At 36.7% G+C, this 72089-nt stretch overlaps 3 protein-coding genes across 3 annotated transcripts; 1 reads left to right on the top strand and 2 right to left on the bottom strand.

The window, feature by feature from the left end:
- Positions 1–11748: 11748 nt before the first annotated feature.
- On the bottom strand, positions 11749–13191 carry LOC136774834 (uncharacterized). The gene is made up of 3 exons (XM_066729318.1): positions 12905–13191; positions 12642–12832; positions 11749–12584 (listed from the first exon to the last, which is right to left on the bottom strand). The coding sequence occupies exons 1-3, from the start codon at positions 13189–13191 to the stop codon at positions 11749–11751; spliced, it is 1314 nt and encodes a 437-aa protein (XP_066585415.1).
- Positions 13192–39216: 26025 nt separating this feature from the next.
- LOC136774835 (uncharacterized) lies at positions 39217–39902 on the top strand. Its single transcript, XM_066729319.1, has 3 exons — positions 39217–39237; positions 39419–39643; positions 39712–39902. The coding sequence occupies exons 1-3, from the start codon at positions 39225–39227 to the stop codon at positions 39900–39902; spliced, it is 429 nt and encodes a 142-aa protein (XP_066585416.1). The 5' UTR covers positions 39217–39224.
- A 9833-nt stretch (positions 39903–49735) lies between these two features.
- LOC136774836 (uncharacterized) lies at positions 49736–52587 on the bottom strand. Its single transcript, XM_066729320.1, has 6 exons — positions 52215–52587; positions 51886–52107; positions 51382–51740; positions 50929–51136; positions 50541–50717; positions 49736–50049 (listed from the first exon to the last, which is right to left on the bottom strand). Exons 1-6 carry the CDS (start codon positions 52585–52587, stop codon positions 49736–49738), a joined length of 1653 nt encoding a protein of 550 aa, XP_066585417.1.
- Positions 52588–72089: the final 19502 nt, after the last annotated feature.

Consider the following 72089-nt stretch of genomic DNA (forward strand, 5'->3'; position numbering starts at 1 on the left):
GCACCGACAACGGTATAAGATTGAATGAAGAATTGAGGACTTGTGTTCTCCTCTTTATTTCTCTAAATAGTTTTTAAAGAATCACATATTTGCTTTTATCCACTTGGCAAAAACTGACACCTCCTCGTAAGGACAGTGGATACGTTCATTGTCCAAGTTCTTCTCTCGAACGTGTAAATTGCACGGAGTTTTTTCAAAATCATATAATTTAATTAAATCCTTAAACTTAGGACAACCATACACTTCTAAATTAATATTATCCACATTCATCCTATTCAATAGATTTTTTTCAATGTTCCCTCCCTTGTAGGCTACTACGGGATTCTCGCACGTTAGGCAACCTCTAATAAAATCTTCCACATCCTCCTGCTCGTATTTCTCGAATCCCGTATCACTATATTTTATACCATGAACCATATTGAGCAAATACCACACAGTTTTTTTGTCTTTCTCACTAAGATTTTTCATACTGTCACGCAAACGAAACGATGCGTAAGAAATTTGGTTACTTTTTAAATCAATTATAGCTATATCTTTATATTTAAGTTCTTTTTTATAAACTAAGAAACCTTCTACATCCATTATGTGAGTTATTCTATACATTGTTGCGCTCGTGCTATTCTCGATGAAGAAAAAAACTGAAATGAAACATTCGAAGAAATATCTCCGTAGAGAGAAAGATTTTATCGTTTCTTTAAAATATAAAGTTACATTTGATAAGAAGTCCTTTCTTTCTTAATCTCTAGAAGATATTTTTTTTCCTATTGTATTATACTGTGAAGAAACTATAGGTAACAATGGGGAAAAAATTTTCTTAGAAATTATCCCCTCCTTTTAAAAACATTAAATTTTAATACGTTATTTGTTCCCCTGTTGGAGGGGGAAAAAAATTTTCTTAAATGCGACAAAAAAAAGATCGTTCATTCTTGCATCGAGCGATTGACGACGACGACGACGACGATAATGACACCGACATTCGTTGATTTTCAAGGTTTTGTATTGACCGACAAGAGTTTTATAGTTAAAGAATTTGCGGTGTTGCGTGATAATGAAGTGTATCACAATGTATTTTCACCACCATTTCAAGAAGCTTGGTTGAGCGATCTCGAGAGAGAACAGAACGAGTAAGTATTTTTTTTTTAAAAATGTAATGTTTTGTATATAATTTTTTCTTTTTTAAAGTTGGCTTTATTTTAATCGACATGGATTCAATTGGACCGACGGTCATTCACCTTATTACAAGCATAAAGATGTAATAAGAAAGTATGTAACGTCGTACGAGGGAGAGGATTGGATTTTCGTGAAAGGACGGGAGAAATATGATTGGTTGAGAAAAATTTGCAACTTAGAAAATATATACAATGCGAAGGAGTGTGAGTGGGGTAAATTTAGTCTTGGATGGAGTAAAAATTTCGAACCACCGTTACCCAAGTGTATGAATCATTATGGTATATGTTCACTGCAAAATGTTTACTTTATGAAATCTGTATATGATCAATATATAAAGGAATAAAAGACTTCTGAAAAAAAAAAAAAAAAAAACAATGTATATCAATGTCAGTATGCATCTCGGACGAAACAATGGGATGTGTAGATACCCCTACTTCCATTCTCTATTCGATATATATAAGCGTTACTCTTCGCGAGAGACGCATTCGCAATTATTAATTTATTGTTGTTGTTGTTCACCGTATGACATAGTCATTTCTTTAAGAAACACACAAAATGTCGACGGAATTGCGAAGAAAATTTTTTACAATTAATAGTGCGAATGAGTACGACGCGTGGGTACTGGAATGTCGCGAGCATATTCGACGATTGAGCAGCGCGGATCAAGCTTTACCCGTTGGAACGCGTCAGAAGAATTTCGCCGAAATCGCGTGTATAAAGTGTCTGTTGCTACGAGCGCAGAGAGAATTGAATTATATTAAATCAGGGGCTGGTTGTAGCAATGACGTACAAGGACTTACCTGGGAGGAGCTTGATTCAGCGTTTCGAAGTCGAATATGCAGCGGCATGGTAGTTAATAGTAATTATATAGAGCCTAAGGATTTTTTAGTAGACGCGGAAGTATTAGTGCGTACGCGTATAGATAAGGTATTTGTTAGTGCAAATAGTGTTAAGGTTAATTGTGTATTTAACGGACAATTCATCTCTAAGGACCAGAGTGATGATAAAAACATTAGTACGACTAATGCTACATTGTATAAGACTGATAATTTTAGTGATTGGTATAGGAAAAACATTTTAGACGTTATTATACAAAAATTAAGTGAATTTCAAGAGCGTGATAGTGGATGGACTTTGCACAAAATTCATTATTTACTAGTTAACATTAATCGTTTTAACCCGTTCCACGCGGGTTGTAAAATTAATCTGCCATCCGCTATCACGAGTAGGAAAGCTCTGATAAATTTAGAAACCAGTGATAATGCATGTTTCGCGTGGTCCGTGACGGCGGCACTCTATCCGGCAAAACCTACGGCTAATCCAAAGCGCACGTCCTCTTATCCACATTTTCGGACGGTTTTAGACGTCGGTAGCCTAACCTTTCCGACTACGCTAAAACAGATTCCGAAATTCGAGGTGGATAACGACGTGTCGGTGAACATCTTCACCTTGGAGAATGAAGAGCAAAATAGCGACGCAAAAAGCAGAATTGTGCCTCTTCAGGTGACGAAGAAGAAGAGATCGAGGCATGCTAATCTTCTTCTCGTCAACGATGAACAGGGAGCTGCACATTTTATGTGCATAAGGAATCTCTCGAGACTGGTGCGAAGCCAATTCACCAAGAGAGAAAATGCTCATTATGTATGCGATCGGTATGTATTAATAATAATAATAATAATACTGAAAAAATACAAATATAACTGCATATGTTTTATATTAAATTTTTTAGATGTCTCCACTACTTCCGCACAGTGGAGAGGCTCGAGTCGCACGAGCAGGATTGCGCGCAGCTCAACGATAATCTCCGCTTGATGTTGCCGAGCAAAGCCGAGGATCGCTGGGTTTCCTTCAAGAACATTAAAAATGGGGAACGAGCGCCATTCGTCGTATACGCGGATCTCGAGTGCATATTATTGAAAGTTGAACAATCGAACAGTAGTAGTAGTAGTGATATTTATCAGAGACATGAACCTATTAGTGTAGGCTATTATTTAAAAAGTGCTCGCGATGCGTCACTCTCGAGGTACGACGCTCGTCGGGGTGCCGACTGCATCGAATGGTTCGTACGCGAGCTCGAGAACATTGCGCGCATCGCGAGCGAGACGCTAAGTACTATCGTGCCCATGCATAATCTTAGTTTTAGCGAACAATTGCGTCACTATAATGACCCCAATTGTCATATATGCAAAAAGCCGTTTCTTCCGAATCAACTACGAATTCGCGATCACGATCATCTGACCGGCAGATACAGAGGACCGGCTCACAATAATTGTAATTTATACTTTAAAGATTCACATGTAATACCAGTAATTTTTCATAATTTATCAGGTTATGATGCACATTTTATTTTCGGTACAATCGCTAACTTGTATGAAGGTTCAGTACACTTGTTACCTGCACATAAGCAGAAGTATATTTCATTCACTAAATTCATCCGTAAATATAATATACAACTAAGGTTTATCGATTCTTTCAAATTTATGGTATCTAGTTTAGACAAATTGAGTTCATATATAACGAGATCACAGTTAAAAAATTTAGAGTCAGAATTCTCATATTTAAACATAGAACAATTTAACCTTCTGGCAAGGAAAGGTATTTTTCCTTACGATTACATAGATAGTCTGAACCGTCTGGAAGAAACTGCTTTACCTCCACGCGAGATATTCTATAATAGATTATCCGATAGTGATATTAGTGAGGGTGCGTATAATCACGCTAAGGAGGTATGGACCAAATTTCAAATACGAACACTTGGGGAGTATAGCGATCTCTATTTGAAAACTGATGTACTCTTGTTAGCTGACGTTTTCGAATATTTTCGTGATAGCTGCATGCAAACTTAAAATTTGGATCCTGCTCATTATTATACAGTCCCAGGCTTCACTTGGGATGCAATGCTCAAACATACAGGAATAAGATTAGAACTTTTCACTGACGTAGAAATGCTGCTTTTCGTAGAACGGGGCATACGTGGTGTTTTAAGCCAATGCTCGCACCGCTATGAAAAGGCTAACAATCGGTACATGCAAAACTACAATCCCGAGGAACCTTCTAAGTATTTAATGTACTACGATGTAAATAATTTGTATGGCTGGGCAATGTCTCAACCGCTACCTACTCACGGATTTCGCTGGAATGAAAATGTTAATAACTTGGATATCTCTATAATATACCGATAGATTCACCCGAGGGTTATATTTTAGAGGTTGACTTAGAGTATCCAAGCATGCTTCACGATAAACATTCCGACCTTCCATTTTGTCCCGTACGTGATGCACCACCGGGTATACGTCAGAAGAAGCTACTTGCAACTTTAGAAAATAAGGAGCGCTATGTTATACACTATTGTGCTTTACAGCAATCTATGCGTAATGGTGTTGTCTTAAAGCACATTCATCGCGTTTTAGGATTTCACCAGTCCACCTGATTACGTAAATATATCGATCCGAACACTAGTTTGCGTGCAGCATTTAAAAATGGGTTTGAGAAAAATCTTTTCAAATTAATGAACAATGCGGTGTTCGGTAAGACTATGGAGAATGTTAGAAATAGAGTTGATGTGAGACTCGTGAGTAGGTGGGAGGGAAGATATGGTGCTGAAGCAATGATTGCTAAGCCTAATTTTCACAGTCGCACTATATTCAGTGAGAATTTGGTCGCGATTGAATTATCAAAATTAGCAGCTAAATTCGATAAGCCTATATACATAGGTATGAGCATTCTTGATATTTGGAAAACATGTTTGTATGATTTTCATTATGATTATATGCTTCCTACGTTCGGTAGCAAATGTAAAGCGTTATAACCCGATACGGATATTCTAATATACAGAATTGAGTGTGATGATATTTACACTATTATGAGGGAGAATCTTGCTAGATTCGATACAAGCGATAGTTCTCCCAACAATCAGTACAATTTACCTCTAGTAAATAAAAAAGTCCCTGGGCTGATGAAAGTTGAGAATAATGGGCAGATAATGACAGAGTTTATTGGACTGAGATCAAAAATGTACACATTTAAAGTACAAAATAAAATGATCAAAATAGCTAAAGGTATTAAGACTGACGTTGTTGATAGAAACATAACCTTCGAGGACTATAAGGAATGTTTAACAAATTTTACTGTACAAGTCCGCAATCAAAATTTAATTCGCTCAAAATTGCATAATGTTTATTCGATTACGCAACGGAAAGTAGCTCTCAGCCCATACGATAATAAGCGTTATATCGTGCACGGAACTGTATCGACTCTACCATGGGGTCATTATAGAATAAATTAATTATATTTAAATTGTATAATTTTATTAATAAATATTGTTTTTACAAAATATTATCTTTATTTATCCATGAATTATGTTTATTATCGAATCCTAACTGTCTAGCTTTAAAATAAAGGCATGAGCTTTATAATAAGTTGCGCAACTTACATTACAAAGGCCAAACACCAAACATAAACAAATATTTAGTGAGATCGCATTGGAGGGTTGTTGTATGTCGTCGGGTTAAGTCGAGTCGGTCTGCCATTGCGTAATCGGGAACCTTCGGATCTATTCAGAAGGATAGTAGGGAAGGGTCGGATACGTGAACGATCTGGCATTCGGTAAGACATCGGCATACAGCGAACTTCCAACGATCAACACATTATTCCATAACCGACACACCATCAATAATAAAAAAAATAAAGTAAAGTTATACGAAACTACAGTGTATAGAGATATCTATCCTGACCTGTCCAATAAAGGAAAAATCACTAACCACTTCACAAAGACCTTATCACCCTTCTTCCGTAATACCTTCTCCACTAGATATACATTAGGATTAGCAGTTTTTAAAAGTTCATATTCGTAGAATCCTCCGTATATATCAGTACCACTAGAGTCTCTAAGTAAATATGTAACAGGATCTGTTTTCTGCACTTTTATAATTTCAAATATTTCAGTTGTCCAATTTGGTGTGTATCCCTTTACGAATAAATTCTTGTATTTACTGATTCGTACAAAATCACCTACTTTGAACTTGGCACGGCCAACAATCTTTATATTATTGTATACTGTAGTCAGGAGCATATTAGCATGATCTGGCGTCACATCAACTGGTCGCATTCCTATAGTACGATGTTTTCTTGCGTTGTAGTCTTCATCTAGTCGCTGCAGTATGCCTCGCCACTTATAATTTCCATTCAACGTAAATCGTTTCCACATTTCAGTCTTCAGCGTGCGATTCCAGTGCTCAACTATCGTAGCTTTCAATACGCTGTATGTTGAGTAATGATTTATTTTACGTTTTTTTATAAGCGATTTGAAATCACTATTTTAAAACTCCTTGCCATCATCTGTCTGCAAATTTTTGGGCCATCTCCCACTTATCAGAATCTTCGTAAATGCGTCTGTCACTTCCTTGCCAGTTTTGGTTTTTAGTGCTACTGCCTATCCAAATTTCGACAATGCATCAATAACTGTGAGAATATAGTGGTAACCTCCGTCAGTATAATTCTTCATAACAACCAGATCTGCTTGCCAGAGGTCATCGAAGCCTCGTATTATAACTCTTCTACGTTGAAAATTCCGTCTTGCAGGTACATGCAGTTCTTCGACCAATTTTTTCTTTTCTTCACTATCCATAAATCTTCAGGTATGTGTTGGGTTTACAAGGGTACAACGAGCTTTGATGGTAGTAAAAGTTTCTTTTTCCTAATAAAACTCTTTGTCGAATTATTTCAAGAAGAATTCTCCTTAGCATGATTCTCCGCATGAAAAATAGCACTTTTTGTTTAATTTCGCGTTATCTTCATTATATGTTTCTTTGATTCAGCATCCTCTTTAGTCTGATTCGCCATGAAAGTTGATGCATATTTCTTTAAATCTGCATTATCTTCAGCATGTTTCTGCATGAAATTACTCAATTTCACTTGAAAATCATTCAGCCTTAACTCGGTTTCATCCAGTCTTAACGCAATACTTCGTAAAATATCACTGTTTTCTTGCATTTCATTTTTAAGGTTCTCACGTACAGCATTCATATTATCCAGCAGAACACGCATATTCACAGCACATTTCTCATCAGTAGCATCAAATCCTAAATTTGAAATAATATTCCCTTAGCATTAAATGCATTCATACGTTTATCAAATTTTAATGTTTCATCTTCAGTTTTGCGGAAATATTTTCTCACATTACTGGCAGTGGAAATACCTCCAAATTTATTTATCGACATTGTGAAGTAACACAATCAACTGGGATATTATGGAAAGTGTAATCTCTTTTATAGGATTATACGTTTTTCATGAAGCTCCTCAATTATTGATTGTATCTCATTATGATGATTCGTATGTCCTGCAGCAGATGATGCTATCAAAAGTCTCAAACGTTCAACTAATTCGTTCGGATCATTCCAATGTACATAGTTCACTGGTTTATCATTAACACACATAACCGCTGCCTTTTACAAGATTCTTTGGAGGAAATAATGGGCTAATTATTTTCTTCCATTTAGGACCCATATTCCCACGAAGCTTTCCCTCGCTACTGTAATCTGCTAAGTGTACATTAGTTTGAGAAAGAATATTCTTATATGTTTTTAAATCATCTTCAGTATAATCATGTGGCTCTTTCATGAAGATCAATTCAAATAGACCAATAGTACTCTGATAATACTCATCATCAATAATAATAAAATCTTTACGATTTACTTTAAAAGAATATTTTCCAAGTCTCATTTTGTTAAGTCTAGCATCTCGTTCAACTCCAAAATGATCATCAATTAAATCCTTATTTTTACGCATAAACATCTCTATATATTTATGTCCAATTGGTGCATATTCTGACAAAGAACTATTTAAATCTAAGGATCTTTGCAATGGCGATGATGGAGTTTCTGCTTGCATTGGTGATGGTATTGCTAAATCATTAACATCCTTTTCCACTTTCACTCCCTCCTCCTCTTCATCCCCATCCTCTTCCAGAGAAAGGTATAATGTTTCATTAGGCCGTGAATATCCTTGCTCATCATCATCAGATGAAGGAGTTGGAATTTTAAATCTAGAGTTGTCTGCGAAATATTGACGTTGTGGAGTCGATGAGAAATAAGTCCTTTTACGTTTCAATGTAATAATCAAAGAATTATCGCTTACAGTAGTCTTCTGTAGCGGTTCCCGTTTATACTCATATTTCGGGGAGACGAAGGTCATCTCATTATGTTCAGTAAGCTTCTTCAATGGCTCAACAATTGGTTTAAAAGTTTCATTTAAATTGGTTTCCATCATTTCTCTTCTTGATTTGAGTGCACAATATTTTTCACGAATTACTTTACTTTTCGCGGCAATCTTCTTAAGTAGCATCTTTTCTTCCATTTTCCTGCATTCCATGTTTTCCACGTTCAATCAACGTTCAATCCACGTTCAATCCACGTTCAATATACGTTTTCACGTTCAAACCACGTTCAATCCATGTTCAATCCATGTTCGATACACGTTCAATCTAGCTTCAATCCATGTTCAATCCAGGTTCAGTCCATGTTTTTATTTCCACGTTTATACTAGGTTTATTCCACGCTCATTTGATGTGTGTGTGTGTTTTGATGGAAACTTAGCTCTAAATTGAACAATCTTAAGGTAGTAGTCTCATTTTTCGGGTCAAAAAATTCGACTTTTTTTTTTGCATATTTCGAAAGTATGATATCATTGAAATATGGTGTATAAATTTTAAACCAAAATTCAAAATATTAATAAAGTTATAGGACATTTTAAACAGCGCTGCATAGCTTGCGCGCTGTTAGCTGCGCGACAGCTGTTAACAGTCGGTCCCCTCGGCTATGACCCATCACCTTCATATCTGTTTGGGACTTCTTGTACCTTTCGGAATACAAAATAATAAACCTGTGTTAGTATACAGGTATGACTGAAGGCTTGCTATACGCACCGGGCATCGACGATTAGCGTGAGTATGAAAGTTCTGTTAGCCAAACTTTAAACGCGTTTTTCTCGAAACCACGTTTTCTCGGTCGGCCCGAGGCATAACAGATTTTCGGTTGAACCGATCGGGCTGAAATTTTTACAGGTTGTTCCTCTCATCTGTAATTCTGGCAGGTACTAGAATCATATTTTTTCATCCATTATTTTTCAAGTTACAGCCCAATTAACACTAAAAAAATTGTACTTTTTTTTTCGAAGTCCGCCATTTTGTTATTTTTCAACCAAATTATTTTTTTCTTGTACCTGCCAGAATGACAATCCTACTGAACAATAATCCGTTGGATTTTTTTATTTTCGATTACCCAAATTAGAGATACCTCACGGGCCAGCAGCACATATTTTTTTTTTTTCACCTACTTTGAACCTATATAATTTAAATAAAATATCGTAAAAATGAAAAAAAAAATATTTTTGAATAATTTAATATAGTATTAATAACCTATAAAAATTTCAGATTTTTTGCATTTCATTTAAGTAGTTAACAAAATTTCCAAAAAATACCCTGCAAAACCGGTCGATTTATGAGACTACTACCTTAAGCAAAGGGTATACTATTTAATCGTAGCATACTCATCGAAACTTTTCCGATATTTACCATTTTGAATTGTACTATCCTTGTCGATCACTAGAAATCCATAATCATGGTGCCAGCACTTTGAACACAATTCATTGAATTTTTCAAATGACATATCCGTGTTTACATGATCGTTATAAATATGTTTTAAATTAGTACCATCTTGCTTAAAGATTGTGAGAAGATTTGCATTATCACGAATGATGTGTTTAGGAATTTTAGCATAAGTCTGGCAGAGGTAGAAGCAGTCAATATTTGAATGTCTACCCATGGAGAAGTAGTCTCTGATATTATCCTGCTTATCGTTAGCAACATCATCAAATATGAAAATAGAATTGGGTCACGCCTCAGTTACCTTCACAACGTCGCTATTGTTTGAAAATTTAATTACCTTTTAGTCCTTTTAATAACCGTTCAAGGTATTGATACTTGGGTTGTTGAAGCGACTTTGGGTGCGTTCCAAGTCACGCATAAAGCGCTCAGAGCGCATACATATTCGTTCCGATTTGAGCAATATGTCCATAAAGAGCGCTTTGCTAGCGATTATATTTCCCTAGATTATACTATCCGAATAAATTCTTTGACTATTTCGAATGTACAGATATCGCATAAGCTGCCCCTAAATCAGACTTGAAGCAGTTGAAGCTTTCATTGCGTAAATAAATTTAACGCGCCATTTTTGAATGTTCTGTAAATATCGAATGTTGCAACCTGATTCTGAGGATTATTTTATTTTTCTAAATGGTGGAATTATATGAATTTCCTGTTCTTTTGGAAGAGACTAATGAATCAATCATATTATTAGAAAGTGAAGAAAATATAGAAAGAGCTGTTCGAGGTGAAAAGAATTATATTATACCTTTATATGAACTATAAATTCTATTTAAATATTACTAATTTAATTTATTATTTTAATCATATTAAATGTTAGATTCATCTAGGTATATAATTATTTGCAGACCCAGCATTTTTGTTAAGCCTCGTTAAGAAACATAAGAATTCCTTAAGAGACAGTACTAACACCACATCTGTAATTGATTGTGAATACGATGAAGAAAATTGTGATGAACCTGATCCAACACCAGGAACAAGTATCCAAGATGATAACAGTGATAATAAACCAGCATTTATATGGCCAGACAATGCTGTGTTACTTTTACTTGAGTTATACAGGGAAAAAGAACATGAATTTACAAACAGTTGCAAACGAAGCCATAAAATATGGTCAGAAATTGCTGATCAAATAAGAGATATGAACCCAGCATATGCTGTTACAGCACAGCAATGTACATCTAAAATGTCAGGATTAAAACGGACATACAAAAGAATAATTGACATGAATAAGAAAAGTGGTAACCACAGGACTTCGTGGTCATTGTTTTCAGTATGTTTTTAATAAAATGTATTATTACATAGTTTATGTACTATTTATTAGTCTGTTGTTTATATACTTACTGTTTTTTGCAGACTATGGATTCCTTATTTGGAGATAAAGCATCCACTAAACCACTTTCGATTGCTACAAGTGATGGTCCATCAAATCCGGGAAAAATAGAAGCATCCAATTTAAACACTGATCCCAAAGTAATCCCAAAGAAAAGAAAGCGGATAGAGAACATCCTAGAAGAACATTTTCAAAATTCTGAGGAAGACAAGAAAAAAAGAAATTATGAAATTCAAGAGAGAGAGGCAAATAGAGAAAGAAGGCATCAAGAAAGACTGCAAGCAGCTGAAAAAAGACATAATGAAGGTATAAGTATGCAAAAGTCATTTATTGATATGATGACAAAATTTTTAGACAAAGTATAATTTACCTAATAAGCACATGTACCTAATATTAAACTTATTATATATATAAGTATATATAATGTAATAACTAAGATGAATCAAGGCTGAAACTTGTTTATTATATGAATATTTAATTAATACAAAATTTAAACCATTTCTTTAAAAAATATAAAACGAAGGTATAGACACAAATTATATTTGTTGTAATAAAGTGATGAGTTAAATTTTCTATATTGGAAAAACTATATATTTGCAAGTTTTATTTGTAATTCCCTCATTATCCTGTTTCTCTTCTCATTGCCTACATTATAATTATATTGAGGTGCTGCTTCAATTGACTCCTCACACGTAACACCAACCGTCATCTCATCGTTTTGTAATATACAGATGTTGTGTAGCACACAGCATGCTATAATGAACTCAGGAATTTTTCTAATATCTGTTAGTGGTAGGCAATCTAACAATATCCTGAATCGTATTTTTAACAGCCCTATTGCTCGTTCGACTGCCATCCTTGTTGATGATAAACAAAAATTATAATTTTTTTGTCGAACTGTTAAATGGCCATTGTCTCTGAATGGAACTAATAAGTGATTGTGGTTGGCATAAGCTGCGTCTCCAATAATATGGGAGTCATTCAAAAAATATACATGTGGCTTCTCAAGAAATGATGCAACGGGAGAGTTTCTAAACACTCTAGCATCATGTAGTGAGCCTACTTCACCTGCATAGCAATGGGTAAATAGGCCATGCGAAATACATACCAATTGGACATTAAGTGAATGGAAGCCTTTTCGGTTCATATAGGAAGCTGCATCAGTTGGCGGAACTCTTATTTTTATGTGCGTGCCATCGATTGCACCAATCACATTTGGAAAACCATTAGTTTTCTTGAAACATTCCATAATATAAGTACAATTGTCTCCATTAGGCCACTGTATAAATCTTGGTGCGATGCAATGTAATGCATAAGTTACCCTCCTAACAGCTCTAAAAGCAGTAGCCTTTCCAACACCAAATTTTATGCAAACTGACCTGTAATTATTCAGTAAAGAAATAATAGCTTCTTGTAAACTAACTTAAGAATTATTCATTACGCATGTGTGTTTATTCTATTATTATAATAATAAAACACATATCTTTGGTACAGAAATTATTATGTGCAATTCGCATACATACCTATATGAGTCAGGAGTAGCCATAAACCATAAAGCAATATATAATTGCTTTTCAGCAGAAATAGGGATTTTTCCACAAATGGATGATGTAGCATTTAAGGCTGCTCCAATTAAAGAAAGTGCCTTCTCGAAGGTAGCAGGATACATCCTAAATTGCAAGTTATAACGTAGCAAAATTAAATTTGGTTTATAAATTAATGTATATATACTAGAAATTTACCTAAAGTGTTGTTTAAACACAACGTCTTTATAGTTAGGAATTACACGTTCGATGTAATCACTGATTATAGGTAATTTCTCAGGTTCTCCACGCGAGTAATTAATCATAAGTCTTTGATACAAAATTTGTAAATCAATAAGAGGTACTTCATCCTCTTCATTCTCGCTATCACTAGATTCCAAACTATCACTATCATAATTTTTAAAAAATGATAAGGAAGTAATTGTCGCGAACATAAATTTTTTCAAATCTTTATTTCTGGAGCATCTCTCCTCAATGGACGTCATTTTTCATTTATTTTGCGTACCAAAACCGTTCCGAATAGCTTATATGCGGCTATGCAGTTCGAGCGGTCTGAGCGTGCAGTAATGAAAAGAAACGATTTCAAAGCGCTGTGCGACATAAATGCGCTGAAAGCGCCCCATGCGTGACTTGGAACGCACACTTTGAGTATACATAAATATTTTCAAATCTCCACCGTTAGGACTTTCTACGAGACTAAGCAGTACGTTTGTTTTACCGCAATTCGAGGGTCCGCAAATTATACTACGAATTGTAGATGAAAGTTGGGATCCATGACGTTTACTCCTTCCTCCACAACACCCACCGACAATAAAGCGATCGGCGTTGGAGACACGAATGTGCAGTGGTAGCTTTATGGAATCCATAACTGTAAAACTCTATGATCATGCAAGCTATTTATAAGCTTGAAGCAGATTATCTCATCAGTTCTCATTATTTCGTTGTTAATGTTAGATGTGCTACGTTTGGAGGATTAACTATTGAGCAGCTTGAATACATTCCAAAAATTTTACTATTGAAGCGCTTTCCAAACAGTATTCGACTTGTTTGGTGTAAATTGCCTGAGCACATTCGTGCAGATCCTGAAGTGCAACAATATCGTGCCTGAACGGAACATTATAATTTACCTAATCAAGATCATTTTGATGGAATACCGCCTTCAATAAAAAATTGCTGGATGTGTCAACGAACCCGTTAGGAAAGCATGACATGATGAGATATGGTTGTGGATCTTTTTTCAATAAGCTGCTAAATAAACTACCCTTCGAGCTGCATGTACCTGGCTACAATTATTGCGGTCCAGGTACTCGCCTTCAAGAACGGTTAGCACGTGGTGATCGAGGAATAAACCGTCTGGATGATGCTTGACGTGAGCATGATATCGCATATTCAGTATATAAGGACCTGCCCTCGCGTCATCATTCTGATAAAGTACTTGCACGCCGTGCACGACAACGTGTCATAGCTAGTGACTCATCCGTAGGTGAACGAGCGACAGCGACTGCTGTCTGGGCATCAATGAATACAAAACGGAAACTCGGCTTAGGACTGCGAGTGTCTAGAAAAAGTACGAAGAAAAGAAAAATTTGTGTATCAAAAAACGAGGTGGTTTATTGAGGAAAAAGTCACTTACTAAAACAAAACGGGGGGGGGGGGGGTTTATTACCATTGCTTCCGCTGCTGATTGCGGTGGGAGCATTAGCTGGCGGTGCGGCAGGTATAGCAAAGGCTGTAAACGACACCAAAGCAGCCAAAAAACAATAGGAATAAATGCATCGACACAATCGCTTAATGGAAGCGAGACGTGGACAAGGTTTATACCTCGCACCATACAGTCGAATAGGAGAGGAAGTGAAAAGGAAAAGGAAAAGAAAATAAATGGACTTCCTAAATCTGGACCTACTAGTAATATGCAATTATCAAACGTCTGCCGTAAAATACCGCATTTTCAGGGAGTCTTTATGCGTACATCTCTACTTCAAAATGCGTAACGCAATGAGTGCGCAATTGTGAATCTCGATGACGAACAAGGTCCTGGAACACATTGGGTCGTTTACGTTAAACGTAATAAGCACGTTAAGTATTTCGATTCCTTCGGAAATTTAAAACCTCCAATTAAACTTGTGGAATATTTTGGACCTTCTGCTATAATCTACTACAACCACGACCAATATCAATCGTATGATTCAAGCATATGCGGTCAGTTGTGTGTCAAGTTTCTACGTGAACAATGTCTTTAACAGTTACACTCTCTGGCCGTGACTCGGTAATGGGGTCAGATTTTTTCCCCCCGATCGATCTTCGAGGTGGACATTATGAACTCTGTCTCGTAGACTTTCAGAGCTTCAATTCAATCTCTAATGTTGATGAGACAAACAATATATTTTACGTTGATGATCACGAGCTAACTATACCTACAGGTTGTTATGAGCTCAATGCTATAAATGACATTTTACGTGCTCAGATGTTCGAAGGTGATGAAGAAGAAGTAATTGTTCTACGTGGTAATAATAATACATTAAAAAGTGAAATAAAGTGTAAATATCAGATTGATTTTACACAACCTAACAATATAGGCTCTTTGTTGGGTTTTTCATCAGATCGTGTTATTCCACCTAACACACTAGCTGAATCAGACAAGCCCGTAAACATTATAAGAGTAAATATATTACGAATTGAATGCAACATTACAGCGGGTGCGTACACAAACGGTAGACCTCGACATGTTATACATGAATTTTTTTCGAGTGTTCCGCCAGGTTATAAAATCGCAGAAACACCGAAGAACGTCATTTACTTGCCTGTCATTGCGAAAGTAATTGACCGTCTCACCTTGCGTATTCTCGATCAGGAAGATCGTATATTAAATTTCATAGGTGAAGAAATCACAATTCGTTTACATATTAGAAAATGCTGATTTACAAGAATACTTATAAATTACCGATACTCGATAAGCCTATCAGTCCAACTGCTGCAGCAGGACTGAATACATTGAGTGAAGGTAACGCTGAAGGACAAAATACATTGAGCGAAGGTTACGTTGGAGCATCATTAACAAGAAGAAATATCACCTTTCTACAATCACTAGGTTTCAACGTTAGTAATAAAAATGGATCCATTAGATGTAACCGCTCAACCGGTGTTCGACAATCGCATCAATAAAATGGAAATGCATGCATACAATCCTTATGCAAATGCCTCAATGGGAAATAGTGATGAAATTCGAATTCCTATACAACAGCAAGATTTAATTCTTCTACCCTGTGAAAGTTATCTCTACATTGAGGGAAAGACAATCGTTGGAACCCGTGCTTTGGATGCAGCAACCCAAGATGTCGTAGGACTTGACTGTAATTCCATGGCATTCTTGTTTGATGAAATTCGTTATGAATTAAATGGTATTGAGATTGATCGCTGCAAGAATGTGGGTATTACTAGCTCCATGAAGAATCTCATCTCCTTAACTGCTGAGGAAAGTGCAAGTCTACGTCATTCAGGATGGTTTCTAACAGATCACAGGTCTACGAATCATTTCAACTTTTGTGTACCATTGCAAATGCTGTTGGGTTTTTGTGAAGACTACAGAAGAGTTATAATAAATGCACGTCATGAATTCGTTCTTATTCGAGCACGTGATGATATAAATTCACTAAATTCTTCGAGAAAAATCATCAACTCCAAAATTGATTTGCAAAAAGTGCAGTGGAGGATTCCTCATGTATCACTGAATGGTTATACAAAACTTAAATTTCTACGTTTGATTGAGCAAAACAAAAGTCTAACCATGGCTTTTCGTTCCTGGGAACTCTACAAATATCCACTTCTACCTGAAACACAGAGGCATACATGGGCCGTAAAAGCTGCAACACAATTGGAGAAACCTCGATATGTTATACTAGCATTTAGACAAAATAAGAAGAGTACGCAGCATATGGAGGTGCTTAGATTCAATGACAGTTCTGTTCGTGATTTTAAAGTCTATCTGAATTCAGAATTTTATCCATATGACCGAACTGATAGTGATAGCGAAAAAAACCGTTATTCTGTACTATATGATATGTATGTTAAATTTATCCATTCATATTATGCAGGAGAGAAACAGTCGAAACCAATGCTTAATTACAAAAACTTTGTGGAATACGGTCCTCTCTTCGTCATCGATTGTTCGCATCAAAATGAATCTATAAAGTCAGGCACTTTTGACGTTAAAATTGAGATTGATTGTACTAGAAATATTCCAAGTAGTACTACTGCGTTTTGTTTAATTATACATGATAAAATCGTTGAATATAACCCGCTTACTAGTATTGTTAGAAATGTAAGTTAATAGACTAGATTTATATGTATTGTTATGTACATAGAATAAACATACATAACTCATTGTTACAATAAGCATTATACAATTAATATAATTAATATATTTAATATTATTTTCATTTGAAGACATAATTAATAAATCTAAATTATCATAGTTATACTAAAATACCAATAGCCTCATTATAAAGGAGAAATACTCCTAATAGCGACAAATTCCTGAGCGTAATACGAAGCGCCAGACGCAGCTCGTTCACACTGTCGCCAAGGCTAAGTCCCGACACGTGGCAAATGCACTTCGACGCCAGTCGAATGTTCTAGAACAATGACGCATTTGACCATTGGGACCCGCAAATGTTACCATATAAGGTAATGTTTGACGCTGCACTTTGAGGGTAAGAGCCCCAAACGTGCAGCCCCAAAAATCAGTTCGAGTCAAAAGCTAGAAGGAACAAGTCGAGTCTCCTAGGACCTTCAGTCCTCTTATCTCTTAATCTTATCCAGGCAATCCTTTGTCTCTTAAAACTATAATTATCTAGCTCATAGCTCTGGTTATCAACTTGTATAAAGAAGAAACATTGTAAATCAAAAATCAATAAACCTTATTATACAAGAGAATTTTAAGTTTGTCGTGAATCAGCGATTGAACCACAATAAACTTGTGGCAGCGGTGGGATCCGTTGACTGGTGAAGATCAAACCTACATAAATCTTCGTCCCAAGGAAAATCAAGAAAATTTTATTTCTACGATCGACCAACCTCTACAAGGACGAACCGACGTGGACAATTATTGATACTCAACGAGACATCCGTCAACTTCGCCTTTCTCAGCAACGGAGCGACAAACCCACAACTTCGAGGTTCACCCCGCAAACTACCTCACGACTACAAGAAATCAACGACTGGAAACCAGCAGAACTTGCAGCCAGCCAACCAGTGAAAATGAGCTTTTGGTGAGTACGGTACCAATCATATCAGTAGCAATTTTATTTGTGAACATTGTAACCGCGAGCCCATAGCGTTCGTCGTACTAAATTTTTTCCATGTACCGTAATCCCGATAATTTAGACCGAACTCAATCTGAACCTAGTTTAACTCCCGCGTTACATAGTGTACCTCGACCAAATCGTGTTTCAATCACCCGAGAGATAGATAGTTGCATCTCTCATTTAGGGAATAGAACCTTACATACTCTTAGGGAAACAGACGAAGGAACCCCATTTCGAAACGTAAATACGCGAAGACGGAATAGACTAACTATGGCTCACCGTGGCAACGCGAACAACGACGCCCCAGATTTAGACCATAGTAACACCGCAGAACGTCTGCCTATCAGAATAGAAGACGCACCAACAAACACGATTCCTCATGACGAAACAGTCCCTCCTAGCGCCATAGATGCTGAAATTAGAAGGTTACACAACAGCATAAGGCCCCGCGAGATTAGCGCAATTGAAGAAGAAAACGCGAGACTGAGAGACGAACTCTCCAGACTACGCCAAGATTTTAATAGGCTCCCCGCGAGGACCTCCACGGCAAGACCGGCACAACGAACATCGTATGTGACTCCCTGCGAAAGACCTCGATACGTGCCAAATTTTGACGATGAGGAAGAAGAAGAACCTCATCACGGATATGCTTCCCTACATGTAACTCTCGGAAGAATTCCAAAGTATAAAGGAGACCCAGACGAGCTAGAACCGTTTGTGAATTCTATAGTTATGGCAAATCAAAATCTACACCCGTTAGATAGAGACGAATTTCTACGGCAAGTTAGATTCACAATACTAAGAGGCAAAGCTTATACTGAAACTAAGCACAAAGTAATCGAAAATATCGAGCAACTAATACGAGAATTAGAAGAAGCATTCAAACCCCGACGGTCTACCGCGACCCTTCAAAATAGTTTAAATCGATGCCGACAAGGAAAAGACGAATCGGTAGGATCCTATGCTTCTCGACTAGAAGACATATTATCAGGTTTGAAAGAAAGATGCATCACGCCAGCAAATGACCCGGCTAAAAACGAAGCCATAGAAGAATTGTTAAAGGAACAAGCGAAACATCAATTCATAAAAGGATTGAATTTTAAACTCCAAGTTATGGTAGCATCTTGCGAACGAGCAACTCTAAGAGAATCAATTGCTATCGCAATAGATCGTGAATCCTTGACTCGCTCCGACGAAGAGTACAGAACTCAACAGGGCTCGACCCATGGCAGACGCGATAACCAAGGACAACAACGACCCTCCGGACAACGGAATAATTCGCACCTCCATTGTAAACGCTGCGATAGGAAAGGACATGTAGCCGAAAAATGCTACGCGCGACTTAGCAACGCAAAACGGACTCAGAGTCACTCATCTTCCGTTAACAAAGTATCCACCTCTTGCAATTATTGCAAAAAACCAGGACACACCGTCCAAGAGTGCCGCACCCTAAAAGCAAAGCGAGAAAGAGAAGCTCAACAGAATGCAAATAACTCAGAACAACCAATTAACGAAAACTTGAATCGACCAACACCTGTAGGAAATCTAACCGCTAATATGGTATTATATACTCCTATAAAAAATTTGATCGAAGTACAAGCCGCTGAATTCATTCGACCGGCAACCTTACTCTTCGACACTGGAGGCGATGTCTCCATAATTAAAATAAGAGTCCTGCGCAAAGAAACAATAGCTGACAAAACTCCAATTACGCTAACAGGAATAAGTGGAACACCCGTGAAGATACTAGGGTCAGTTTACCTACACATAAAAGTCGGAAAATACACTATAACCCATAAATTTCAAATAGTACCAGACACCTTTTCGCTAATAGCCGACGGACTAATCGGCATGGATTTCTGGAAAAGAAACAGCTTCCATTATGAAAAGGATGTGTCCTTGACGATGCTGGGACACACCTGGCCAATGAAACAAGTAGTATCACGTACGGTGTCACTAAAACCGAGATCACAAACATTAGTAGCCGCGTTAACTGATAGTAAACAAGACGGTATTGTATACGGACACCAAATACTACCTGGAGTGTATATAGGTAACTGTGCCACTAGGCCAACCAACTCTACCTGCTGCGTCAGCATTTTGAACATCACGGAGAAAGAACTCGAGATACCCTTGCCTACAGTTGTGTTAGAAGATATTCCGAGTCCACCGACTCAGGGCGACGACCCTTCAGTACCCATAACCGTATACGCTGTAAATAATTGCGCCAGCGATCGACTCGCCCGGCTAAAGTCTCAATTAGAACTAAATCATTTAAATCAGGAAGAATTGCGCACTCTAACAGAACTCTGTGAGGAATACAATGATATATTTCACTTAGAAGGTGACAAACTCCTCACCACTGAAGCGGTAAAACATACCATTACTTTGGTAGAAAATACCAAACCTATCTTTTAAAAACCCTATAGGTTACCTGAAAAGCATAAAAAGGAAATTGATAAACAAATTTCTCAGCTAGAAGCTGACGGAATAGTACGGCCGAGCCGAAGCCAGTGGAACGCGCCACTGCTCGTGGTACCCAAGAAACCCGATGCACAAGGAAATATAAAAATGCGCATCGTCGTAGATTTTCGCAAGCTAAACGAAGCTACTATAGGTGATGCCTACCATTGCCAAACATCACCGAAATATTGGACCAACTAGGCCACTCGAAATATTTCACCACCCTTGACCTAGCCTCTGGATTTCACCAGATAGGCATGGCCGAAGAAGACAAGGAAAAAACAGCCTTCTCCACACCCCTAGGGCACTACGAATACAACCGCATGCCCTTTGGATTGAAAAACGCGCCAGCTACGTTTCAACGCTTAATGAACACCGTATTATCCGGACTCCAAGGGATCCAATGTTTCGTTTACCTTGACGACATAGTAATTCACGCCCCTACTCTAATAGAACACAATAAAAGACTGAAACAAGTGTTCATTCGACTGCGTGAAAATACTCTAAAGCTGCAACCGGAAAAATGCCGTTTCCTTCGCAAGGAAACTTGCTACCTGGGTCATATAATTACAGACAAAGGCATCTCTCCAGACCCAACTAAAATAGAAGCTGTAAAAAATTTTCCAGCACCCAAGAGCGTAAAGGACGTACAATCCTTTTTAGGCCTAGCAGGCTATTACGGAAGGTTCATTGACCATTTTGCTGACCTGTCGAAACCCATGACGAACCTATTAAAGAAAGGAGTGAAGTTCAACTGGACCTCCCTAGAACAATCATCATTTGAAAATCTGAAGGAAAGATTGACTACTGCACCACTTTTACAGTATCCAGACTTTCATCTTCCTTTCATTCTGACCACGGACGCCTCCAATAAAGCAATAGGAGCCGTGTTATCGCAAGGCGAGGTAGGCAAAGACCTCCCCGTTGCTTACGCCAGCAGAACGCTTAACAAGGCCGAAGTAAATTACAGCACCACGGAAAAAGAATTAGCAGCTATAGTTTGGGCTGTACAAAATTTTCGACCTTACTTATATGGTACTAGATTTACCATCATCACCGATCATCAACCACTCACTTGGCTTTTCAATGTAGAAAACCCAGGCTCCAGATTGATGCGTTGGAGATTAAAGTTAGCCGAGTACGATTACGAAATTAGATACAAACCAGGTACTCAGAATACAAACGCAGATGCGCTAAGTCGTATATACATGACCACGCGCTCAAGAGCACGGCAAGCCGTCCCAAGGCCAACCGACTCAAACGAAGATGCAACCTCAGCTAACTCCGACGCCGAGGAAGAAACAGCTGATGAGAAATCATCGACCTATACTCCCGCAATGATAAATCAAATCCTTTACGAGTATCACGATACTCCCTTCGGAGGACATGAAGGCGTAAATAGAACTCTGCAAAGAATTAAAATTAAACACGTCTGGCCAAATATGAAAAAGGACATTGAAGAATACATAAAAAAATGTGACAAGTGCCAGCGCAATAAAACAGGCAACGTGAGACGTGCACCAATGCAGATAACAGACACGCCAGTAGAACCCTTGGAAAAGGTCGCCCTAGATATAATAGGACCATACCCTGCGACCAAACAAGGAAACAAGTATGCCTTAACCTTCCAAGACCTTTTTACAAGATACAGCATAGCCTTACCAGTTCAAGACCAGTCAGCCTCTACTGTGGCACGACTATTCGTTGAAAGGATCATTTTTTCTTACGGGTTACCCCAAAAGGTTTTAACTGACCAGGGTACTAACTTTCTAAGTAACCTCTTTAAGGACGTCTGTAAGCTATTAAAAATTGACAAAATACAGACCACGGCATACCACTCACAGTCGAATGGTGCGCTAGAAAGGTCGCACCGAACATTGGCGTCGTACTTAAAAAACTTTGTCAACGAAGATTTAGATAACTGGGACGAATGGTTACCCTACGCCATGTTCACCTATAACACTACGCCACACACAGCTACAGGCCGAACGCCTTTTTCATTGCTATTCGGACGCGAGGTTGAATTACCGACCACGCTCAAATATCCGCCGCAACCTACATATACATTCGAAGATTACTATAACGAGCTTCGCGAAAGAATTCGCTCAACAGGTAACATAATGAAAGACCAATTAATACGGGAAAAAGAAAAATCGAAGATTTATTACGATCACAACACACAAGAATCAAATTACGAAGTAGGAGACCAAGTATTGTTAAAGCGAGAAATGATTCGCGCTGGAAGACCGAAGAAATTGGAACCCCTATACGACGGTCCCTATACCATAACCGCAAAACTAAGCGAATTAAATTACGAATTAGCAATGGGTAAAAAGAAAATTGTAACCCACGTCATTAGGCTAAAGCCTTATCACGTGTAGTTACCGACTCGACCACACACACATACCATCCTCTCTCCTACACTTTCTCGATCCCCCTAATTTACTTCCTACTATAATTCTATCTTATAATTACCAATTGCTATATACCACTACCACTAGAACTATCTAACTGTATTAATAATTCTTATAAAAAAAAATATATATATTTATATATATATAATTCTCATTTCTACGGTATTTTTATAATTTTTCCCCTTTCATATTATTACTATTATTAATTTTTCTACTCTCCTTCCTTTTCACTTTACCTATCTGTAAACCTAACTAACGAGAAAAGGTACTAGAACTAAAAATTAAACGAACACATTTAAAATAAATTGGAATTTATTCAAAACCAAAAAGAATCACCACGCCTCCACTCACAATTGTTACAACAATTTAAAAAAAAAAAAATAAAACTTGTTAAAATTTTTCACATTAAAACTCCACAATTAACCACACTCACCCTTTATTATAGGTGCATGCTGACCCTTATGGTTATAACGATCCACGGAAGCTCCCAGCAAGTCCAAAACATTCCCATCAAAGGTCAACCGGGACTATTTTATGAAAAATTCGGCACGGTCAATTTTTATAAAGAAAAATGGAAATTAGTGATAATCACCGACATAGTAGAATATCGCCAAAGACTCGCGCAACTAGACAAATTCCTATATGATCAAACCCTTTGCTACAAACAAGAAGGAAGAAAAATTTGTAAACACCCCGTCCTTGATACCGTCTACAAGCTAGAGATAGCCGAAAATAACCTAGATGAAATAGATGAAATAACATTACACCAAGAGAGAAACAAACGAGGACTAGCAAACGGAGTAGGATCCATCGGAAAAATTTTATTCGGAATAATGGACAGTAACGACGAAGAAGAAATAAATAAACATCTACAAAGCATAGATCAAACAGTAGAGACCAACAAAATAGCACTCCTGAAACAAATACAAATTATCGACCAAACTATAGAATCTTATAATAACACGATACAAAAAATAGATGCGAACGAAAAAATGCTGGTGAAAGCAGTACGTGATCTAGAAGCCCAAGCAGACGAGCGAGAAGCTCTATATAACATTAATCTTACATCCGAAGAATTAATGATAGACACGAAACACTTACTAAATTTCGTAATACAGGCGAGCCAAGGAGTAATAAATCCGAAAATTATACGATATACAAAAATTCTCGAATACCTTAAGGATGCGATCCCTCACATCCCTCCTGGCAGGCAATTCCCTTTTCCATTAGAAACACTAAATATACATTTAATTTCAAAACTAATGAAACCCACAATTTATTCCAAAACCAACAAACTAATTGTAGTATTTCATATACCTCTAATAACGCCCAAAGAATTCGATCTTTTGCAAATATATCCAATTCCAATCCCTATTCAGAATTCTACAACACTACACTCCATAATAGATTTAAAACAGGAATACATAGCAATAGACAGCATTACTGAACTTTATACAGAGTATACCGAAGACGAACTACAAAATTGTTATACGATAAAAGATAATTATATCTGCCCGACGGATTAACCATCCAACAAAATAAAAGCAGTTAATCCATGCGAAATTGCATTATACTTAAAATACATAGATATAAATACGTGCGAGCATAAACTTATACATTTAGTGCAACCGATGCTAATTCCCATGAAAAACCAAGCCTCGTGGATATACTCCACACCGCGATTAGAAATTGTAGAAGTAATCTGCAAACAAAAACCTACCTATAATATAGAATTAATGGGCTCCGGAGTAATTAATTTATATAAAAATTGTATCCTAACAGCTACTGATTTTGTTTTGGAACCCGTACAAACCTCCAAGCCCAACAAACATAAACACTATATCCCGCACTATAATTTCTCTTTGAGAGCCATAGATCCTGAAAACTACGTAGCAGCAATCAACACAACCAAAATTCCCAGGCTGCATAACATCCTGAACAAGGTCAACGACCTCAACACGCTCAGCATCCAGCTAAAACAGCTGAAAAGGGATGTACAAAACGAAGACCTAGGACAACACCACACCTATCAACATATGGCCATCTCATATTCTACTACAACGTTAATCATCATAGGATTAACCATCTACATAATCTGGCGATATCTTCACAGAAGACCAAAACCTAAGCCAAGGCTCAGGTCAATACAGGCATTGCCATCCAATGCCATCGTAATAGACGACGCCGCCGCCCCAGCAACGGACGACGCTGCCCCGACGCACTTGATTATCGTCACACCTGAGCAAGCAGCAAATCTTCAATACGACCCCGATTATTAGCCACCCACCCTCTTTTTCCAGGGGGGGGGAGGGGTATTATGTACATAGAATAAACATACATAACTCATTGTTACAATAAGCATTATATAATTAATATATTTAATATTATTTTCATTTGAAGACATAATTAATAAATCTAAATTATCATAGTTATACTAAAATACCAATAGCCTCATTGTAAAGGAGAAATACTCCTAATAGCGACAAATTCCTGAGTGTAATACGAAGCGCCAGACGCAGCTCGTTCACACTGTCGCCAAGGCTAAGTCCCGACACGTGGCAAATGCACTTCGACGCCAGTCGAATGTTCTAGAACAATGACGCATTTGACCATTGGGACCCGCAAATGTTACCATATAAGGTAATGTTTGACGCTGCACTTTGAGGGTAAGAGCCCCAAACGTGCAGCCCCAAAAATCAGTTCGAGTCAAAAGCTAGAAGGAACAAGTCGAGTCTCCTAGGACCTTTAGTCCTCTTATCTCTTAATCTTATCCAGGCAATCCTTTGTCTCTTAAAACTATAATTATCTAGCTCATAGCTCTGGTTATCAACTTGTATAAAGAAGAAACATTGTAAATCAAAAATCAATAAACCTTATTATACAAGAGAATTTCAAGTTTGTCGTGAATCAGCGATTGAACCACAACAGTATCTTACTAATGTAGTGAGGGATAAAGAAAAAATAAATAAATAAGATATAATAAACATTTATTGATGTCATTCCTTAAAAACATTCCTTACAAACATTTCCAAAATTTATCTTATGATTATCATTGGGTAACTTTAAATTCTAAATTATTGTATCGTCCTCCAACATATAAGATTTTTAATGTATTCGCTGATGCAGCATTTTGAAGTTCTTTGATTAGTTCAGGTGACTCCAGTAATTTCATCATCCTTGAGGGTAGAAAGAACCATTCGTCTGTAGCCAGCTTCGCTATTAATTTCTCTCCATATTTGGTCTTAATTTTCACTAATTCAGTGATTTGATACTCCTTATTCTCCTCAAAAGTATTCAGCTTTACGAAAGTCTTAGGTTCGTAAGTTACACTTGTAAGTGCATTGATCTTAGTTAAATCCATTTTTCTGTGAAAAAAAAAACATAGAAATTGAGAAAAGAAAAAACTTTGAAATAGAATAGCAAGAAAAGAGAATAATTCTTACCACCCAAAAAGAGTTTCTGTGTACAGCAAGGAAAATCCCACAAAAAACAGACTTCGCCTGTAAAAAAAAGACGGCAAGTACATAAGCCATCTCGCATAAATAATATAGTAAAATTATCCAATTAAAAAAAGTAGTGAAATCCAAATATTAGGCAAGTATATTTTATTACCTTAGCAAAAGTTAAATTTTCGAAAAAAAAAGGAACAAAAAAGTTACTTAGCGGGCCCGTAATGTCCATGCACAGTCAGAAATAGAATCGTCTGTGGTTCGGCTAACTTCACTCTGTATTTTAACATGAAATTTGCTATACAACGCTATAGCTGAATCTTACACACAATTCAATTTCCCACTGGGCATGGACATTACGGGCCTGGCAAGTTACTTTTTTGTTCCTTTTTTTTCGAAAATTTTACTTTTGCTAAGGTAATAAAATATACTTGCCTAATATTTGTATTTCACTACTTTTTTTAATTGGATAATTTTACTATATTATTTATGCGAGATGGCTTATGTACTTGCCGTCTTTTTTTTACAGGCGAAGTCTGTTTTTTGTGGGATTTTATAACGTTTTGTAAGAGTATACTATTTAAAAAATTAAATAATTCTTTTAATTTTTCTACAGAATTTAAAGAAAATTTCCACACTTCTCATTTTTTGAAACAGCAGCGCTTAACAAATAAAATAATATATATTAATATTGAAAAAATATCATAGTCAACACATTGAATTTATTGATATTTGTAACGCATTCTGCATAAATGAACTTCATAATTAATGCCCCGGCTACTTGTTTAATATTTTCAGTTTCACTATAATAAAAGTTTGATTAAATTTTTCATATTCAATGAACATACTTTCAACATATAAAAATAATTAAGTAAAATGTATGTTTTAATTAATTTACATTTTCTGTTTATCAACATTTGACTTTTACCACCATCTGACCTTTCCAGACTTCACTAGTTTCATCAACTACTTGAGTTGATACTGGGGCAAGACTGGACAAGCAATTCGCAAAGCTTTGAATAAGCTACAATCAAGCATATATTCAAAGCTGACAATGTCGTTTTGCATACCACGTTTCTTTTTAGCACCAATTACTATCACATTTATGCTGCTAATTCTTGACAAAGGTGATATAGGAGATACATTGGCGAGTCGGGATTATAACATTTCCTGTGCCAGAGTCCTCATATGTACATTTCACAAATTTCTAAACACTTTTCAAACTGGTCGGATAACTGGTGCTGCAAAACGGAGTCGAAATAATTAATTTTTGTCTGATATTTTTCACATTGAGAATAAACGTGCATTTTTTTATCCATACCAATGACCAGTATACTGTCTCTGGCTTAGAATACTTAGGTAATGGAGGAAAATAATCAGCAGTTATTAACTCAATTTGACATAATTTCATCCTATGAATCCCATCCTTAAATCATGGCTGAGCAATGGATTACTTTTTTGTGAATATTGGCCATTTCTTACTTTGCCAATCTTTCAAAGCTTTCATCTTGGCCTGTTTCAAGTCTCAGAAAATGCAGGAGTGAATAGTCCAATTTTTTATTCAACTCCATCAGTCATTATATGGGCGAACCTTCCTCCTTGGATTTTTAGTTCAATTGTATCAAATGTATTTAAGTCAAAGCACAAGTATTACTATTTGCTATAATACACTTGCACAGTGACTGTAAAATACTAAATGATAACACTATGAGTAAGTCTGAAATCAAATTCATCATTTAACAGTCTTAATCTTCAAATAAAATAAATATTTGAAGGAACATGAAACATCTCAGTTACTTAACACTATTTGATTTTGCTTCATCTCCATTTTCTTTATTGCTTGTTGACCTAACTTCTGTAATATTTGGTTGTCTTCGCATCTTTTGTAAACATCTACTATCGTATAATTTGTTCAAATCCAAATACTGGTCAACTTGTATTTTACGTAAATGAATATTCTTTGGAATGTTTCATATCTTTCAAATAAGCATTGCCATAATTTAATCTGAAATATTTGTTCGTATATATATGATATAACCTATCGGATAGTTACAATCAATATCACTTTAAAGAAAACAAAAAGCAAAACATGCATTTGATTAATGATTTCAATACCTGAAAGTTTAGCATATGATTATTAAATACCTTAACAATTTCTTTCAATTAATATCCTCCTGATAATGACCGATGCACATTAATGTTGAAAGTACGCTTCTCATTGGCACAGAGTTGTTAATATTAATCTTATTTAATCCAGTCAGCTCTATCCTCATCAATGAATATGAAAATGTTCTGTCTTAATTTAATCTGAAAAAGAAATACCACAAAGTACCACAAAGTATACTACATCCTGTATTGTAAAATATATTGTTATACTTATCTAATTCGCGAATCCTTCAGTCACTGTTAATTGAATTATTTGTGATTGTAGAAATTAACAGATGCAATATCGCAACACGATGAATAATCCCACTGCATTAAATAAAAATAACCTCACATTACAATTTACACAGTTCAATATAGTCGCCGAATTGACAGTTCACAACCATATAGTTTGGTCGCTGAGTATATTATGTTGGAAGCGTTGTGAAAATGACGTTATTTTTCTTAGCGACCAACTTCAGCCCGAGACATACATTCTGGCTGGAGAAGAAGAAGATTATGAAGGAAAATTTTATTTTCGATATATGTATAGCTAACAGAGTATGAGATCTCTGGATTGCGTGAACCGATTTTGATGTTCTAAGGCGCAAATAAAAGCTTTTTCAAAACCATTTAAAAAAAAACTTTACTTAAATAATGGCAATCGATTATTCACGGAGAAAAATCGGTTTGAAAATTGGGACGCCTCAACTAGCTGTATAAGAGAGTAGTGCCTCGACGGCGGTATAGGCATGACTTTTTCTACTTTTATGTACTTGCCGTCGAGACACTACCGTGTCTCTTGATATTCGGAATATAGCTTTGCACTGGATCTTTCACCTCCTTGAACCTTCTAATGAAAACTGACTGAAATTTCCCGATTGCTAACAACAAGGGTTTTAAAAATGGTGGAAGGGATGAGATGCATTCTTATTGGAAGTTAATATTTGGGTGGTTGGGTATTCTTGCCCGCCTACGAAATTTGAGTCAAACAAGTGGTAACACGTTGCAAGCGGTTTCTCCTGAATTCTTTTAATTGCATAATCATGTTGTAAACTTTTCTAAAGTGAACTAGGGAAAATTTGCGTTAAACAAGTCATGACACGTTACCAGTGGGTTCTCCAGAATTGTTTTAATTGCATAAACGTGTTGCAGACTTTCCTTAAGTGAAAAGTGAAACGCGAAAATTTACGGGCACATTCCTCTCGATAGCTAGACATATAAAAAATGAGAGAATATGAAAAAATCGGGGCTCTAATGGGGTCATAAATCAAGTAACATTAGTCTAGACGTTTGTTTTGAACAAGTCATGGCATGATCTCAGACGTCCGGTGCTCGAGCATATCCGTTCTAGAAGATATCTGCACACTCTACAATCAGTTCTCCAATCGCTAGAATGGTGCCAATACAGTTTCTTAAAGTCTAGGTAAAAGTTATGTTTTTTTTTGCTTTACCTAACCCTCCAAAAAAAAAGAAACGTGCACTGACAACTCTTTCCTTTTCTAATACCTAGCCTGCTTGTTAGATGGATCTTATGATATGCTTACCTGAAAAGCTAAAAATGGCTAAAAGATAAGTCAGGGAAGGCTATAAAAATTCTTAAAACTGTTTTTTATTCAATAACTAAAGTTTTACTATCAGTTACTCATCCAGTCTCCATGTCTCATCCTTCTCCTCCTCCTCCACCTCCTCCTCTTTTTTCATCCACATCCTCCTCTTGAAGGCTAGCTTCTATATAGCCGTATCCCGTGGTACCGCGAATGTATAATTTTAGTCAAACATCTTTTTTAAATTGAACTAGTTCACCCGTATGTGTAATTACGTAATATTAAAATACCATTAGCGCGAAAGAAGATTAAGGAAGGCAGTCACCTAGCGGTGACTGCTGGAACTAGCAATTAACTCAAGCTAGTTTATCTGTGTAGCAGAGTCGGAAATAGTTAGGCTACGTAAGGTAACTAACCATCGACTTTGAAGGGTGAAAAAACCTTCCCTCAATTAGGGCCCCGTAGGATAACTTAGGTCCCCGTAGGATAACTAACCAACGGTACCATAGGGTGAAAAATACCCCCTCCCTAACCAAACTCGGTTCCACTATAAGACCTTCCAACTGTGACATAGGGTGAAAAATACCCCCTACCTAACCAAACTCGGTCCCACTATAAGACCTTCCAACTGTGACATAGGGTGAAAAATACCCCCACCCTCCCTAACCAAACTCGATCCCACTATAAGACCCTTTCCTTCCTCATCCCCACCACTACCATACTAAGAGAGTCTTATCTCCACCCATCCCCCTTCCACACTACAAAACAGCTTCCCCCACTCCCTGTCATCGGAACCGCATTGCTCCTCTACTTCCATCTACGACCTTTGGTTATGTAGAAATAAATTTTTCAATTAAGTTGTTAATATCTCCAGCGCGCCTCCCTCCACTGTTCAGGTGCTACCCGCACCACCGCGCCACGCAGCGAGGAAATCGCTACCACCGAGCGCGTAAATTCCTACAGATTCTTCTTCGTTGCAAATCAGAAAAATTGAACGAAAGATTAAGAAAAAAATTTAGGTGAAAGGATGATATTTGCACTACTGCTGTGCCAAATTTCAGGTCGAAAGGTCAAATACTTTCGACATAGTGCACCGTGAAGTAAAAGTTAATGATCTCAGCTTCTACTGCTCCTATCGCCATGATTTTTTTTTTAAATTCATGGTTTTTTATAAACATTACAATGCATTTTATTGCAATTGTTAAATCCAATAGTTGCTGAAATACGGACGATAGCAACGGGTTTTTTCAATTAAAAAATGCTTTGTTTATTATTGAAAAATATGCTCTTTACACCATTTGTTAATAACGTTAATACCAATTTTTAGCAATTGGTTTCATTAATTTATGACCACCAGGAAAAAATTGGCAGCTACTTAAAGTTTTGACATAAATAATTTTGCAATAGGCCACCTTTTTAGATATCGAAAAATGGCTTTTATAGCAAATTCTACTAGCTAAAAGACACCTTCTAATGAACTTTCAGTAGCAATCAAGCATTTGTTATATGGTTTTTCACTACTTAAACTTTCCTCCACTTCCTGTTCTTCATTAATGATTTTACAAATAACCAAAACAAATTGATTTTTTAAACCCCACCTATCTTATTGAAAGTTTAATTACGAACAAGTTTTATTTGACACATTTTTTGATACGATTAATAATAAGCGAGTTATTTAAATTAAACCAGAAAGAAACGCATTTTTCAACATTTTTTTGAATTAATAATAACCTTCCCGACCTCCTTCGTATTCGAAACTTTAAGAGCTCTTTAAGGATGTTCTAAACTATACATAAAAAAATTAAAATTCTCTATGGCACGAAGTGGAAAAAGTGCCATATTTTTGTGCTATTTCTCCCTGACTATTTGTAATAATTTAAAATATTTAAAATAATCAGAAATAATAATGATGATAAACTCTTATAAATGATTCAAAAGTATTTTCAAAAAAAAAATATTTAATTAATTCTGGCAAAAAAATAACAAAAAGCATATGAAACTTTTGATTAAGTTTTCGAAGCAATTTCAAAGGATTATACGTAAGAGTTTCAACCCTTGTGAATTTTGAGACACAAAGTACTACGACATAAGGTTAATCAGATTTTAAAACTCTTATGAAAAACCACTCTTATAAATTATGCTTCCTATACTAAACCAGGTCACTCAAACACTGTTAATAAATAGTGGCGCTAATAATTAATTACATGTAAAATGATAATCTGAATATTTATGAGATAAATAACTAATAACTTTAATTTCAGTGTTCTTGCACAATCATAAAGGGTTGTGACGAGACGCTTGCTCCGTTGCTACCCACGTACGATACCGCGTAAGTGGGGGTAAGCTGTAGCGTACGTGCCGATACCGCGGTCGACATTATAGCATGCGCGGAGTATAGTGTTCTCGGCATGCCCCTCCCGAAGTACCCAGGACGGCCGTTCGGCAGCGCCGATACCGATTTCGGCGGCTCAACTGGGTATATAAGACCTAGCTCCGACCCATTTGAGCATTCCGTATCCAGGAGCTCTCCGGATACATCCCGACCTTATCCTACGCAGGAGTTCTCCGCGTATACCCATCCTTTGCTCAGGAGTTCTCCGCGTTATCCCCACCGCTCCTCCACCTATACCCATGCTAGCGGCCGAGTCCAGGAGTTCTCCGGGCCAACGGCCATTTCTTTTCAGAGATTAATGCCGTTTATTTTCAGCTCCCCCCGTTGACCGCCATATTGGCTCCCGCCATATTGGCTCCCCGGGCCCTCCCGTGAGGCCACCTACCGGTCTGTTCCGAAAGCCCTTCCGAGTGGCTACCGACCGTCGCGCCGCCTATCCGAGCCCTCCATGTGGCTACCAAGCGCAGCGCCGCCAGCGGGCGAATTCTGTACCTGCGACATAGCGACAACACATATGCGTACACACCTGCAGCGGCAGTACACAAACAACACAAACATAAATAGGTTAAGGTCATAATGTAAACACATTGTAAATAGTTGTTTCCTTTTATCTATTCCCTGAATAAACAGTTTATTTGTCCATATTAAACTTGTCCACATTATTTTGATCCCTCTCGGTCAAATCGAACCGAACGGTTTCACGGCGGCTAACCTCGCCTACAAAACGCGTTACAGGGTGTTATCGTAAAATTCGGTTAAAAAGCTACATAGCAAAATCATATATCTCATAATACTGCCGTAATAAAAAGCAGACCATTTTGAATAGATCAAGGAGCTGTTAAAATTGATAAGACTATATTTTAAACATTATTAATACCCAATAATAATATCAATTGACAGCTATTGATATTTTATAATATATTTAATATAAAAAATATACACTTATGAAGATTCTTATCAATACCATGAATGCCACAATGGCTTATTTTTAACCATAATTGTTTTATAAAAAATATAATGAAACTATGTACATGTTTAAGTGAATCTCATCATAAATACTGTCTATTAATTGCTTCAAATTAAAGTTAGTAGTAATTTAGTTACAAATATCTACACATAGATAAAAGAAAACTTGTGTGTGTGGCTAAGTGTAACGCACTTTACAAAAATGACTTGTGATAAGAATTGTAATTCTTATGACTATTAAAATAATTTGGCAGTTTGCTAGTGCTGTGATCAGACACACTTTACTATTGTTATAAACAAACACTTCATCACTAATTGGAAAGTTAATACTGAAATTTTAAATAATAGTTAAATTTTTAATTGAAGTAAAGTATTTCACTTTTATGTTTGAATACCATGTCATATTATTACCTGTATTTATCAATGACTCTTCAAAGAATAGTTTGGAATAAAGAAATAAATATTTTCATCGTAAAAATCTAACAAATAAGTGAATTAATAAACACAAGTAATAAAATGACATGCAATTCAAGCGTAAAAGTAAAATATTTTGATTGACTCAAAGTTTTAACTATTTATTAAAAGTTCAGCGTTAACATTTCAGTTAGCGTTGAGGAGTATTTTTATATCAATTTAAAAATATATGTAAATAATATAATAACAAATTTCTAAGCTACTTTATGGTTTAATTAATTATGTGGTTACCTTTTGATTGCGTTCTATGTAGTTTGATTGGTGAGCCCTATTACTCCTTTGACAAACTTATGTCAATTTCAGATCAGATATGCTTTCCACTGGCGGTGATTGCAAAAAAATCTCTAATATTGCTTTCCCTTGCTATTTACAATGCATCAGATAAATTGCATCACGTTCCTGTAATGAGTGATGTCTCATTAATGTAGTATCATACTCTAGTAGATGGGACTTGTGTATTGGTTTGGTAACCTTAATTTAATTTTTATCCTGAATATTAAACTTACCAATATTATAAATCCCCATCAAATATACTGCTAATCACCCATTCTTATTCATATTCTGTATTGAGTATACTTATAGCACAGTTAAAACCTGGATGATCAAATCTACCGTGCTACTCCAGTGAAGCAGAACCTATTTCTAAATCACCATGTGTAAAGCGCAACACAAAATGTCTTTTAATAGCGCTGTTAAAACCTGAATGATCAGATCTATCGTGCTACTCCAGTAAAGCAGAACCTAGTTCTAAATCACCATCTAAAGCGCAGCCCAAAATGTCTTATTTTCCAAGTAAAATATCTATTATTTTTTGTGGCAAAATGAATATGTCTGATGAGACCAAACTTCAAACTACGAAATGATGCCTGAGCTTTGGTTAGAAGTCCACACGAAGTTCACACTCACAGATGGAAAGATTCAAGGCTAGAAACCTAAGAATTCGAAACCAACAAAGTAGTGATCATTCTATAAATAGACTACTATTTCAGGTAAATATGGTAAATTACCATATAACTTACCTAGTTTATCTTCAGAATATGTTGATTTCGAGCTCCCGATCAAGGTTGCCAAGTCCGCCATCTTGAATAGTACTACGCTCTATAGTAAGTGAATTTTGATATAAGGAATGCAGACTGCACAAAGTATACTGCCAGCGGAAATACGTCAGTAGCCATCTTAAATGCAGAACGTAATATATCAAAAATTATATATATTATATTCCCAGCCTGTCACCGTGAACGGCGTGAACGAAGACAAATGTTAGTATACGGAAAAATAAAGTGTAATAAAGAAATAAGGAGTAGTGACAGCTTTGATCTATCTGACAGCTGATGTACTTATGGTATAAGTGAATAAATAAAATAAAAATGCTTTTCCTAAATTGATTTTTAATTTTGATAAAATGGTCAAATGTAGCCATTAATTAATTAGATTTGGTAATAAATACAAAAAATGCGTTTTATTATAACAAATGAGTTGAGGTAAAATAAACTCAATGTTTTTATATTAATCTGTTAACAAATGCATTTTTTTATTTATTATTGAGTCCAATAAATTAATGGTTATTAAAAAAAAAATTTCTTGTAATGAAAAAAAAAATGAAAAAATTTTAAACTTCACCAAGACTCGAACACGAGCCCACCGCATGACAAACGGCAACCTTACCGCCTGCGCTACAGCGCTCACCTGATGTACCAAGAGCAAAACAGCCTTTTAAAGACTGACTACAATTCTTTCACTAACTCGTCATAAACGATCAAGAATTAGCTGTAATAATAAATACATTTATCTACATAGCATTATTGTACTAAATTTATTGTTTTTAATTTGAAGCATACATTTTGCATGAAGATATGATAATTTAAGGGTAACCATTCAGTACTCTATATACAAAACTATTCATATGCTCAACTATCATAAATTAATTAATATTATAATATTTGTTATATGTAGTCGAATAACTATGATAAACCAGCATATGAATAGTTTTGTATTTAGAGTATTGCATGAACACCCTTAAAGTATCGTATCTTCATGTAAAATGTATGCTTCAAATTAAAAACATAATAAATTTAGTGCAATAATGCTGTGAAGATAAATGTATTTATTATTGCAGCTAATTTTTGATCGTTTATGACGAGTTAGTGAAAGAATTGTAGTCAGTCTTTAAAAGGCTGTTTTGCTCTTGGTACATCAGGTGAGCGCTGTAGCGCAGGCGGTAAGGTTGCCGTTTGTCATGCGGTGGGCTCGTGTTCGAGTCTTGGTGAAGTTTAAAATTTTTTCATTTTTTTTTCAATACAAGTAATTTTTTTTTTAATAACCATTAATTTATTGGACTCAATAATAAATAAAAAAATGCATTTGTTAACAGATTAATATAAAAACATTGAGTTTATTTTACCTCAACTCATTTGTTATAATAAAACGCATTTTCTGTATTTATTACCAAATCTAATTAATTAACGGCTACATTTGACCATTTTATCAATATTACAAATCAATTTAGGAAAAGCATTTTTATTTGCTTTGAGTTTTTAGGTAAACGCAGCACCACTTCACACGGATAACACGTAAAAATGTCACGGTTAGCGGTAGTCGCTCTTCTTCTAAAGCCTATGTTGCCTGAAGTCCAAATCACACCTATGCTCTCCAGGCATAGTTGTGTTTGTACCGCTTCCCTTTAAATTTTCTATACTGCTGCTGGCTAGCGCTTATCTTCATTTTTGTTGCTAAAAGCTTGATTCTGGCATCACTGCCGTGTGGAACTATTAGTTTGCTAATAAAAGCAGAGGCTTAATTTTAAGAGATTGCAACATATAGTAATTAATATAGATACAATTGTAAAAAGAAAACAAAAATTTTATTTTACATATATTAACTTTAAATAAAATCCCACAAAGTACTGTAAAATATCTAACATGTTATATTATATATCTAATCTGTCAGCTTCTTTATTTTAATATTCATCTCAATTATCACAGTTTGATCCTCAGTGATGACACAGTAACCACATTATGGTGAATCTATTGTTTTTTTTTAATGTTCGATCCACATAGCTTCATCCTCAGCAGTGATACTGTAAACACACGTACATTACTATATTTTAATCTGAAACAAAATCCCACAAAGTACTATAAAACATCTTACATTTTATATTATATATGTATTCTGTCATTTTCTTTATTTATTATTGTATTTACCCAAATTGCTGACTCATTTATTTTAATGTCTGTCTCAATTAACACAGTTTGATCCTCATCAGCAATGACACAGAAACAACATTATGGTGAATCTATTCCTTTTGTTTTAATGTTCAATCCACATAGCTCCATTCTCAGCATTGACATAGTAAACACTTTACAATAATTTAATCTGAAACAAAATCCCAAAAAGTACTATATAAAATCTTACATTTGAAATTACAAATGTAATCTGTCAGCTTCTTTATTTGAATCGTATTTACCCAATGTGTTGACTTGTTTATTTTAATATTCATCTCAATTAACACAGTTTGATCCTCAGCGATGACACAGTAACCATAATATGGTGAATCTATTCCTTTCATTTTAATGTTCAATCCACATAGCTCCATCCTCAGTAGTGACATAGTAAACACATTACTATAATTTAATCTGAAATAAAATCCCAGAAAGTACTATAAAATATCTTACATTTTATATTATATATCTAATTTGTCAGCTTCTTTATTTATTATTGTATTTACCCAGTTTTTTCACTCGTTTATTTTATTATCCGTCTCAATTAACATAGTTTGAATCTCAACGATGACACAATAACCACATTATGTTTAGTCTATTCCTTTATTTTAATTTTGAAAATCCGCATAGCTCCATCCTCAGCACAGTGACATAGTAAACACATTACTATAATTTAATCTGAAATAAAATCCCACAAAGTACCACAAAATATTTATATCTTACATTTTATATTATAAAATTTATTGTTATACTTATCTAAAATGTTCAGTCCTTTATATACTTTTAAAAATTATTTTTATGTACATTTTACAAATTTCGTCACTTTATTTATTCACTTATACCATCAGTATATCAGCTGTCAGTAAGATTAAAACTGTCACTTTATTTCTTTATATTACTTTATAACTTGTGGTATGTATATACTAACATTTGTCTTGGATCACGGACCATGCATTATGTATTTTGAAATTAGTAATTAGAAATATCTATATTGCGGTCCCTCTACAGTCTCTACCCCCTGACGTATTTCCGCCGACCAGTAGTATCAGCAGCGACTATAGCGTAGTACCCAAAATAGTACTACGCTATAGGATATGTCGCTTTTGGGTACTACGGTAGTACCGAAAGTACTACACTTGGCAACCTTGCTCCCGATCATGATAACTGCTTATTTGGCTTCGAATTTTTAGGTTTCCAGCCTTGCATTTGCGAACGTTACCAAACCTTCAGGAACCGGTGTAATGTGAAGAAATTCAAGGTTAGGAACCTCAGAATTTGAAGACAAAAAAGCAGTTTTTATGTTCGGGAGCTTAAAATTAAGACACTCTGAAGTAAAATTAGATAAATTGTATGATAATTTACCATTTTTATGTGAAATTGCCATCTATTTAGACAGATCATGCATTTTTCGCTTCGACTTCTTAGGTTTCCAGCATTGAATTTGCGAACGTTTCACCAACCATATTCAACTTATCGTGAATTCGGTGACTTGCACTAATACACATGAGTGTATTTCTTTCTTTTTTTTATCAATGTAAAAGCAGAAGATAGAGATGTACTCAATGCACACTAGTGCAGGTACCCGAATTCGCGATATCACAGCCACTTCACAAAGCTGCTAACTCAAATTGACCATTTTCAGGATTTTTGCTATTTTGTTGGGAATCCTATTTTTCACTTTACACCGGCCCTGTAGGGAATTCTGTAACTCTTACCGACTAATTTCGACATGGTTAAACAAAAGTTAACGATAAATATCGGTACGTGCAATAATAAATGTATATCTATATATATATCATTTTCGGTTCGCACCGATATCGAAAATTTTCGTTAGTTACAGAATACGGGGTCTGATCTAAAAATTGCAGGTAGTTCAACCCCCAAATTTTTAATACTATCAACAGAAGTTTTAGATGTGATTAAAATTCTAGTGATTTTTTGTTTGATTTGTTTATCAGTTAACTCACTGCAAATAGGTCTAGATTTTTTATATCGCTGTAAACTAAAAATGGCCTCTCCACAAGACCTGCGCCTTTTAGAAGGATAAGAGGTAAGTTAATAATGTTAATCAATTATTCGTATAAATCAATAATTTTAAATTATTTATTAAAAAACTTGTTTTCTTTTGTTTACAGCTATTGTTCGAGAACATGGTTCTAAATGGTAAGTTTCATATTAAATTAAATTTTCATTTATATTATAAAAAGCATGCCTAGTCTATAAGCCAGATATATGTACAATTCTTTGGTTGGTTGAAAAAACTAGCAAAGAATTGTTACATAATCTAGCTTATAAAATATCTTCAATTATTCTTTAAAATAAAATTATATATTATTTTTTTGAGATGGAGAAATACAACCTCAAGCCGGGCCATCGGGTGGGAGGCAGAGGCAATTGCCTGATTTGCCACAAATAGCTCTGCCTCCCACTCAACCTATGGAAGAGGAGGCACCACCACCTTCCCCACTGCCTCACCAAGCAGCTCAGCTGCCACCACCACCTCAAATGCCTCCGGCAGCTCAACAAAGGGCAGCAGTGGTGCGCATTGCTGCTGCAGCACAAAACCAAGGTAAGCTACAAAGTACATAATATCACTTAAACTAAGAGTAGTTTTTAAAAAATTATTATCTTTTTCAGGGCGAAGACCACACAATAGGTCTGGGAGGAGGGGAAGAAGCTACCACCGACCATATGACTACAGTAAATTAGTCGGTTTACTGTATGATATGGCATACCAAGGAGGAGGAAGAGGTCGTGAAGGAAAAGAATATAATGGGAGACAAGGGGAACAAGGAGAACCAAGAAACGAAGGATACGGAGGTCAATAAATTTAAAGAATATATACTATTATATAATCTTTAACATTTTAAAAATAAACATTTTTAAAATATAATTGAATTCCTTTTAACTTCTCATTCCTTCCAAACTTATAATAATTTATATACAAATACAAATACAATAAGTATAACACAACCAACCTACAATCTTTAGCAATCTGCATTCTTAAATAACAGGATATTTCAGTAACCTTTGAAGTACAATTAAAAAAAAAGACTCAAGAAAGTACTTGTGTTTTAATAGAAGCTTGACCTGAATTAAGGAATAAGTAAATAAACAATTAATTTTTATCTATATACATTTTAAGCAGATACTTTACTATGACCTGAATTAAAGAATAAATAAACAATTAATTTTTATCTATTTACATTTTAAACAGATACTTTACTATAAAAAGATAAGCCTTAATAGTATACTATATGGAATTATTAAATTTATTAAATTATATACATTACCATATGGTAAAGTATGCATAACTCATTAATTATACATATTTTACCATATGATAATGTACATAATTTAGTAAATTCAATAATACCATTGAGTATTTCACTCAATTTTACAGAATTTCATTCAATGAGTCTCATCCTTAAATTACGGCTGAGCAATGTATGACGTTTTTCTGAACATTGGCTAATTCTTACTTTGCCAATCTTTCAATACTTTCATCTTTGCCTGTTTCAAGTACCAGAATGCAGGAGTGAAAAGCCCAATTGTTGATTCAACTCCAATAGTCAGTATGTGTGCGAACCTTTCTCCTTGGATTTTTAATTCAATTGTAACAAATGTATTTAAGTCAAAGCACAAGTATTACTATTTGCTATAATACACTTGCACAGTGACTGTAAAATACTAAATGATAACATCTGAGTAAACCTAAAATCAAATTCATCATTTAACAATCTCAATCTTCAAAGAAAATAAATATTTGAAGAAACCTGAAGCATCTCAGTTACTTACCAGTATTTGATGTTGACCCATTTCCATTTTCTTTATTTCTTGGTGACCTAACTTACTTGAGACTAAAGATCTGTAATCTTTGAATGTCTTTGCATCTTTTGTAAACATCTATTATTGTATAATTAGCTCAAACCATAGCACTGGTTAACTTGTATTCTACGTAAATAAGGGTTATTTGGAATGTTTCACATCTTCCAAACGAGCATTATCATAATTTAATTTGAAATATTTGTTTGTATATATATGATATACCTATCGGACAGTTGAAACCCACATCAGTTTAAAGAAAAGAAACAGTTAAATATACATTCTGTTAATTATTTCAATACTGGGAAGTTTAGCATATGATTTTTAAATACCTTAACAATATCTTGCAATTAATATGCTCCTGATAATCACTGATGCATATATAAACCCACAAAAAACAAGCTTCGCTTGTAAAAAAAGGACGGCAAGTACATAAGTCGTAACTAGCATGATTAAAATATAGTAATATAAAGTATTTTAATTAAAAAAATAGTGAAATCCAAATGTTAGGCAAGTATAAATTTTTACCATGGCGAAAATTGAAATTTGGAAAAAAGTAAATAGTAATAAAAAATTACTTGCCGGGCCTGTAATATCCATGTGTAAGTCACTATCTTTGCTATATAAGCGTTGCTTCTCGTAAGTTAAAAATGTGGCTATTCAATACGATTGCATACAACGGGCCCGGCAAGTAATTTTTGTATTACTATTTACTTTTTTCCAAATTTCAATTTTCGCCATGGTAAAAATTTATACTTGCCTAACATTTGGATTTCACTATTTTTTTAATTAAAATATTTTATATTACTATATTTTAATCATGCTAGTTACGACTTATGTACTTGCCGTCCTTTTTTTACAAGCGAAGCTTGTTTTTTGTGGGATCTTAGAACGTTTTGTAAAAATATAGGAATTAAAATTAAAAATTATTTTAATTAATTCAATCTAACAAAACATTTTCCAATGTTCTCATCGTTCCATAATGTAAAGCTCCAATTCAAGATATTTATTTATTAATATATTAAATAAAATACAATATATTACAATGATGAGCTCTTATCATAATTACACTTTTAGAGGCATTTAACCTAGGATTCAATGACTGTTTGAATTATATTTTCAACATCTTATACCCAAAATCACCTTAAAGCCTTTAGCTTTCAAGAATATGCTTCTAATTTAACTCTAAATCCACCTTTTTCTTAGGTGTTATTCTCACTATCAACTTTCATTTTGGCTCTTTTTCTGGTAAACCAAAGACATTTATATATTCTTTTCATTAATATAAACTATAAAATATATACCAGTTAATGCAATGGAAGCCTATGTTTTTTAGGTATACTGCTTTCAGTTTCCTGAAGTTACACACTGTATGCTCTATTACATGTGAAATATTGAAATCATGAATTCCTTTCATATTTACACATTTACATGATTTTATTATAACTTTCATCAACTATGTTATTTCTAATCCCAAATTGTATGCCCAAAATCTCTTGCAAGCACTTCACTCTCAAGGATTTTCTTATAAATTAACTCATATTCATCCATCATTTTATTAGCTGTTTCCCTACACATCAACTTTGAATTATTGCATTTTCTTCAGCACACTAGTGCCATTTATATTTTCCTTTTATTAATATAAATTCGGAAATACACCAATTCATACGATGGATGCCTCTCTTTATTAAATATACAGCTTTAAGTTTCCTAATTTTATTCACCGTATGCCTCATCACATGTAAAATATTGCAATCATGAATTCTTGTCATATTTTCACATCTATATGATTTTATTATAATATTCATTAACTATTTGATTTATATTTCTAAAACTTTATGTCTGAAATCACCTACAAGCCCTTCACTTTCAAGAATTTGCTTAGAAATTGATCCCTTTTTTTACCTTTTTCTTAACTATTACTCCCAATATCAACTATGAATCAGGGTTCTTTTTCAAGCAAACTATATAGTGCCATTTGTATTTTCTTTTCATTAATATAAACTAGAAAATACATAAATTAATGCAATGGAAGCCTCTCTTTTGTGGATATACTGCTTTCAGTGTCGCAAAATTTTTCACTGTATATTCTGTTGCATGGAAAATATTAAAATGATGACTTCTTGTGATGGTCTCATTTCTAGATGATGTTATCATTATATTTATTATTTAATTAACTTATATATGCCAAAGAGTTTATTATGCCAAGAATCACCTGCAAGCTATTCACTATTAAATATTCGTATCCAAATTTTGTAATTTCTCCACCTTTACCTTACGTTTAACTCTCAATATTAACTTTTCATTATGGCTCTTTCTATGGTAAACTAGTATCATTTCTGACTTCTTCTATTAAATATTACAGCTCAACCCTGCACACAGACACAATAAACACGTTATTGTAATTCAATCTGAAATAAAATCTCACTAAGTACCAAAAAATGTATTATATATTATATTATAAAATTTAATGTTATTTTTATAAAAAATTACATTTGAATAATTATTTTGGAGATAATAGTAATTTGTTTCTATTCTGATTAGGGAAGCATAGATAAATATTTGGTTATAATACTTTTTTATATTATAATTGAATATTAAATAACGATTAGAAAATATTCATCTACTTTTCATTAATCGTAGTAATAAGAAAGTTTTATTATCTCCTGGAAAATTGTTTGTATATATAATAAGCAGAAACTCTTCTTGTCTCATGGAAAATTATTCTTATATGTGATATAACCTATCAGGCAGTTGAAATCCATACAAGTTTAAAGAAAAGAAAAAGTTAAACATGAATTTTGTTAATGATTTCCATACCTAGATGTTTAGCATATGTTTATCAAATATCTTAATAATTTCTTTTAATTTATATGTTCCTGATAATCATCGATGCACATAAATGTTGAACGTATACTTCTCCTTGGCACAGTGTTGATAATAAGTAAATATTAATCTTGCTTCATCCGGTCAGCTCTATCATCAGCAATGAAATTGGCAATGGAAATGTTCTGTCTCAATTTAATCTGAATAAGCGATTTCACAAATACCAAACAATATATGACATATTATATTGTAAAATTCATTTTTATCTAATCGTAGTAAACAGAAACTTTATTACCTCCTGGAAAATTGCTCATATATATGATAAAACCTATCGGGCAGTTGAAATCCATATGAGTTTAAAGAAAAGAGAAAGTTAAACATGAATTTTGTTAATGATTTCCATACCTGGATGTTTAGCATATGTTTATCAAATATCTTAAAAATTTAATTTAATTGATATGCTCCTGATAATCACCGATACAAATAAATATTGAAAGTATACTTCTCCTTGGCTCAGTGTTGAAAATAAGTAAATATTAATTTTATTTCATCCAGTCAGCTCTACTATCCTCAGCAATGAAAATAGAAATGTTCTATCTCAATTTATCTGAAAAAGAAACTTCACAAAGTACCATAAAGTATATTAACATCTAGTATTGTAAAATGTAATGTTATACTTATCTAATATTTGTCGACACCTTATGTCATTATTATTCGAATTCATTTGTCATTTTGAAAATTTAACACATTTTACTAACATAGCAATGATTAACCTCACTGTATTAAATATAAATAACCTCACATTACAATTGACAGTTAACAGTAGTCGCCGGATTAATTATATCGATTACATCGATTTTATTTGATAGTTCACAACACTGGTTTTGTCGTTGAGTTTAACCGGTTGGCAACGCTGAGAAAAAATGATGTCATTTTCCTCTTAACGGCCAACTTCAGCCCGAGACATACATTCTGGCTGGAGAAGATGACGAAGAAGAATCTTAATTTTCGATATATATATAGCTAACTGAGTATGATATCTCTGGATTGCGTGAATCGATTTTGATGTTCATGGGCTCAAATGAAAGCTTGTTCAAAACTATTTTAAGAAAAGCTTTACTTGAATCATGACAGTGTATTATTCACGGAGAAAAATCGATTTAAAAATTGAGACGGCAAAACTTGCTGTATAAGATACAGTAGTGCCTCGACGGCGGTATAGATACGTCTATACCTACTTTTATGTACTTGCCGTCGAGACACTACCGTGTCTCTTGATGTGGAAAGTATACTTCTCTTTGGCACAGTGTTGAAAATATGTAAATATTAATCTTACTTCATCCAGTCAGCTCTATCCTCAGCTATGATGCAATAACCACATTATATTTTAATTTTTCACTCCACACAGCTCAACCCTTAGCAGTTAGACAATAAGCACATCACTATAATTTAATCTGAAATAAAATCCCACAAAATATATTACAATTTATATTATAAAATTCATTGTTATACTTAACTAATCTGTTGATTCTTTAAGTAATTTTAAAAATCCTTTGAATGAGTATGGTGAGTACGAGTATAACCTGACTGGATTCAAATAAGAACAGTCTAATCATGTTCTTTCATTTATTTATTATAAAACTGGGTTCAAATTATTTTAAGGTTAATACTGTCAATCAAACTTGCAGCTTAACCTGATTTACCGTAATAAACGAAGTAAATCATATATCGCTGAGATACACACACAGGCACACTATTTACAATTGTGTGCAACTATATTTACATTTACGTCTACGACGTCACTAGCATCTACGTTAAGCAACCAACTTCAGCCCGAGACATACATTCTGGTTGGAAAAGATGAAGAAAATTATAAAGAAACATCTGAAATTCGATATATATTGTTATATACATACAACTACTTATAATACTTTTCTCTATTAACCTAAAACCTAGCCAATAACTTTGTAAAACTAGGAATATCACATTTAATCAATTTAAAATTAGTTAAATTAAAAAAGGCTTCGATTGCATTCTGACCAAGCGCCGTGTGGCGTCATTCGTATGCAACCTGAACCTCTTTCTTAGGCAACAGTACTTCCTTGTTGCCAGAGCCTCATAGTGCGTGTGGCCAAAAGTCTTAGTCAGCTATTAGAAAAATCGGCTTATTGACGCACGGTCGACTTAGTAACCATTGACGCACGTACGATTCCCAAAAACAATACCATATATGGTCATGAGAATCGATGCATTGTGAGGCAACGACTTGACTGTTTGGCTCCTGATCGATCAGTCCGGCGCAGCAGTATCTAGAACAAGTCATCTGACTTTACCTGAGCATTAGCTTCCAAGTTACTCTAAATTAAATCTAACTTCAAATTAGATAATTATTTTATTAAAACCTCTAAAACGTATATAACTATTAAATTTATTTTATATAATTGAACATTGTAAAATAACTCTACAAGGACTGAATAAATGTAGTTGTACCAAAGTACTTGAATTAGTTTGTCACGGTGTGAACCCATAACAATATGTAGCTAACATAGTATGAGATCTCTGGATTACATTAACCGATTTTCATGTTTATGGTCTCAAATGAAAGCTTGTTCAAAATCAGTTTAGGAAAAGCTTGAGTTAAATCATGACAATAGATCATTCATGGAGATAAATTGGTTTAAAAATTGGGACGGCCAAACTTACTGTATAAGTTACACGGTAGCGTCGGCGGTATAGACATGTCATTATCTACTACTTTTATATGTACTTGCCGTCGAGACACTACCGTGTCTCTTGATTGTTTATTACTATCTACATTAAATATTAGCTCAAAGTATTATTTATTATAATAAATAAAATATAAATTTGATTTATTTGTTTTAGCCACATATATTACAATTACTAAAATATCTTATATTTATATCTTTATTCATTATACATTTTGATAAAAAATGTACAAGTTGTAAAAGTTGTAAAACGATTCTGTCTAGACATATAGACCCGTTACTTCAAACTAGAATTAATAAACTACTATGTTGACGAAACACTCATTCGATACCTGACCAACTGTCATAATTAAACCCACTTCCTCTTTTTGACCAAGATACATCACAGCTTACTGCAAGTTCCACAGATTTCTCTGCCAACCCTTCATTGGATCTAATAAACATTTATATAATTACTCATGATTATTTGTACAATTTTCATAAATGGATATGTATCACAGCAATAACATAATAAGGTAAGCTGTTATGAGTGTGCAATGTCTGAAAGTACCGAGGTTCAATATTTAAACTTATAATTCAACATATGCAGTAATTGGTGATTATAGTATTATCTCTTCTTCATTTATTTAAATTATCTACTTAATATTGCATATATTCAAATCAAACTTTAATATTAAGCTTAAATACTCACAGGGAATTTACACCCCTATACAGATATCTGAAATTATAAATACAAATAAGATACTTACTTTGAACCATGCTTTTCCATAGTTAACCTTTTTTCTTCTTTTAATGCTTGCTTGCAACTGCTGTCTGCTGAAACTTTCAACGCTTTTTCTATAACAAGTTGATGACGTCGAAGTATACTGTCATTTATTTCAGGTATGTTTAACTCCGTAAGTAACGTGTTCAGCTATGATGAGCCTATACCTGCTTCTATCAATGCTAAAAATAATTATAAATATTACTGAATAAATTATACATTAAAACCGTATACAGTATCAAATTAATTTGTCGGCATTCCAGCTAAATTCTCTGAGTAATTCTGTAGCCTATACAACCAATACCTGAAACTATGGGGAAATTGCTGCAGAGGTATATGCTAGAGAAGCACGAATTGAAGTTAATTGAAATATTTACAAATAAATTTGGCACAGTGTAACGTACACATTGGTAAATTTACATACAAAAATATATTATAAGATTCATTACTCTCTCTAATGTAAATAAAATTAAAATGATTATCTTACCTGCAGCAACTTTGAAATTTATGGGGTAATGACGTTTTCGATAGTCTTCGATTTTTAGATCTCCTAATGCAGATGTGTGAACTAAACATATGCGTAGGCATTGTCGGCAACGTACTTCAAAAACGCTCGCCAATCCGCAAACACGTTCATTTTTGCAATCTCGTAAAGAAATAGGTACATTGCAAGCTTTGCACCATAACTCTTCCGCCAAATTAAATATTGAAGTGATTTGACTTCCTTCGACTGTACATTTATTTTCATCAGAAATAGTATTTTGATATTTTCGTCTCTTACATGCATTTCTACAATTGTTTCTCCACTCAGTTTTACTTTTTCTTTCAAACTGTCCTTTATATCGGTGCTGTTGTTCATACGCAATTTTAATACAATTACAGTGCATCCAATTCATTGCAAATGTTACCAACTGACAGCAAAATAAAAATAGTATACTTCCAGCGATGTTGCCAAGTTTATGCAGATGTTTATGTAACTATAGTATACATATTGATATACTAGTCATAATAGAATCTATAATGATAATATTTTTGCACAATTTATAATAAAATTGAGTTTAATTATATTTATATTGTGTTATTTATTGTAATATAGTCGTAAAATATTTTATTTCCTTGAGTAAAGCAATGATTTTTATCGAACGTTCAACGACTCAATTGCCTCGCAAGAACTACCATAAATATTCAAGATTAGTACACATGCTAAACGCAAAGGGTAGCCAGGCTGAAAATTTGTATATATATTCCTTCTAATATAAGTAAAACAATAGCACTATAAAGATTTTGGGGCAGCGCTTCCTATTTTGTATAAAAAATAACAGTTCTCTTATGTTGCAAAATAAGTAAAGGTCAAACGCAAAGAGTATTTTCAGCCCAGATACTCTTTATGTTTGGTTTGCCCTTATTTTGGAAGATATGAGAATTTTTATTTTTTAAACAAAATAGGAACCACTGCCCTAAAATCTTTATAGTGCTATTGTTTTACATATGTTTCAAGGAATATATGCAAAAAATTTCATTCCAGATACTCTTTGCGTTTGGCCTGCACTTATTTTGAAAGATATGAGAACTTTTAGTTTTTAAACAAAATAGGAAGCGCTGCCCCAAAATATTTATAGCCCGATTGCCTTACATATATTATAAGGAGTATATGTACACATTTTCAGCCTGGCTACCCTTTGCGTTAGCATGTTTACTAATTTTGAATATTTAAGAATGATACAGTCCGTGACAAAAGTTTCGCTGAGCGTCGTCGGCTGGCCGCCAGTTTCAGCTTCATTTCATAGAGTGATCTATATATGAACGGGTTCGTATCTTTCTTGTAATGATGTCTAATCGGTATTGGCTGTACTAGCTTCATCGCTTCGCGAAGGTTTTGAAGAAAATATTGAGGTTTCCGTTGCATTTCAGGGTCGATGAAAAAACTTCCTGGAATCCTCAGTGTAGTTTCGTAAACCAACTCAGCTGAGGAACAGTTACTGTGTTCTTTGACTGAAGTTCTGAGTCCCAATAAGACTGTTGGTAAAACTTCTGTCCAATTCAGAGTGCTATAACACATTATTGCAGCTTTCAACTTACGGTGCCATCTCTCAATCATTCCATTCGCTGCTGGATGGTACGCCGTTGTGTGTATTTTCTTCGAACCTATTAAATTGCTTAACTCCATGAAGAATTGTGCTTTGAATTGCGTTCCTCTATCCGTGGTTATCAACGATGGAGCACCAAATCTTGCAACCCATGTACGATAGAAAGCTTCAACCGCTGTCGGCGCTGAAATGTCGGCAATGGGAACTGCTTCCGGCCACCTAGTATAACGGTCTATCATAGTGAGGATAAATGTAAATCCGTTGCTGGCTGGAAGTGGGCCTACTATGTCAATATGCACGTGCCTAAATCTTTCATCAGGGATAGCGATCTTTTCATGCATTGTTTTGGTACGCCATTGTATTTTGCATCGCTGGCACTGGAAGCATGTCTTTATCCAGTTCCTGACATCTTTTCGCATATTGGCCCAAACAAACTATTTGCTAATGTTCTTGTATGTAGCTCTAGCGCTAGAGTGTGCAGTTCCATGATTATTTTTGAAAACCTGGAATCTGAGTGAAGGAGGTATATAAGGGCTAACCGTACTTCCTGACACATCGCAAAATAAAGTTGTGCCTTTATCGTTCACGTGCAGCTTCCTGAGCTTTAGTGATGTGGCATTGGCATCTATCATCTTCTTTAACGTCTCATCCTTTTCCTGTGCTTCTGCGAGCTCTTCTTGTGTAAAAACAGTTGGAACGTTAATTTCTTCCAATCTGGATAATGTATCTTCGATTGTATTATCTTCACCTTTTATATAAACTATTCGTGTAGTTTATTGACTGATAAAATCGAGAAACCTTAATTGGCGTGGTGATGTTTTATCAGGTCTCTGTAAGAACGCATACGTTAATGGTTTATGATCTGTCTTAATAATTACCTCTCGTCTTTCGATTAGCTGGCGAAAATATTTAACTGCTTCATACACTGCTAACAGTTCTCTGTCGTAAGAGCTGTACTTGGTTTGCGCGTTTGAGAACTTTTTGGAAAAGAATCCTAGTGGTTTCTACTCTTCTTTAATTTTCTGCTCCAACACTGCACCTATTGCAATGTCTGACGCGTCTGTAGAAAGTCCTAATAATGCATTAAGCTCAGGATGAGCCAACAGTGTTGAGTCTGCTAACAACTTCTTGCATCTGCCGAATGTTTTCTCTGTTTCATCGGTCTAGTGTATTAACTTTTGTCCTTCTTTTTTGCACCAACTAGAAAACTATAAAGTGGGCTTTGGACTGCTACCGTACCTTTTAGGAATCTTCTGTAGATGTTTAACATCCCAAGGAATTTGCGTAGACTCTGAATATCCTTAGGCTTCTCGTATTCTTGAATAGTCTTGACTCTCTCAGGAATAGGTTGTGATCCCTGTTCATTAATCAGGTAACCTATATACTCCACTTGACTAGCACCGAATACACATTTGTCTAAGTTTAAGGTTAGGTTATGCTGATTCAGTCTTTTTAAAAATTAATTCTAAGTGTTCCTTATGCGTTTTCTGATTCGTAGATGCCACTAATATGTCATCTATGTAAGCATGACAGAAATTTAATCCTTTTAGGATATTGGCTAAATATCTTTGAAACGTTTGTGCAGCATTTCTTAACCCAAATGGCATTACTAAAAATTCGAACAAACCAAACGGGGTTATTACTGCAGTCTTTTGAATATCTTCCTCTGCAACTGGAATCTGATAAAATGCTCTGCGCAAGTCCAATTTAGAAAACACCTTGCATCCCTGGAGAGAATGTGCAAAGTCCTGAATATGAGGAATAGGGTACCTATCGAGTATGGTCGCAGCGTTTAATCTCCTATAGTCCCCACATACTCTATATTTTTCAGCTTCCTTGGACACCAAATGGACCGGTAACTACTATGTGCTACTGGAAGGTCTGCAGATATTATCTTGGACCATTTGGTAGACTGCCTCTTTTGCTGCCTTCAATTTCTCTGGATGCAGATGCCTTGCTTTGTCGGTAATATAATGTCCTTTGGTGGTAATACAGTGACGTACTGCACTCTTTCGCTTACCCTTTTTTTACTACAATCAGTTACACCTGGGTAATTCTTTAAAATATCAGCAAATCATACTTGATGATTAAGTGTTGATAGTGACGGAATTCTAGTTAAAATACTAATTCCTTTAATCTCAAGGTCCGTTACTCCATCTCTCAGTTTTCTATTAGTCAGGTCCACCAGGAGATGAAGATGCGCTAAAAAATCTGCTTCAATAATAGCTTTTAAAACGTTTGCTATCACAAAATTCCACACAAACCTTCTTCGCAGGTTTAGGTCCACTATTAGTTGCTGTGTTCCAAAAGTCTCTATGGGTGTGCCATTTGCCGCATATAATTTCCCTGCATCGCACTTGGATTTGCATTGTCTAGTTCTAGGAATTACTAACACATCAGCACCTGTATCGATTAGGAACTCTATACCTGTCCTCTTGTCTGACAACATCAAGCGGCAGTATAGCTTTTTATGCCAGATTCAATCGCCTGTACCTAATCTGACTTATCTAGTTTTCCTGGATCTCCCAGGAGCACGGCTGTACACGCGTCTTTGCTTGTTTCTTGAATCGTTGGTGGTACCAACATAAAACTCTGTCACTTGGTGTGGATCTGTCTTTGGATCTGCTTCTCGACTTTGAACGAGAACGATTTCTTCCTTTGTTAGAAATGTTACTCTCCAGCCTGTCAATTCTTCTTATCAATTGTGCAATAGTCCCTTCAGTGTCTATGTGATGATAATGTTGGTTGGCATCCACCGCATTCACCATTGGTGCTGTTATATTTGCTATTTTATCTGCTAATAGAGCTAGTTTTTTTAAGGGATATGAACTTACCGACAATACTGTTTGCATTTGTGTTGGGAGCCTTGCAGCCACAATGACCTGAGTACTGATTCATCTATCTTATCCTCACCTAACTCCCTCATTGTTCTCAACATTTTTGAAGGCCGTTGGTTACCTAGATCTGTCTGGTTGAGAAGACTACGGAGACGTTTCTCTTCTGATACTTGAAATTCCTCTAGGACCTTTTTCTTCAGGGTATCATACTTTCCTTCAGCCGGAGGGTTGATAACTGTTTCACTGACCTCTGATAAAACTGTTCCGTCAAGCGCTTGAATTGCATGGTGGAATTGTGTTAGGTCCTGACTAATGCCACAAGTAGCGAATTGGGCTTCCATTTGTATGAACCATATCACTGGCTTATCTCTGCAAAACTGCGGAAGCTTAACTGAAACTCGTTCGATTGCACCACGTGCATTAATTGGTCCCGAATTTGCTGAGGTCATAATTGAGTCGATTGCGATTGCAAATACTAATACCGTTACGACTTCTAGAAAGAACTGCATAAGTACTACCAGTATGAATGCTTATTGTCTTCAGCCTTTATGCTTTACTTCCTTCTTATCCACGAGAGTTTGAACGAATACCGGTCAACATGACCGCTTGCTTCCACACGTGAATATAAAATCCCATAAAAAACAGACTTCGCCTGTAAAAAAAGGCGGCAAGTACATAAACCATCTAGTATAAATAATACAGTAAAAGTATCCAATTAAAAAAAGTAGTGGAATCCAAATATTAGGCAAGTTTATTTTTTCACCTTAGTAAAAGTTAAATTTTTGAAAAAAAAAAAGGAACAAAAAAGTTACTTGCGGGGCCCGTAATGTCCATGCACAGTGGGGAATTGAATCGTGTATGAGATTCAGCTATAGCGTAGTACAGCAAATTTCATGTTAAAATACAGAGTGAAGTTAGCCGAACCACAGACGATTCTATTTCTCACTGTGCATGGACATTACGGGCCCGCTAAGTAACTTTTTTGTTCCTTTTTTTTTCTAAAATTTAACTTTTGCTAAGGTGAAAAAATACACTTGCCTAATATTTGGATTTCACTAATTCTTTTAATTGGATACTTTTACTATATTATTTATGCTAGATGGTTTATGTACTTGCCGCCTTTTTTTACAGGCGAAGTCTGTTTTTGTGGGATTTCATAACGTTTTCTAAGAGTATAATATTTAAAAAATTAAATAATTCTTTTAATTTTTTTACAGAATTTAAAGAAAATTTCCACACTTCTCATTTTTTGAAACAACAGCGCTTAACTAATAAAATAATATATATTAATATTGAAATAATATCACAGTCAGCACATTGAATTTATTGATATTTGTAATGCATTCTGCATAAATGAACTTCATAATTAATGCCCCGGCTACTTGTTTAATGTTTTCAGTTTCACTATAATAAAAAATTTGATTAAATCTTTCATAATCAATAAACATACTTTCAACTTATAAAAATAATTAAGTAAAATGTATGTTCTAATTAATTTACATTTTCTGTTTATCAACATTTGACTTTTTACCACAATCTGACCTTGCCAGATTTCACTAGTTTCATCAACTACTTGAGTTGATACTGGGGCAAGACTGGACAAGCAATTCGCAAAACTTTGAATAAGCTACAATCAAGCATATACTGAAAGCTGACATTGTCGTTTTGCATACCACGTTTCATTTAGCACCAATTACTCTCACATTTATGCTGCTAATTCTTGACAAAGGTGACATAGGAGATACATTGGCGAGTCGTCCTTATAACACTTGTGACAGGAATATCGCCTGTCACAGAGCGTTGACTCTGGCGTATTAGGACTGGTGGGCGCGGTCGGTAACTAGCTTACCGGCGCGCGACCCACTAGCCTAAATTATTAATTGGGTCGCCCGCGGCAGCACGTGTCGGGATCGCGGATCGATATCCGCGATCACCGCCCGGGGCGCTGATTGATCGCCGGCACGTGCTCCGTTGCCGCGGGGACTCACTTTTTTTCCGTGGACGTCGTTGCAGGAAGAAGACCGGCGAGACAAAAATCACATAGAGTAGGTATCCGATACCTCCTGCCGCGGCCTAAGTCTTCGTTCACCTATAGCTCGCGCCGTTTCGGTTACCTTGTCCTTTCCCTTTACGTAGTGCATGATCCTGTGAATCCTATTCATTGTCGGAATATCATGCGTGAAGTGAGTGCCTAGGGAAACGAGAGAAGAGGAGCTGCGGAGTCCGTTTGGGCAGTACGAGGGGTGAGAGCAGGAGCTCGAAGGATGAGGTATCGTGGAAACCCCGTATGGGAGAGTACACGGTTGTGTTTTCTTCTTCTTTCTGTCGCCGGTGGGGTTGAGGGAGCAGCTGCGGCCACGGGCGGACCCCCCCCCCCCCCCGTGATTACTCTTTCCTCCTTAATTAAGCCTCGCGGATTGAGCCGGCGTACGCCTTACGCCGTATTGAACATTAATGTTCATTGGCCCGGAGGGTCCGGCAGCCATTCGCAAAAGGCGACGGTCACCTAAGAAAACGTTTTGTTTTTTTTTTTTTGTTTATATATTAAGTTATTCTCATGTCTTTTGGTAAATAGGTGCAGAACCTGATTTTCCGAGTATCGCGAAGTATTAGTTAATTCAATTTAGTGAAATTTTGGTGGATTCGGAGTTAACCCATTTTTATTTACACACCCTGGGAAAAGTCTCAGCCGGCAAGCCGCGGGTGAGCCTATGCGTGGCGCCCACCCTAATTAATATTTCTTTTGTTAATTTATTCGCATAGGCTTCTAGCTTAAAATACCGGGTTATTTAGGCCACCCGTGTGCCTTGTGTACACCGTTTTAATTCCGTGCTCCCCTCGCGGAAGAGACAGGCGAAATCTTCAAGCCTGGTAAAAGAGATGTCACAAATGGCGCCCAACGTGGGGCTTTAAAAATTGGCAGGGGACGAATCCACCCCATTAAAATAAATTTTTATTATTTAATATTTTTTTTTCTTTTGTGTAAAATGGTTTACTAATTTCAGGTATATTATTAATGTTAAATATATATTTCTTCGGAGAGCCACCCAAAGTTTATGAGTTTGCTTGGGAAAGTCACCCACAGCACTTCTAGGGATAGCCACCTAGTTGTGTTTGTTTTTTTTTTTCTGGAGGTACAGCGGCCTATCCATGAAGACAATAATAGCCAGTGTAAACTGGTTGATTGATTGTTAGAAAGGTTGGCTGAGATCGGGCGTTGAAGGATTAGAATATTTCTATCCTTACAGCGCCGTTCTAACCTACGGTATTTATTATTGGTTTTTCAGAATTGATGATTCTCTCGCTAGTTTTTGCGAGTTCTATTGGAAATATAATCTGTTCGAATATTGCAGACAACTTTATAAATTCCATATGGACTCTGAAAAATTACATTAAAATTAATTTACGTATTTAGGTCCTACCTATACATTTTTTTTTTGAATTAATAGAAGCAATTGATGTCTGCTGTCTACAAATAGGTTACAGTCACCTTCGTTATTGGATTTTTTTTTGGTAATTTAAAAATCGGGCAGAGTAAAATTTCCTATTATCAAAGTTATCTGAGCCGATAGTTCTTTTGGAGTTTTATTATTATATAGGTATCCGGAACCTTAAATAGAGAATTGTTAATAACTTTAAAAAGTTTTTTTTTGGAAATTAATAATTTTCCCTTCTCTTTGGTACCATAGTACCCTCGGATTGGGAAGACTCAATGATGCTTACTTTTTGTTAATTAAGCGGTTCCTTTTAGGTAACAGTCACCTATATTTACTGATTACAAGTTGTAAATTCTTTCTTTAATTTTCCATATTTTTTTTTACTTCATGCATGGCGTGGAGTCTAAATTAATTAGTTCACTAATTTGTTAATGGAGAATTGAGATAAACCAATGGTCTTCGAACATTGGTAAATTAAAGTCGTTTTTTTTTTCTGCTTAATACCATGGTACACCGTTAATAAGAGCGCTCAATGAAGCAGCTATACGGGGTGGATCCCGAGTAACAAAGTCCGATAGCAAAATTAGTTGAAACATCATTGCGTATAAAGCTGCTCCCGTGGACTCTGCCGGTGACGGGAGGAGAAGTTACCTGCCTTTGTCGATGGCTCTGCTTAGCTAGTCGAATATAATTGCTCTCTAAATAGGCAATCAAATTTCTCTCCTCCTTATTGATAGTTGGTGGTAGATAGTAGATAGTTACTTTTATATATATTGAAATGATTAAATCTATTTTCATTATTATGTTCTATTGATATTCATATTGTGTCATGCCATATTTTTTTTTGTCTGCTTTCTGCGCTTGCTTTTCCATTTACAGGTCAGCAATGAAGTGAGTACCTGCGTAAATTGAAAATGCGTACCATTATATTTTGACCAATCCTCCTTCTGACCTAAGGTACAAATTTTACTTTATTGAAATAAATCACGCTTGCTTGGGCATTCCCTTACGCCCTGCTTATTAATTCTGCTGCCTGACATTTGCGCTTTTGGTTTGCTGAGTGCGTTGCTAGGGCTGCATGCTAGGAAAAACAGTGATTTGCTTAATATTAATTCTTGCGTTTTTAGAATTTAGCGAGCGGTAGAGCAGATTCCAAGAACTTATGGCATACAGATAATTTAAAAATCTTTAATCTAACTTTGATCTGAATTATTATTGTTTCTTTCAATTACAGTTGTTAATTAAAGATTAAATTAACCCATTAGTATTTTCTTTCTCTTAGTAAAATAGCATTTCAGATAATTTTCCTTCGGATAATTATTGAGAAGCTTCCTATACCCTGCTTACCAATAGGAATTGCGTTTTTAATTAGTTTTTTTTTGTTGTTGGTAACTGCTAAATACCTTAACATTTCAGCCCATAACTAACTGTTGTGATAAATAAGTACTCAGATTGATACTTTCACTTTTACTTTCTTTTTAATGACTTGCGAATTCTAGAACTAGGGTACAGTACTCCTTAAATATAAGAATTATATTTTGTTAATAACCTCGACTTTGCGGACATCATCAGCAAACTAAAGATAAGGAACTAAACCCATTCTTGCGAAAATAAAGGCTTTACCTCCATCCCTGCGAACTACCCACCTTACAAGAATTGTATTGCTCCCCATTTTCTGTCCCTTTTCTTGCGATAAATTGTTAGCTATTGCCACCACCATTAGGAGACAGACCCTGATTTAAAATGGCTTTCCTACCAAGAAATGAGCTGGATCGAACCAACCACGCCCGGGATCAACGAGCCCAACAGCGAGAGGAACATCGGCAGACAGACCGTAACATCAAGGATTGGACTAATACCCTCCAACTGGGCGAGATAATTAGAATTCTACAACAGGAAGGTCTTAACGCTGATGGAGGAATTAACAAATTAAAGGATCGACTCTACTGTTTCATGAGAAGGAAAGAACTCGGTATAGACGCCGCCAAATGGCATCCCCATGTTGATGAAGTAGCTCCAGCAACCATGGTTCCTATGCGACATGAAACATGTCAAGGTTCCAATCACAACTTCCCTGGACCAAGCCAACCCAGAGTATCCCCACTGAATGAGGAGGTTCCTTTACTGGAACTTACAGGAGTGCGACCTGTGACATCACCGGTCTCTACTGCCATAGCTATCACCACGGTAGCTTCCACCGTTGCTGATACTCGTTTAGTATCTACCTTAGGTAGACCGATTTCTTCAAGTGTTCAGCAAATTTCACCCATTATCTCAACTGTGGGTACGCCTTAGCTGAGACTGGAAGATCGTAGTCATACCAGACAGGCACTGAACCTCCATGTATGGCCAGATTCCCAACACCCAGTAGTAACTCTACATGAGTCACACTCGAGAGATCGGCCTCCGAGTGCACAAATAATTACAGAAGTTTCGGGAACAGGTTCCATACCTAGAAGGGATCAGCCTCCTATTTTTGCCACATCAACCACTAGAAGTGGAGTAACACCAGCTTGGTGGTTACCAGGAGAACGAGATGGAAGTGCTACTGATATCGAGGAAGCAGATCATTCTGCCTTAGATCATTTCAAGAAACTAACCATCGAAGCTCGCCATCGTCGCCGGCAACAAAATGAAGAAGCTTTCCAGCGTCTTGAGCGACAACCAAGAACAAGCAAACCATCACGTGAATTGCCACCATCTCATGCCCAAGTTCGACATCGAGTCATACCGACGTCATTACCACCAGAGTTTCCAAGGACGCAGCAGGCCTCACCTCGTCATGTGGAAAGAAGAGGCTCCCAATCCTCTAGAGGAAGAGTTCTATCACATGCAGGACAAAATCAACATTTGGAAGAGCACAGACCTAGGCCCGAGCCTATGGATAATCGACGGAGGCGTCATAGGGAAGACCCTGAGGATTTTGATTCTGACCAAGATTCTTCTGATTCCACTTATCAACCAAGACCTCGTCAGAGAAGACCTTATAGATCTCACAGTTCTTCTTCTGACGATTTCTCCGATCCTGAAGACGAGCTCCATGACAGAAATAGCCGCCGACAGCGTCGCCATAGGATACGTGATTCTTCCGCCGAATGTCACCCTGCCAGAAGAGGGACCAAAACTGTAGACACCCTACAAAAGTGGCGGATTTCTTTCGATAATGAACGAAAAGAAAGTGCAGTATCCTTCTTAGAACGCCTTGAAGACTGCATAGAGGGATCCGGCCTACATAAACGAGAAATTTTGACAGCGTTACCAGTAGTCCTGACTGGCCCAGCTAAAAAGTGGTACAGATTGCATGGACGAGACTGTAAAACTTGGTCTGAATTCGAGACAGAGTTTAAACGAAGATTCTCAACTAAGGAATATCGAACCCGAGTAAAAGAACAGGCTCGCAGTCGCCTACAAGGAGAGCAGGAAGCAATTACGGAGTATATTGAGAATATGGAGACCATCTTTTCATATCTCGATTCTCCATTATCCACCAGAAGGCGATTGGATATTATTTATTATAATCTTCTACCTGCTTACACTCGCTACTTTCTTCGGAGCGATTTCTCATCCGTGCGAGGCTTGATTCAACAGGGAAGGGAATTGGAGTATCAGTGGAATAAACTCAAGGAAAGAAGAACTCCGGGAAATACTGTAACGCCATTGCCTGTCCCCACCGCAGTTTATAGTAAACCCTCTAAAACTAGTCAAGCCTGCGCTGCTATTCAAGACCCCGCATCCTCTGATCAGTCGGACTCTGGTGCCCGGAAAAAGAAGAAAAAGAAGACACCACCCATCGAGGTGGAGGATAAAACAAATTCGGAGGAAATTAAGGTTGCTAGTGTCGAAGACAAGATCTCCAACAATACCAAGAAACAGGGGAAAGGGAGAGGAAAACTCACACCAACTTCACCGATTACACCTGCAGCCACACCACCAGCAGTTCCTCAATTCATGGTATTCCCTGCATGGCCACCAGGTTTTCCCTTGCCATCTGGATTGCCCTGGCCGCCTGGAGTTTCATGGCCACCAGCACCAACGACACCGCCTACCACTATGGCTGACAGTATGCCAAGACCCTTACCTAAGAATCAACGAAGTAGGACGAATAGTCCTTGTTTCAATTGTCAGCAGATGGGCCATTGGGCCTCAGAATGTCCTCAACCGAGAAGGCCGAGACTAACAGGGACTAGGTCACCTAGCCCCAGAAGTGAAACAGCAGCAGTTGCTACACCAGGTACATCAGCGGGAAACGCCAACGCTGGTGGACAGCAAGGGTCAGGTCCACTTTAGCATCTAACGAAGAGACCCTAGGTTCAGGTGACCGCCACCTACCCACACGCTCATATAGCGTAGACAGGACAGAACAGGACATGGCTAAGGAATTAAGAGAAATTGATGGATTAATTGATTATTCGATTTTTGAAGAAGGGGAAGAGTTTATCACACCTAAGGACGAGAAGGGAGCTGACGACGAATCACCACTGGTAATCCGCAGTTCAGTATTAAGTAAGGACACGGACGTCATCCCAGAGGAACGTCAAGTAAAGAAGCTGATCAGCGACCCTCCTAAGTCTGTGGTGGCAGTAGGCTCCCCCATTAACGAAACTTTTGTTATAAGGTCTAGGACCATTTTTCCTGATTTGGCGGGCCTGAGGCCCGAGCCTTTAGATTATCGAGGATTTTTGCATATCCAATTATTTGACAAATTATTTTTAGGTTTAATCGACACGGGCGCTGAGTTTAGTTATATAAGTCTTAGAGCTGCGAAACAAATTAACCCTTCTGAAAGTTTGACCTCGTCGGCTGGCGTTCAGGTAGCGGATGGTCGATTTTGTGCGATAGATCGAGACGCCGTCTTGCAGATGACCGTAAATGGAAAATCTGCCAATATCCAGGTTAGCATAATACCAGCCCTAGCAATTGATTGCGTTTTAGGAGTAGATTTTTTTAAGTTGTTCGACTTGGCGGTCGACGCTAACAGGAATATGTGGGGAACTTGCGATGTTCCACAGTATTCGCTGCTACTGCCAGGAATGGATCATATACCCACGGACGAGTTGGCTGTGGTAGCTAGAGTGGTACAACAACCAGAGCGGATAAGAGAACCTAGCGTTAGGGATGAGCGACCCTTCTTATGGCTTCAGTTAGGTAATGTTCGAGGGCGAAAATTACTAGACACAGGTGCCGTGAGAACCTTTATAGGCGAACGCCTAGTCACTTTAGTCCAACCTTCGATAGATACTACCAAAAGTAGTCTTATGCGATTAGGAGATGGTAGTGTGACTAAAACTATGGGTGAAACTTCCATTGAATTTGAAATTGATGAAGTAAAACGAACCCTGTCAGTCAAGGCTCTGCCTATTTTAGATTATCATTGTATTTTAGGCATTGATTTTATCAAAGCATTTGGAATTACTATTAATTTGCGCCGGTGATTATGGAAGGTTTCCGCGGGAGGATGGAGGAATTTCGCACCAGTAGGCGACTCCACCAATTGGAAGGAAGAACCTTGGGATTGTGCAGCATTAATGGAACTTTCATCGGATCATACGATTTCGCTTGAGGGACTGAAGAAACGACACGCCAAACCTCTTTCTGACGAACCAGGTGTAACACGACTAGTGAAACACCATATCGACATCCAGGGCCATGCACCTATTCGGCAACGCGCCAGACGCATCTCCCCGAAAATGTACGAGGTCGCACAACAAGAGGTGGACAAGATGCTTGCGAGCAGAGTGATCGAGCCTTCGTCCAGTTCCTGGGCGAGTTGTCCTGTTATCGTTCCCAAGCCTAACGGGAAATTTCGTTTCTGCATTGATTACCGGGAGGTAAATGCCGTCACCAAAAAGGATGCCTATCCACTCCCACACATGGAGGCGATATTGGATAAACTAAGGTCAGCTAAATATATTTCAACGCTGGATCTCCGTCAGGCTTACTTCCAGATTGAATTAGAAGAATCAAGCAAGGAAGTAACTGCCTTCATAGTTCCCGGGAAAGGCCTGTTTCAATTTCGCCGAATGCCCTTCGGACTAACTAATGCGCCAGCTACTTTTCAGCGGCTCATTGATCGTTTAATAGGACCAGAGCTGGAACCCGTAGTATTTGCCTACCTTGACGACATAATTTTGGTGACGCCAGGTTTCGTCGACCACTTGGAGTGGCTCGAGAAAGTTGTGGGGATCATCGAAAACGCGGGCCTGGAGATCAACTGGGAGAAAAGCCAGCTTTGTTGTTCCGAAGTACGATTCTTGGGATATCTAGTGAATAAAGAGGGCCTGGCACCTGATAAAGAAAAGGTAGAACCTATCCTGGAGTATCCTCCTCCTACCAACCTTAAGCAACTTCGGCGGTTTTTGGGTATGGTAGGATGGTACGCCAAGTTCTTGCCAAATTTATCAGAGGATAAAATTCCCTTAGTCGATTATTGCGCAAAAATGTTAAGTGGGATTGGGGTAGCGAGCAACAGAAAGCTTTCGACAAATTAAAACATTCGCTGTGCTCGGCCCCCGTATTAGCAAGACCAGATTTTTCCTTACCTTTTCTCCTGCAGACTGACGCGAGTGACTACGCTATAGGAGCCGTATTAGTTCAGAACATTAATGACGAGGATCATCCTATAGTTTTCATCAACCGTGTTCTCTCAGCCGCCGAGGTTAAATACACTGTCACCGAAAAAGAGTATCTAGCAGTGGTCTGGGCTATCAAAAAATTGCGACCTTATTTAGAGGGATATTCGTTTACAGTCATAACGGATCACAGCAGCCTGCGATGGCTTAACAATCTCAAGGACCCTACGGGAAGACTAGCGCGTTGGGCATTAGCACTTCAAGCCTATGACTATCAAGTCATACACCGTAAAGGTGCCTTGCACCATGTTCCAGATGCGCTGTCCAGAGCTTTTGAAGGTGCTCACCTGACCGAAGCAACAGGAGAAGAAGGAACCGATCCTATGGCTGTGGTGACAGAAGGGACAGACCCTTGGTACCACCGCAGAATGAAAGAAATCAAGAAGTCCCCGGAGAAGAATTCTGAGTGGAAGATGGAAGGCGAGCGATTATACCATCACTTGCCTAACAAGAAACACCAGATCCTGGGGCCAGAGTTAGATGCCTGGAAATTAGTTCTACTCCGTGGTCAACGAATCGAAGCAATCAAGACGACTCACGAAGAACCATCGTCTGGACATTGTGGCGTCGCGAAAACCAAGTATCGCTTAGCCACTCGATTCTACTGGCCAGGAATGCAACGTGATGTATGGCAGTTTGTTCGCTCATATTTAGTGTGTCAAAAAACTAAGGTTTCCCAAGCTCCGCCCACTGGGTTGATGATACCTAAAATAGTAGAGCACCCGTGGACGGTAGTGTCCGCCGATATAATGGGACCTTTACCTCCGAGCCGATCCCAAAACCGCTATATTATCGTATTCCTAGATAATTTCAGCCGGTGGGTCGAGATGAAGCCACTTCGTAAGGCCAATGCGAAATCAATCGTTACCGCCTTCAAAGATTTGGTTGTTTTTCGGTGGGGCGCGCCCCGTCTATTTTTGTCGGATAATGGAACTGAGTTTGCGAACCTAATCTTGCGATAGTGTTTGGATAGACGTGGAGTGAAGCATTTTACCATCGCACCATATCATCCACAATCCAACCCAGTAGAGAGAGTAAACCGGGTAGTGAAAGGGATGATATCCGCGTTCGTGGGTGAGAATCATAAAGACTGGGGCATTCATTTACCGGAATTTCGTTATGCGATTAACAGTTCTTTTCATACTTCTACGGGGGAATCACCTGCTTTTCTAAATTTTGGACGTGAAGTGCAGTGTTCCCGGTATAACCCTCAAGAAACCAATTCTAGTGAAGTGATGGTTAAAACTGACAAGGTGAACTGGACCGAGCGTTTAGGGAACATGTCAAAACTGTACGAGGTAGTGCGTCGACAGATGCGTAAAGCTAGTGAACGACAAGCGCAATATTATAATAAAGGGCGAAGGGACCTAGTTTACAAAGTGGGAGACCTAGTGTGGAGACGCAACCATGTCTTATCCTCCGGCGTGGACAATTTTGCGAATAAACTGGCTCCGAAATTTGAAGGACCTTACCGAATATTGCGAGCGTTATCTTCTAGTGTTTACGAATTAGACGATACCAAGTCGCGACGCAACCCACGAGCGCACGTGTCAGACCTTAAACCATTCATTTCAATTTATCCGGAAACAGATTTCTTCGAGTTGAAAGATACTCCGGAAGAACACCCCACTCCAGAAAGTTCTGGCAGCCCTCAGGTCCAGAAGGACGATAATAAAGCGCGAAACGAATCAATGGATCTGGGAGATTCAAATGACTCCCCATCCGCGGGAAAGCAAGCCTCAGTTAAGCCAACCTCGTGGATTCAGCGTTTACGTCCCCGACCAAATAAGAAGTAGAAATTGTTCATAGGACTAGTTAATAGAACAAATCTCTTCGCATTATTTCCTTTTGTTGTAGTGATAGAAGAGTAGTTAATCCTATGTGTAGTAAGGTCCTGGTCCTGTTACTGTCTCTCCTCGATCACGTATTGTAGTACATTGCAACCCGATACCGCTTCCTCGGTTAGTAGATTATTGTAGGACCAGTGTTACTGGTCATTGCCTGTAAGAAGTCACCTACTTATTCCTCTCCACTCAGGTAACCCGGAACCGGCATCATTAGGAATTGACTAACTTTTATTACAGTAAGGAGACTGTCTCCTGTTCATCTCTAATTTTTTTTTGTGTTCTGCCCCTATTCATTTCTGTAGAAAAGACGTTTCAGTTAGCTACTCGCGCCAACGATGTCAGGCAGTGTGCCATACGGTCGTGGGCCCTATCAGCCCTTGGTGGGTGAATTGGACGGGGTCCCTCGAGCTTCCCCGGACACCGAGGACAGATTTCTCACTCGGACTCCGGGTGGACCCACCAATGCCCCCGAGATTGTGGGTCTGAATTGGCCTCATTCCTTCCGCGAGCACTTCCTCCGTCGCCGAAGGGTCTGGCGTTGTCAGAGCGAGAGAGAGGTGCCCCTACCGGCCAGGATGCCAGATGTTGCCGCCTTCCGGAACACACCCCCGGCCTGGATGCTACCCGAGACCATGGAGCTGGCACCCGGGGACTTATTAGTACGGCCCGCCGCCTTCATGGTACCTCGGCAAGGCGAGTGGAACGAGGAGTGCCGGAGTCTCCCGGAGACCGTACCGGTCTTCCATCCGGATCGTCGCTGGTGGAGTGCCGGCCCCCTTTCCACCGACCAGTGTTTCCAGTGCCGTCTCCCGGGCCATGCCTGGAAGGACTGCCCTCGCCCGCCGCTCTGGGAGTATTGTTACCGGTGTGGCTGGCCCTTCGAGACCATCCAGACTTGCCCGCGATGTGCCACTGGCTACTGGAGAGCTCTCGGCCAACCTCAGCCCCCACGGCCTGCATCCCTGGACTGGACGCGGGATATGCCGTCTCCTCCACGTGATGCCATACGCCGACACCGCTCCGACCACTACCTCGCCCGGCGACGCGAGTACTGGCGGAGGCACCAGCAGCAGGACCCTAGCGGCTAGGCCTTTGCTCCGGCGAACTCGATTTTTAGGTGGCAGACACCTCTTCAGCTCAAGGAGCAGTAATTGTTTATTTTCTTTGCGATCTCCAGGTGGCCGACACCTATGTAGCTCGAAGAGAGCATAAGTTACTTTTTCGCATTACTTCTTAGTCCCTAAGGTTGGGCGTTAGCCCCTTTTGTTCAGCTCAAGGAGCTGCACTTTGTTTTTGTCAAGGCGATCAACGCCTATTTAGCTCCATAGAGCACTCTGTTCTTTTATTTACTAGTTTAGTATTAGGTTAAGGTGGCTGACACCTATTTAGCTCAATAAGAGCATAAGTTATTTATCAGCGCTTATTCCTTAGTCCATAAGTTCGGGCGATAGGCCTTTTTCCAGCTCAGGGAGCTGTATTTTGTTTTTGTTAAGGCGATTACCGCCTATTTGGCTCTATATAGCATTTTTTTGTGTACTCATTATTTACTAATCTAGTATAACTTAAGGTGGCTGACACCTATTGAGCTCAAAAGGAGCATAGGCATTTTCCCAAGCGTTTATTGACTTTATAATTTAAGGTAGCGAACATTTATCTAGCTCTAGGAGAGCATGCATTTTTTTTGGTTCGCTAACACCTCAGTGTGATATTGTTCTATCTTAAGTAGCACACCTGCATGGCTTATATGAGCCCTTTTGTTATATAGCTTCTGTATATTAATCAACTGTGTTAATTGCAATTCTTAATTTTCTTAAAGGGAAGGACGAGAGTTACCGCCCCTTCACGATCTTTCTATTATATTATTGTTTCCTACCAGGGGTAGATGTATTTGTGGTATACTTTTGCTTTTGTACCCACCAGTCATTATCATTATTATATTTCCTTTATAATCATTCTTTTGTTGTCAGGGTATTATTCTCTCCATTAAGGAGCTTCCCGTCCCTCAGTGCGTTAACCGGGTTGATAGAGCTCCGGGAGCATTATCACTATCTTCCCTGGGTTGACATTATCTCTGGGTCTCGCCAGATAATTTTTGGGTATCGTGCTTAGCAGCCCCTATTCCGGGGGACCCCCAGGTTTTTCTTACGGGAGGGGATGTTGTGACAGGAATATCGCCTGTCACAGAGCGTTGACTCTGGCGTATTAGGACTGGTGGGCGCGGTCGGCAACTAGCTTACCGGCGCGCGACCCACTAGCCTAAATTATTAATTGGGTCGCCCGCGGCAGCACGTGTCGGGATCGCGGATCGATATCCGCGATCACCGCCCGGGGCGCTGATTGATCGCCGGCACGTGCTCCGTTGCCGCGGGGACTCACTTTTTTTCCGTGGACGTCGTCGCAGGAAGAAGACCGGCGAGACAAAAATCACATAGAGTAGGTATCCGATACCTCCTGCCGCGGCCTAAGTCTTCGTTCACCTATAGCTCGCGCCGTTTCGGTTACCTTGTCCTTTCCCTTTACGTAGTGCATGATCCTGTGAATCCTATTCATTGTCGGAATATCATGCGTGAAGTGAGTGCCTAGGGAAACGAGAGAAGAGGAGCTGCGGAGTCCGTTTGGGCAGTACGAGGGGTGAGGGCAGGAGCTCGAAGGATGAGGTATCGTGGAAACCCCGTATGGGAGAGTACACGGTTGTGTTTTCTTCTTCTTTCTGTCGCCGGTGGGGTTGAGGGAGCAGCTGCGGCCACGGGCGGACCCCCCCCCCCCCCCGTGATTACTCTTTCCTCCTTAATTAAGCCTCGCGGATTGAGCCGGCGTACGCCTTACGCCGTATTGAACATTAATGTTCATTGGCCCGGAGGGTCCGGCAGCCATTCGCAAAAGGCGACGGTCACCTAAGAAAACGTTTTGTTTTTTTTTTTGTTTATATATTAAGTTATTCTCATGTCTTTTGGTAAATAGGTGCAGAACCTGATTTTCCGAGTATCGCGAAGTATTAGTTAATTCAATTTAGTGAAATTTTGGTGGATTCGGAGTTAACCCATTTTTATTTACACACCCTGGGAAAAGTCTCAGCCGGCAAGCCGCGGGTGAGCCTATGCGTGGCGCCCACCCTAATTAATATTTCTTTTGTTCATTTATTCGCATAGGCTTCTAGCTTAAAATACCGGGTTATTTAGGCCACCCGTGTGCCTTGTGTACACCGCTTTAATTCCGTGCTCCCCTCGCGGAAGAGACAGGCGAAATCTTCAAGCCTGGTAAAAGAGATGTCACACACTTCCTGTGCCAGAGTCCTCAAATGTTCGTTTCGCTAATTTCTATACACTGTTGAAACTGGTCGGATTTCTGGTGCTGCAAAATGGAATGTAAACCATTAATTTTTGCACTGAGTTTCAATTGCGTATAAAAGTGCATTTTTTCATCGATACCAATGACCAGTATACTGCCTTTGGCCTAGAATACTAGCATAGGTAATGGAGGAAAACAATCAGTAGTTACAAACTGGTTTGAGATTACAATACATCTCAAAATATTACTTTATTGTTTAACCGATAGAAGGCTACATAATGTAGCTTGCACCAATTCTACCGCGCTTTTCGAGGGTTGACTAGTAATGGCACTCGCTACTAGAGCCCGACCAGCTGGCGTTCGCCGACGAATTTCCACTACCTAGCAGCTAGTACCGAGCTTGACGCTAGGTGGATATGGTTTTTCCGCGTTCTCGCTCCCAAAAATGGTTGCTCCATTTATTATTAATAAGAGGATCGGACACAAAAATCAAGGTTTGTACCATACCGGACCAGGCAGAGTACTTGAATAGGTATCCTACAATAGTACCAACGATAAACTCTGCGGTGATCACCGAGAGTTTCAGCATCAAATAAGTATATCCAAAATTCAACTTCTACTATCCTCGAGGTGAGGGCAGTGCTGTTACATCGTGCCGGATTTCTCTCCCCACTACGCGACCGTAGTCTCACTAACCAATGGTCAGCCGGTAGCATCTGTGAGAAATCCCTACTCATGCGCTACTCCCTAGTCAAGCACACCATTGCAACGATACGTGCGTGCTTCGGCTGCCTTCGCTGGGTCTCAGTCAGATTCGGCACAAGTGCAGAGCGAGAGAGAGCAGTATAGTTTTCTCGGCCCTCTAACTCTCTCCCGATCTTGACTGTCTCTTAGCCAAGGAAGCGTGGCAAAATCCTTTTCAGCTAGCATAGCGGGTACACCCGATTTTGTCAGAGAACTTTTTCACTTAAAGCATGCCCATCTATGTAATCTATAGCTTTATTACAAGTGGATAGTTTTCGAAGTTGGTAGCATTGCAATAAATACACGTGGGTGTGTTTACGATGATAGTCGTGAAGGATGGCGTAAACAGGATTTAAATCAGACTTGATCACAATATTAATGTTAGTAGAACTAGAGGTTACGTTAATATTCAATTGTCAGATAAGTATAAAATTTTCTTTTTACCTTAGAATTAGAGTAGAAAAATTCGGTACTTTGTTTAGTATAATTTTCAGGTGCGCAATGAGAAACTTTAATATAAAATTAATTATAAGTTTGGAAAACACTGTGGACCTCTTAGAACTACAAATGTCAAAAGGTAATGAATGAAGAACCTACACTTTATTAGAATGTAGATAATACAGTTACTTTTGTGAAAATTTAATTAGACCCCTCCTGAAAACAGATTTTAAAATTATTGATGACAGCTCTAAAATGTGTAACATTCTTATTAAACCTTCAGTGCATACTAACATTCTGTCTGATTGCTTTCTTTAGAATTTTCTAATTTTGATGAAGACTTTGAACAAGACCAATAATTATATTTATGGAGTCTGCAGTACATAGGTGACTTTATACAATTGTAATGGAGAAGAAATTGGTTATCGTATCTTACTGGAACCAACAGTAGGTTTACGTAGTCACTAAACATGAGTATGTATGACATCTAAGAATGATTTTCAATGGCATCAGTTCTAGATGGTATTAAAAGCAATATTTATACTGTACAAAATGCAAGTAACCACAATGATCCATTTACTTTACATCTGGAGGTAGAAGTCTTTATATGCATATTATTACCATAGAATTTATGTAAGTAACAATTTATTTCATACCATGAAACCTTTTTTTTAATTCTTCTAAAGTATATATGATAGAGGTTACAGGATAACTTATTTAGCAGATGAATAAAACGTTAACTTTTCAATATTGAGAACATTAGAAAATTGGAATACTTTGTTTCACTTTTATTTCAGTGAGCAGTAAGAATTTTTACTGAAAAATTAAGTGTATCGTTGGAAGAATAATTAATAACCTTATATAATGTATATTTTTTAAAACGTACAATTGCCAAAAGGTTACATGAATCTTTTATCTATTAATTGATACAATAAGCTATGTCTGCTGTAAGTTAAGTTAAAATCTTGTACAAGTTTCATTAATTGTTCAATACACATATTCTTTTTTATCCCTTGATTAGAATGCTGTCATGGAGAACTTTTAGATGACCAAATCGAAATAAAAAGTAATTTCAACAAATTCTGGATTTGAGCAATTCCCTCAGATTAATACAGCCAAGAGAAATTTTATATTTGTCATTTAATCATACACTGAAGTTTACGCAGTCACTGAATTGAGGTATCTATAAGATATGATCGATCACTTTTAATGACAGCAGCTACGAATGGTGTTAAATACAATGTTATAATGTAAGAATGCAATTGAACCTGATATTACCTTTGATGTATATGTAAATAAGGCTATCTATATGCTGTTACCATAAATTTCGAGTGTTAGTGGAGTAATTTGTTTATTGTTGTGCAAATTTTTAATGATTCATGCAGAGCAGAAATTGGAAATGTATTTATTAAAATAAGTTTGTTTTTTCTGTCTATTTTAATTCTTAATTTTGACGGATTAATATACTCCAAGTTTCCTGAAAATTATATTATTTGAATTAATTACTTTAAAGACTTTAGAACAGCTGATATATAAAAGATGTTTCCTAAAGTAATTTATTTATACCTATCTTATTTTTGAGCAATTTTTTAATTTTTGCTATAAAGTTTTCATTTTTAAATGCTGTGATAGTTAAAAAATAGTCTATTGTTCTGTATTCATTTGTCTTTTTAATTTTTTTTTCAAAGTTTTGAAAATTTTCAATTAATATGCTCTCGAATAATTGACTCTTGCGTTTAGGTCTATATTTAAATGATACACTTTCTTGTTTTCTTAATATATTAAATTCAATGTAATATAATTTTAATATTTTTAATAATCTTTCTGTGTATAGGAAAACAAAATGATTATAATTATGGCTGTTATAAAAATGGTATCAAATGTAAACTGTAAAAGAGAAAAGATATCAATATACCAATAAATTTATGAATGGTAGGTTTACGGTTAATGCTGTCTTTTAGATATCTGTGGTATCTCTCTTCGCAGTTGTTTGTTCTATTTACTTGATTAAAAACCGATAAGATCTTACAATCTACACTTTTTATCCAAAAATTTGCTATATATTTAAGTAACTGACTAAATTTTTTAAATAATGCATGATCCTTTTTCAGCTGTTTACATATGAGATAGAAGCCTTTAGAAATACAATATGATGGCAACAATGGCAAGTTATATAGCTTACGCAAATTTAGGTAAATTTTTGATTGAAATGATATATCTAACTTGTTCGAATCAGTAAACATTTTCAATTTTGTTGCTTTTCTCCTTACACTCTAAATAGAAAAAAAATACATATTTTTAATAGCTGTTAGAAATTCAAATAACGTAGAGCAGGAATCGCATTACTTAAAGAAAAGCAGAAAAAAAATATAAACTATAATAGCATAAAGTAAAAATTATAGATTTCCCGCAAAAATAATAAATACAGTTTTACCTGGAATATACAAGATCAGTAAAAGGTGATAAGTCTACCTTTATTTCATTCAGCCTTTCTTTAAGTAATACAATTACAATTAAAGACCGTACAGATTTTATATACATTGTCAGTAATAACAACATATTTTTCGCAGTAAAGCCAAAGTAGACAAAATAAAATATACCTATACATAATGGAAAAAGCAACCTTTGACTTAGCATGCAGGAAAATTCTTTTTAATTGCATTTTGCAAAGCCTTTTCGTAATCACAAAGAATCATTTTTGGATTAAAATCATGGAATACATTTGTTTTTATAAATTTAGAAGGTCATCATACGCTGCTTCAGTTTTATTTTTCATTAAAACCCAAATCAAAGGAAACGCCTTTTACTAAAAGTTATTTTAATAATATTATATATAATTTAATCAATGGCAAATATTTTGGAATTAATTCAATCGTGTATTAATGCATTATTTGTATTCATCAATTGTAAGATATATACATGTATATTTAATTTCATATTTATTTTTAAAAGACCTTACCTTTTCCTTATATCGTCCCATTATAGTTAATAACTGATAAGCATTGGCCAATTTTGGAACTACATCAAATGTCGCATCTATGTGATAAACTTGACTACCATAAATGTTTTTGATAAAATTTTCTTCATAAAATATAACATTTGTAGTCTCCGTATTGGTAGTCGCAATAACTTTCAGACTATAAACTTCATGGTTTATTTCCATTTTTCAAAATTTATCCCATTCTGCCGAAGTAAAACAATCCGCTACTTCTAAAATTTTTGGAATGTTCGGATGTTCAACTGCTTTCCAGTTTTCTAAAGTTTTTTGAATTTTCGGAAATGGTACATTTTCGGCTTCTTCTGGGTATCTGTAGAATACTAATTAATAATCTATACAAGAATGGTATAGACATCATGCTATAGCTTAGTTTGTTTTAAAAATTACTTTAAGGCAGTGATATTGTACGCTTCTTTAGGCGTGAAGGGAAATTCTGTTATGTATTTATGAACTTCTTCTCTAAATTTTGTTTCTTTTATATAAGCTTGACTAATATCGTGATTATGATTATTAACAACCACAAAATTTTCGATAATATTAATATATTTTGCACTTCCAGAGCAGTCTTTA

This window comes from Prorops nasuta, unplaced genomic scaffold, assembly GCF_024137725.1.
Source record: "Prorops nasuta isolate Cenicafe-Biocafe unplaced genomic scaffold, Cenicafe_Pnas_1.2 PNAS00007, whole genome shotgun sequence".
Classification (NCBI taxonomy): Eukaryota; Metazoa; Arthropoda; class Insecta; order Hymenoptera; family Bethylidae; genus Prorops; species Prorops nasuta.

Coding starts and splice junctions, on each gene's coding strand:
- LOC136774834 (XM_066729318.1), bottom strand. CDS start 13,191: ATGACGTCCATTGAGGAGAGATGCTCCAGAAATAAAGATTTGAAAAAA. Junction 12,833..12,904: donor GTGTTTAAACAACACTTTAG/GTAAATTTCTAG, acceptor CTTGCAATTTAG/GATGTATCCTGCTACCTTCG. Junction 12,585..12,641: donor AATTTCTGTACCAAAGATAT/GTGTTTTATTAT, acceptor ATAATTCTTAAG/TTAGTTTACAAGAAGCTATT.
- LOC136774835 (XM_066729319.1), top strand. Junction 39,644..39,711: donor TGCTGCAGCACAAAACCAAG/GTAAGCTACAAA, acceptor TATCTTTTTCAG/GGCGAAGACCACACAATAGG.
- LOC136774836 (XM_066729320.1), bottom strand. CDS start 52,587: ATGACCTCAGCAAATTCGGGACCAATTAATGCACGTGGTGCAATCGAA. Junction 51,137..51,381: donor TATCAACACTTAATCATCAA/GTATGATTTGCT, acceptor TTGGTGTCCAAG/GAAGCTGAAAAATATAGAGT. Junction 50,718..50,928: donor TGCAGTAATAACCCCGTTTG/GTTTGTTCGAAT, acceptor CCTTAAACTTAG/ACAAATGTGTATTCGGTGCT.